Raw genomic sequence first — 67,552 nt, forward strand, 5'->3', positions numbered from 1 at the left:
ACATTTTAGGACCCCAACATCCTTACAACACACAGAGGATATCAGAACTTAAAACTACTCAAAAAAAAAAACCCCACCAAACACAACCCCCCCGCCAAAAAAAAACACCCCAAAACAAAACAAAAAACCCACACACATCACAAAACCAACACCCCAACCAAAAACCAGAAACCAACCAACCAAAAAAATTAAACCAAAACCCCATACCCACCTGAACACTGTTCAGGTCTCTAGTGAAGCAATACTGTGTTGCAATTCAAACCAATTTATTGACACCACCAGGGAACCGAGACAATGATATCTATACATCTCACATAAAGAAAATAATGAAGATTTATTTAAAGAAGTGTGAAGAACGACTAGCATTGTTCTGATGGGCTGAAGGCGGGGGGGAGAGAAAGGTCGCCTAGAGATGCGGCTGCTGCCCCTCCTCAAGCAACCACCGCGTGTAACCCCCGCACCCCCTAAAGCCCCCATCACACAGCTCTAAATCCCCCCAGACCCCCAAAATCATCCCCCAGACCCCCGATAGCCCACATCAGACCACTCTAAACCCCCTCAGACCCCAAAAATCATCCCCCGATCTCGGAAAGCCCACACCAGACCACTCGAAAGCCCACCACATCCCCAAAATCGTCCCCCACACCCACTAAAGCCCCCCTCAGACAGCTCTAAACCCTCCAGACGCCCCAAAAAGCCCACCCCAGACCCCCTAAAGCTCCCATAAGATCACTCCAAACCCCCACAGATCCCTAAAAGCCCCCATCAGTCCGCTCTAGATCCCCCCAGACCCCCGGAAGCCCCCAGCACACCGCTCCAAACACCAAGCTCTAAACCTGGCCGCCGCTTTTCCGTCCTCTCCTACGTCCAAATCGCGACACGGCGCGTGGGAGAGCGGCGATGAGGCGCCGGCAGCAGATCGGTGCTGCCACCATGTGGCCAAAAATCGGTACTGCACGTGGTGCAGAGAGGGGCTGCTCATGTGGCGGTTAGCCAATCAGAGCGGTGGGGGGGGGGGGGGCCGGGACACGACTGACTGACAGGCGCCTCCGCCAATGGCGAGCATGATGGGCTATACACCCCCACCGCCTCCCCCCCCCCCCCCTTAGCACCGTTCCATTCACGTAACACTCGCTGGGATCCGGGTTCGAGTCCCGCGGGGGGCAAATTCCGGACACACCCCCCCCACCTCAACACACCCCTCCCAAATCCCCCCCCAGACGCTTCCCAAGAGTTTGGGAACCCCCCAGACCCTCCCCCCCAAATAAATAACACCAGGAGGCGGCTGCAGTGATGGGGTTTATTCCATTTGGGGTGACACAACCCCAAAACAGCCCAAAACACTCAAAATCAGCCCTAAATACCCCAAAACACAGAAAAAAAGGAGCCCTAAATACCCCAAAACACCCCAAAAGCACCGCCAAAACCCTCCCCAGACCCCCCAAACCATCCCCAGACCCCCTAAAGACCCCCAGAGAACTTACCCCACCCAAGACCCCTTAAAATCCCCTCTCAAAATACCCCACAACCCCCAATATCCCCCAAGCCCCTCCCACATCCCCTAAAAGAACCCCTAGACTCAAACACACACTCCCCCAGACCCAAAAAACCCCCTCAGACTACCCACAACCTCCTGTAAACCCCCTAAAGCCGCCCCCCCCAGGCCACCAAATCCCCCCCCGACCCAAAACCCGCCCCAGACCCCCTAAAGCCCCCATCAGACCACTCGAAACCCCCCCCGAACCCAAAAAACCCACCCCGGACCCCCTAAAGCCCCCATCAGACCACTCGAAACCCACCCCGGACCCCCTAAAGCTCCCATCAGACCACTCTAAATCCCCCCAGATGCCCAATAAAAGTCTCCCAGACCCCCTAAAGACCCCATCAGACAGCTCTAAATCCCCCCAGACCCCCAAAATCTTTCCCCAGACCCCCGATAGCCCCCATCACAGAGCTCTAAATCCCCCCAGACTCCCAAAATCGTCCCCCAGGCCCCCTAAAGCCCACATCAGAACACGCTAAACCCCATCAAGCCCCCAAATTCGTCCCCGAGACACCCGAAGGCCCCCAGCAGAACACCCTAAACGCGCCTAGACGCCCGAAAAAACCCGCCCCAGACCCCCTAAAACCCCCATAAGAGCACTGCAAACCCCCCATGATGGCAGCAGCGAGCGCCGCCCGGCACCGCTCCTCGCCCCTCCCATCTCCGCCACATGCAGTACCGAGTTTTGCCCACATGATGGCAGCACCTGCTCACTCTTTCGGTACCGCGGAGGCAACGGGCTGAGCAACGGCCGCTCACCCGCCCGGTTTACATCCTCCGGGGACACCAACTGCTGACTGGGGACAGGGCTGACTCTTCTCTGTCCCCGGCGCCTCCGTACCAAAAACCATTCCACGCCTTTGCTGCTGACGACGGGACAAGGCTGGGGCTGTTCCTCCCACGCTCCACAACAGGGGAAAGCCGAGAGGTGCGTTCACGGACAAGACGCTGCTCAGCGGACGACCGGGGAGCGCCGGGGGTTCCGCCTGTGCTGCGCACGGCAGCGGAGCTCGGCACCCCCCGTCGGTGGGTGGGGAAGAGAACCAGAAGGTAAGAGCGGCAAAACTGGTGGCTTGAGATAAAACGCTTTAACCACCACCACCACCACCCAGATCCCAAACGGGATGGTTTTCTCTCCAAAACTTGGTGTGGGTATCCCCCACCGCCCGTGCAGACCCAGAATCGGAGGAGCGGTAGTACTCTTGGACTCCACAAGCACAGCCTGTCACAGAAGGTCCGTGTTTGGAGGAATCGGACCCGAAGCAAGCTGTTACCCCCCCTTTTTTCAGGAGACTCAACCCATCCTCACCTGCTCCTCTGCTGAATCATCGCCCCTCCACCCAGTGACACTGGGGTGCCCGAGATGACATCATCAGCCCCCACATTTCCCCACACCCCCCTTTTTATTCAACCCCCCAGCAAAAGGCACAAAATGAGAAAAACTGCCCCAAGCAGCAGCTCATCAATAATTGCCATTTACAGAGGTACAGAGCGTACACAGGCACACGCACCCCTGAGAAAAGGGGGACGCTGCTAGAAAGAAAAAGAGAAAGGGGGGACAGCACCTGCAGCCCCTGTCCTGCAGACTGCAGAGGATGGTGCCACAACTCTTGCTCAGGCTCTGCTCTGTGCCATTCCCCCTCCATGCCCGTGCTGGGACAGACACCCCAGGGCACCATGGCCCTGGTCCCCGTCAGCCCCATTGGCCGTGGAGTATCTGTTGAGCATCATGAGACATCTGCAACAAGTCACCTGAAAAACAGAAATCCCAAATTACATTTCAGCAAGTTAAAAAAAGAGCACAGAAGAAAGCAGACAAATGCAGTCAGAGAAAGAGAAATGACAGAACAATCAGTGAGGTAACAGATCCCCAACGTGGTTTTACTTGGGAGGGAGATCAATCCCCAGTGCTGCATCCATCAGGCTACTGAACAGGACTGGCAGGTTTTCTCGTGCTTTTGGCTGTCCCAAAGCACGCAGAGAGGAACATGTTTTTATGCTGTCTCAACTGTCACAACTAAGAACCCAAAGACCAGCGATGCCATCAACTTTTTGGAGATGTGCTGTGCTTGGGTCTTTGGAAGGAAATGGACTTTATTTGCTTGTAAAAGGTGAAAAGTCCTGCTGCTGCTGACTTTTACTACCTAATACGGCAGAAGGGATCTGAAGATCTGCTCTGATGAAGAGTTCCACAAACGCAATTTCTTTGAGAAGGAAAGATTTCTGTCCCAGAAAATCACTTTCCAAGCAAGAATTTACACACCACAGGGTAAGGGAAAAGGACATCATTGCAGCAATAACTCACCAAAACCGCATCCGCAGTCACCGTCCTCACTCACAAGGCTGCCATTGCTTCTCAGGAAAGCCTGGAAACCAACATGGAAGTGATGCCGGTTTATCCCCTTGGGTCCACGGTCCTTCTTCAATGTGCTAAAAGAGGCAAGAAAGTGTTTGTTACAGTTCAGCTCTGCTCTTTCAGGCTTTGATCCGAACATCCGAACTCTCGGGGAACTCGCCGGGGCTGCCCTGACCCGCCCCGCCTCCAGCTGACCGGGACCTGCCGCACCGGGCGGTTCGAAGCTTCCCGTCCCGCCAGCCCGGGAGCCAGCGGGCAGGAGGCGCCCCTGCGCCCGCCGAAGGCCTCTGCCCTCACCTGCCGGTGCCGCCGGTGCCGGGACCCCTGCCCTGCGCAACCCCACGCTGCTCCCGCCCACTGCGCATGCGCCGCACCCCGAGGGCGCGCCCGAGGGACCAAAACCGACGCGCGAACGTGGGGCTGCGGCCGCGGGGCAGCAGCGCCCGGGGCCCGGATCCCGCGCTCGGCCCCGCCCCGGGAGTCTCCGAATTGCCAAAGGGGAAATAACCGCCGCGGGCGCCGCCTCCTGGGCTTCCACCCCTGGGAAGAGCTGTCACACGCAATGCTCCAGTTTGAAAGCACACGCAAAGAAGAGGGAAAAAGGAACTTTCTTTCCAGAAGGGATCTCTGGAAAGCCTCGCTGCTGACACTTCCGAACTGGGAGGAGAAAAATCTGGGCTTCAGTGGGAACTGGACAGCTAATAAATACTTGCTCCTTTTCCTGCCCTTTAGGTGTATTTAAAGCATCCAAACCCTGAAGAACAGCAGCATTAGGCACCGGTTAACTATGGCAAACTTGAGTGTGAATGTGGGGTAAAAAAAAAAAAAAAAAAAACCAAAATGTTAACGAAAATAACAACTCGAGAGGGGAATGTTTGAATTTACCATCAAAAAATCAAAAGAGCAGAGATCAAGCCGAGGGTTTCATTCTTGCTTTTCCTTTTATTGCCATGCTTAAATACACATTCAAGTTCCCTGGGTGGGGGAAAGCTGTAACCCTCTGGAGAGGCATCTGGGAACCCCTTTAGAGCCAAGTGCTGCATCCCTCCTGCACTGCAGGAAGCACCCGAGGAGCACAAGCTGGGAGCCCTTTGCACACCAATCCTCACTGGCAGGGGTTGTGCCCAGCCGGATACTAAAGGATGGCTCCCCTGCCAAAATTCCACGAAGCTGGTAAAAGGAACAAACACGTAGCGCTTACCTCCCTGATCCATGCCTCACACAGTGGCGAGGACAGAGATCGATGCCATGACATCATGGAATAATGTAAAAAACTACAGATGGGATGGGGAAGACTGTAGCAAAGCTGCTGCTTTGCCCCGCCACACCTCTGAAGCTTGGCCACCCTGCTCGTCTGCACTCCAGTGAGCTCTGATGGGAGACGTGGTTTGCCTTGTCACCCCCGGCAAAGCACTTTTCCTCATGTAATAAAATTGCTGTTTGGATTGCCACGTCTCCATTCTGTTTGGTAACATGGGCTGGTTGCTGGAACACATCACAACAGCTGTCCCACCGGATGGCCTGCTTTATTTTCCAGTAATTTTTAGAAGCACAGTTTGAGTAATTCTTAGAAGTTTATACATTCAGAATGTGTGAGGCATTTCATGTACAGCAGCAGTGACCTATCTACTCTCAGAGGCGTTTCACTGTGAGATTGTTCTCCCTTCCTGGTGAAATCACATCCAGTATAGGATGTAAAGTGAAGGGGTGCAGAGAATATTTAACAAGCCTCACATAATCCTCCAGAAAACGGATGTTTATTATTGTCTTTAATGTAACTATGCAAATTCCGAACAATTACTGAGGAATAGTAACACACCCCTTGGAGCCTGTTGAATTTTATGATGGACTTGAGTCCAATTTCCCGCACGACATCCTTGTCTCTAAATTGGAGAGACATCAATTTGATAGATGGACCACTCGGTGGATAAAGAACTGGCTCGATGGCCGCACGCAAAGAGTTGTGGTAAATGGCTCGATGTCCAGTTGGAAACCTGTAACGAGTGGTGTCCCTCAGGGATCGGTGTTGGGACCGGTCCTGTTCAGCATCTTTGTCGGCGACATGGACAGTGGGATTGAGTGCGCCCTCAGCAAGTTTGCCGATGACACCAAGCTGTGTGGTTCGGTTGATATGCTGGAGGGAAGGGATGCCATCCAGAGGGACCTTGACACGCTTGTGAGGTGGGCCGATGCCAACCTTATGAAGTTTAACCAAGCCAAGTGTAAGGTCCTACACCTGGGTCGGGACAATCCCAGGCACTGCTGCAGGTTGGGCAGAGAAGAGATTCAGAGCAGCCCTGCGGAGAAGGACTTGGGGGTGTTGGTTGACGAAAAGCTTAACATGAGCCGGCAGTGTGCACTTGCAGCCCAGAAAGCCAACCGCATCCTGGGCTGCATCAAAAGAAGCGTGACCAGCAGGTCGAAGGAGGTGATCCTGCCCCTCTACTCTGCTCTCGTGAGACCTCACTTGGAGTACTGCGTACAGTTCTGGTGTCCTCAACATAAAAAGGACACGGGGCTATTGGAGCGAGTCCAGAGGAGGGCCACGAGGATGATAAGAGGGCTGGAGCACCTCCCATATGAAGACAGGCTGAGAGAGTTGGGGCTGTTCAGCCTGGAGAAGAGAAGGCTTCATAGCAGCCTTCCAGTATCTGAAGGGGGTCTATAAGGATGCTGGGGAGGGACTCTTCTTTAGGGACTGTAGTGGTAGGACAAGGGGTAATGGGTTCTAACTTAAACAGGGGAAGTTTAGGTTAGATATAAGGAAGAAGTTCTTTACAGTGAGGGTGGTGAAGCACTGGAATGGGTTGCCCAGGGAGGTTGTGGATGCTCCATCCCTGGCAGAGTTCAAGGCCAGGTTGGACAGAGCCTTGGGTGACATGGTTTAGTGCGAGGTGTCCCTGCCCATGGCAGGGGGGTTGGAACTAGATGATCTTAAGGTCCTTTCCAACCCTTACTATTCTATGATTCTATGATTCTAATTTGCCCTCTTCATGTAGACCAGACAGTGCCCCCTGTATCGTACTACCTGCTCTCCTCTTTCCCCAGGTTTCTCAGAGCACACACCGGTCCTTTGACTTCAGCTTGCGCTAGCCAGGAAGAATGGGGAGAGGGAGCAGAATATGGGTCTGGACCTATACACAGCCTCCCTGGGGAACTGTCCTGGTTTCAGCTGGGATAGAGTTAATTTCCTTCCTAGTAGCTGGTGCAGGGCTGTGTTTGGGCTTTAGTCTGAGAAAATGCTGTTAGCGCACCAATGTTTTAGTTGTTGCTCAGTAGCACTTGCGCTCATCAAGGACTTTTCAGCCTCATGCTCTGCAGTGAGGAAGGGCACAAGAAGCTAAAGAGAGCAGAGACAGGCCACCGGACCCGAACTAGCCAAAGGGGTATTCTGAGCTCATTGTTTATCATAATAAATTATCTTTGGGGAACTGGGTCAGATTAAGGCCCTGTCTGCCCAGTACAGTGCTGCTGGCAGTAGTCAGGAGGAGATGCTGACAGCAGGAATGTAAGAACTGAGCACGTACAAGTGATAATCCCTCTGAAACACCTCCAGATTAGGAACTTTTTCTAGGGCAAAGGTTTTATCTGTATCTTTCAGTTTAACAGCCATTGATAGAGTCTCATTTTGTGAAGTAATTCCAAAGCCATTTGGAACTCTTTAATGTTTTTGGCCTTCTACACCATCCTCTGCCTATGAACTCTTAATTATGCCCTTTATGAGAAAATGCTTTTTTGCTCTTTGTTTTACCTGCCTACACGTGCCAGCGCACGCCGGCGGCATGCCGAGGCGTGTCTGGAACACGCGTGCCCAGGCCCACCCCACGGACGTCTGTGCAGGGAGGCGGGGTCCGGCTCAGCACTGCTGCCCAGGCGGGTGCCCTGCCCGCGGCCACCCTGCGCAGCGCCGGCCAGGGCCCGCCACCCGGGGGGCTGCCGGGCACATCTGCCGGGACCGCAGGTAACCCCGCGCCCGCCGCCTGCCCGTGCTGGGCTCCCCTTGTGTTACAGGCCCCGACCGGGTGCTTCTGGCCCAGCATGGCCACAAGCACTTCCCCTACAGCGGGGCCCTGCCGCGCCCAGTGTGGAGCCACGGCACGGCTCCTGTGGGCAGGGTCCCCTCGGGGGGGGGGGAGAACCTCCCGAGGGGAGAACCGGTATTTGTAGACATGGTACCTGGGGGCGTGGTTTAGTGGTGGACTTGGCAGTATCAGGCTAAGGGTTGGGCTGGATGATCTTTTCCGACCGAAATGCTTCTGTGACTCTGCTTCTGGAGGAGGAATGGCGCAGGCAGGGTCTCCCCTGTTCCATCCACCCTGACATTTACAGTGAAACCCGACTGTGCTCCCTTCTCCAGCGGGCACCGCCCGGGCAAGGCAGAGAGGAGCCGCCGCTACCTGATGCCTGCTCAGTCTGCACTGTAGCAGAGCAGCCCGGCCTGCATTGGGGCAGGTTGCCTGATGTAGAGACACAGCCACAACTGCCACAGCTGCCCTGGCACGTCCTCGTATTCCAGGTGGGACATGCAGCTGCAGCGTGCAGATTTTGCCGTGTGAGGTTGTGGGCCAGAGGACAAGTGCCGCAGGCTGCTCGTATGCCCTTGTGCTGGGTATCCAGCCACAGGGCCTGTGAGGAAGTGTGGCTTTCTAAAGCTTTTTAAAAAATAGTACAGGAACTATGAACCTGTGGGAATGCTACAGTGAGACTGAGCATTTAGAGGCTCAGAGGTCATATCCAGGATACAAAGGCTTTGGGTTGCCACACCTGATTTAAACACACAGAACTGTGTTTTTAAGCTGCTGGTATATGTTAGTATTCTAGGGATTCTATTCTCAATTAACAAGAATTGCTATTAACACACATTAACACATAAATTGTGCCTTCACTTCTCTGCTGAAGCTGATGTGCTTATTGCCACTCATTGTTTTGTATGCTGAATTAATGGCTGGAAAAGACATCCAGAACATGTGAAGTATACAGTCAATGCTGTTCTCAGGGTGAAGAGTTCACATGAGTTACCCTACTTCTCAGAAAAGTGCCCTGACTATCAGGTCAAAGGATATTTCAAGGTGTGATGGAAGGGAAATAACAGTCCCTCTTGCTCCATCCTGTTTCATTGCATCGAAAAGGATTCAAGATGCCTTGCGTCAGGGAGTAGGAGAAAAAGAAAAGTGGGCCTGTCTGTAAGGCATTATTATGGGGGACAACTGGTCTGCTCTGATCCGTGCATGTATCTCACGATTTCCTGTGCACTTACTGAGGCACCCTCCGTGAGGATTGCCAGTCTACAGTTATGTTTTCAGGCTTATGAATTATGCAGGTTTTATCCGTTTAATGTGTATATTGACTTCGTATCATTCTAGTTTCTTAATCAAGATGCCAGGCAAGATAGAGCATATGCCCTATGAGGCTTCATTAATCATGCATATAATCTCATAAAAAAGATATTACAATACCTAAAAAGTTTTAATTCTGAGAGCTCCAGCACATCACTCAGCAGTCCCCCATGACAACACGCTTTCCTCTGAGCACTCTTGATGGGTTTTATGAGTTGGCTGCTTGTTCTGTAGGGGCACTTGGGCACATGCATTATGCATCAGCTTGTCCTTGTTTTGCTCTATCTGTCAACACGCTGGTTGATGAGCATTCACAGGCATTTGCTGCATCATTTTTAGCAATTCAGAATTAGAAAATGCCTTTTTCTAAATTCCTATAAAGTTAAAATTCCTTTAATTTGAGAAAAAAGAAACCTATAAAGAGTATGATAAGTGATTTTAACACTATGATAAAGTGACTATTCTTACTAAGATTTAGTGATTTTGTCAATAAAAGCACAAACCTAAAGCCACTTATTTATGATTGATTATAGCACTGATGCATAGAAAAACATAGAGTACCTTCCGTTATATGGAATCTTGAATAATTTTGTTTTCATTAGCTTGATTTTATGCGATTTGTTTGTTTGTTTTCATTCTCATGTTCACCCTGACCTGTTTAAATAAATACCTTCCTATCTAGGCTAGGTAGACAAAAAGATGTACACCAGAGGCCACTGCATAGCAGCTTCACAGCTCAGGTTTCTTGTTGGCTTGCTGCTTTTTTTCTCCAGTAAACCCACTTATTTATTCAGCTTGATCTGTTTTCTACATGAGAATATTCACATTTCCCAAGCCGAATCAGACAATGGCACGTTTGAAACTCAAAATGACAAATATGTGAAAATGGTGACACAGGGTAAGACTGAGGGTTTGTTTCCTCCATGAACTTGTGGCCCACAGCAAATGCTTTGGGAAGAGTGGAGGAAGAGGGCGAGCTCTCCCTGCCTCCAATGACTGGGGACTTCCCGAGCTGAAGGTGACGCGAGCTCTTACCTGCCACTACCTCTGCTGCTCCTGCGGTTAACTGCATTTTTTCTAAATGCAGATCAGAATATTTATTGAACACTTTTTCTCCATCAGTCAAGAAAATTGTATCCTTAGAAGCTAATAGCAGGTTTATACTATTTTGAGATTGTTTTCTGTTCTCTATGAGTTTGAGGAGTAGCTTTTCTTCTTTCATGATTTACGGGTAAGTTTTTATTGTCCTTAAACCCGTTGGCTGTCACTGTTTGTGCCTTTTGTTCACCATTTGGGTGCATTCCCTTGCCAACAGCTTGTATTTATTTTTATCACGTCTCAAGGTTTTCCTAGCTCTACTCCCTACTTCTCTGTAAACAGACCACTGTCAAAGCAGTTCTCTTCACAGCTGCAGGACTGTAGGGTTTAGCTACCCAGTAAGGAATTCTTAAACTCATTACTCACTTTTTGTGAATAATGTTATTTTTCTTACTTCTTAGAGTGAGGTCGGGTCCAAATTTTGCTGGTTCTTATATTAGAAAGAAGATGGAGACTATCCTTAGTATTCTTTAACCCATAACTTTGGTGTTGCTTCTCATTTACACGTTTTTAGACTTGGATATTTTTTAAGGGGTTTGTATAATGGGAACAAATTAAGCACACAGGATAATATGCAACTGCAGAATGTCATCAGCACTCACAGGTCACTCAGTGTGGCAAAGCTTTCCTTCCGTCCCTGTCTTTCTAGTTCTGCAAAATGTCTTCTTGCATTGAGCAAAATATACGCCAGCATTAGCAACTAGCTCTGACAGCTGATACATTCTGTTTTATTGAGCAATAAGTTAATGTTTTATCAGCTGCTAGGACTAACAGTTTTCACTCATGCGCACTGAATTATGGTGTAATCCCTTAGGCCAGGCTCTCTGTCAGTTACCTGCGGTTTAAACGAAGATGTGAGTTTATCATAGCAACCAGTTAGACTGTTACACAGAGTTTTTCAGTTACCCAGCCTCATCACAGCAAAGAGCAAACTGGTGTAGGCTGCAGGAGAGGCGGACAGTTTACCCTGTATGGTAGGGCTGGAACAGAGAACTGCATATAACTCCTAGCAATATTGTTAAGCAAAGACTCGTTAAGATACCACAATTACAAAGAAATGAAATTCGGTTGCTAGAGAGCACAGCTGGTGAGGGACCCATTTCACTAAAGGTAGTTTAAAATAAGCATAGTGCAGTACAGCATCAAGAATGAGAGAATTCAGTCAAATGTAGGAAAACTGTGTCTTTTTCAGAATCAAGGCTCATTTTCCTCTCTGAAACCAATGCACATCCAAGACCCAAATTTTCTAGATTTCTGCCTGCTGGATGGGTTTTGTTTTCCTTGCTCAAGAAAGCCCTGGGGGCTTGCAGAGCTCAGTAGTAAGCAGCCTCCTCACAAAAACCACAGGCAGGCAACTATTTCCCCAGGTTCAGTGAAGTAATTTAGTAAAGTCTCATGTAAACTGTAAGGTTCCAGAAGAGACACTGATTAAAGTGGTAGCTGGCAGGTTTTCATTTTCCAATGAAATTATATTGGGTTACTCGTCAAAGCAAGATACCTTCACATATCTGTGTGATCTATCTATCTATCTGTCTATCTATCCATCCATCCATCCAATACATTTTCACCAGTTGTGACATGTTAGCCTGAAGTTTTGAAAGTCAGTGTCTGATGAGCCTGTTATTCCTTCACTGAAAAACATTCAGATCTTTTTTCTGGTGATACTTCAGACAAATAGAAATGCATTTCTTGCTCTTTTCAAGACTCTCAGAAATTTGTACACCAAAGTGCTGGAGGCGGTAGGAAATACAGTAGCTTGTCTCCTTGGTGAGCATAAAGGAGTTCTTTGTCTCAGCTGAACATACCACACAAGTTCCAGGAATGCATACTGGCCTGGGTTCTGAGCAGAGCCCAACTATGTAAACCCAGGGGCACTTCAGACTTTTACCAAGCCTGCTGGGGGTTTACACAGCTGTTGGAAGAAAGACTTCATTCTAGTTCGTGTTGAGAAGGTATGTGCAGTTATACAAGCACCTTTCTGGGCACAAGAAGACTTGTATGGTTACCCACTACTGTTATTATCAAGACCAAGACAGATTTTTAAAGCGTTTTGTATATCCTTAGGGACAGCCCTGAATGCTTTGTGCAGGTATGGTTACATTTAGTGAAGAAAATTTTAAGCAGGGGCTTTGTTCATGAAGAAGGGGAAAAAAAAACCCCAAACCAGTAAAATGATGGCTCTTGTGCTTAAGATGTGTGCATTGAAGGGAAAGGGGGTGGGGAACAAACTTCGTATTCAAGGTCTGAGGATGAGTGCATGTGAATACTTTGCCTCTAAACGTTTGTGCCAAGCTGCAAGGTGTTGGCTCTGGGCTCAGGCTTAGTGGTTTCCTCTGTTCCGTACAGATGAGTGCAGGAGGTACACAAGGCCCAGCAGCACATTCCTGTTTGCCTCTGGCTTCTCCTCTGCTTACCCTTTCCCAGAAATAGTCAGATTTTCATAAAGACTGTGGGGAAGTCTCTCAGAGCAGCGCCAGCTGAGCCTTGTGCACGCAGAGGTACGTGGTGGTGCTGCTGGGTGAAAGGCTGGATACTGGAAAGGAAAATACACACATTCTGCTCGTGTGCTGAAGGGATCCGTGGTCTCGCAGGGCACTGCAGCAAGAACCACCTCTCTTCCCACACACACAGGGCCCGGGAACTGCAGAGCCCTAATCCCCCAATCTTCCCTTTCCTTCCTTGAGCAAGCTGTCGCCTGAACACTGACAACATCACGGAGCTCTTCCAGTGACTCTCTGCATTGCCTAGCACAGCTCTGTGGCACGTGAAGCACAAGCCACCTCTGTGCGTAGCATTCCCAGCTTCTCCAGCCAGCTCTGGGAATCAAAGCTGGTGTTTGGCTGAAAATGCTTTCTGTTAGAGTTTCTGACAATACAGATTTTTTAAGGCTTGCAGCACTCCCATGTTCTTGAACAGTGTGAGATACCGCTGGCAACTGTAGTGCTGCATTCATTGAGGCTTTTGTCAGAGCAGAGCCAACCCCGGGTGTTAGAAGGACAAAGGTTGGTTCTACACCATCCTCAAAGCAGAATCTGTGTGTGTGCACTATTTTCTTGCTGCATCATGCTGGCCTTTTCTGGCTATTACAGCTACTTGTCTCATGCTGGTGTTAAGGACTGGGGGCTGTGTTCTCGGGGCGTTTGGGTATAATCTCTTGGCCACTGCAGAAGTAGGAGTTCAAAGTCTTGCTGTCCCCCCGCTGCTGGAGGTCACTCCTCTGCTGGAGACTGATGCCAGGCACCTGAGCCACACTGGCTGTGCATGCGACATATCACAGCTGATCCAGGGGCCATGGCTAAGCTGTTAACACTTTCAGCTGCTCCACTTGTATCTGCAAGAGAATATCTGCCATGCATTTTTTTTTCTCAACTGATACATTTCCCCTTGTCTTTGTGTGAGTTTATCTTAGAGCAAGGACAATGATTGCTTTTGGAGAAAGGTGTAAGAGTCTAATTCCTTACTGTCTGCTATGTCTCAGGTTGGTTTTAAGTGAATGGGAAAATGAGAGTCTCATTCACTGCTACTATTTGTTATTTTTTTTTCCTGTTCAGATGCAGGTGGATAACTGGGCATCTAATGCACATGTTCAGAAGCCATGAGTTCCAGAAAATTACTCTCAGAAACACGGAGAACATTTCCTGCTACTAAAGTACACTTCCAGCAGCCATCACGGATTCTCATTGTGGATGTCACATCACCCTCGTGGACCAACACTTGTTCTGTACTCTCTGAAGCTCTGGAAAACACACTGTGTTTGGCGCACAGCTTGGCTGGCCCCTGCCGTGTGCCCCTGCTGAGCCTCTACGTGGTGCAGAACCAGCAGGAGTGTCTGCTCCCCTTTACGGTAGGTGTGAAATTATGTTTTTTGGGATCTAACAAGCATGAATGCAACAGATTGGTGCGGTTCAGTAAAGAAAGTTATGATTTACTCCAAATGTATATCTAAAAATCAATCATTCTCAGAGAGCACAGTTTCATAGACTTCATGGAAGAGGTGAATTTTGTGAAGAATGATGTTTAAAAGGACATCATTGATGTCATCTTTGATCTGTGAAGTTGATCGTGTACATAAGTTAGGTTTTGTGCTGTCCCCTCTGAAGCATCTGTTGTACCTCTCCAGTTCATATGCTGTTTTCTGCACTATTTGTACTGCTTCTCTATCAAAATTATCAAACACGACTCTAAAGCTGTAATAATTCGGGTGGTGAAATGGGCAATATACCTGTTGATTACACAAAAATTACCACTCTGGGAGAGGTTCCAGTCATTTAAGGGGAAAGGATCAGAATTCAAAATATTTTTGCCAAAATTGAGAAGTATCCTGAAATTATAGACTTGCAGAATAATAGATCATTGAGATTGGAAAAGACCCTTAAGTTCGACTCCAACTGTAAACCCAATACTACCAAGTCCACCACTAAACCATGTCCCCAAGTGCCACATCTACATGACTTTTAAATACACAGATCTAAGGCAGTAAGAACAAGTATTTCACTCATCTGGGATATGCAGCAATATAAATATAGATGAGTGTGACTAGAAACTCTACAATAAAAGTTTGGGATTACAAAGCATCATAAAGTTCACAAGAGTCTATGAAGTCACACTACTATAAACAGCCATGGTGAGCACTCTCATTTACAGCACCCTGGTGTAAACACACAGGATTAACCCTTCCACTTGTGAGAACATTCTGAAATACTCTGTCAAAGTTTTCACATCTCAGGAATGGTAGAGGTCAACTAGGAACTAAAAACAGAGGTCAACAGTAATTTAGCAAGTGTGATCTGCAAGAGACTGTGGTTAACAGCGGTGTTTGGTTTGTAGAATAGGTCATAGATAATGCGATAAGGAAAACTTCACAGTATACCAAAGAAACATTTTCTGGAGATAACTGTGAAATCATTCTGATGGGGGCTTTAAGAACAGACACTTGTCTTGCTTCCTTGCTTTTTTATTTAAGCAACAGTTCCTCAGTATGATAATCACAGGTTTTGCAGACAGAGGAACCCTTAGATCATTGTTTGGCTTCCTGCATATTACATATTTCACTGAAGTACCCATATAACATTGAAGCACTTCCTCCAGAAAGACATCTAGTGTTGATCTGAAGATATTACAAGATGGAGAACCAAGTAGTTATCAAGAGAGAATTTCTTCCAGTGGTTTATCACTGTCATTGTGAAACTTGCACCTAGTTCCTAATTTGCATTTGTTGACTTCAGCTTCCAGGGATTTGTTAAAGTATTTTCTCTTTTGGCTAGGCTGAAGAACCTGTTTGTATTTTATCCTTCCTTCCTGCCTCTAAATAGAAGCAGGTTCCTAGCAGGTCTTCTAGCTGGTAAATAAAAGAGAACAAAGTCTAAGTCTAGTTGCAAGGCATTTCCATGGGCCCTTTATAACTTCCAACACTCCTCTGTTTTTCTGGATGCTACATTCAGATACTGGACTCAGCAACGCCGTACAGAGAGCTAAAAAATACACCCTCCTCCTCTTTGCATGACTGGTAATCACATCTTTTTTGCCATAATATTGTGTTTCTCTGGGACTTGTCCAAGAAGCAAAGTTCACACTCAGCGACTTGAGCCAGTAGCGCACACTGGGCTGATGGCACAGCTCTAGTGTGAGGCCCCTCTCCCCTTCTCCCCAGCTCTGCTTGGCTGCTCTGCCTGGTGAGCCAGCTCTGTTTCAGGCACCTGCTGTTGTACTGAAGGCTTTTTCAGAACTGTTCTTTCTCCATTAGGAACAGTAAAGTATAGCAAGATGAGCATCTTCTTCAGTGGAGCTAATTTCACTAATAATATCTGGTCCTCTGCAGCTTCTGGAATCAAGAGCAGTTTTACATCTATCTGATAAAGATCTGTCCTGCGGGCTCTGTTGCTTTTCCTGCAGTCCTGAATTGCCCCTTTGTCTCAGCGGGGCATGCTGTTTACCGCACTGACATTCTCACCTAGCTGGAGGAAAATTTGGTACTTCTCAGTGAGGAACCAAGATAGATCTATATTAAAGGTTTCCTATTAGACAAATCATACTAAGTCAGGAAAGCCCCAAAGCTGAAAATAGAGATTGGGAGAGTACAAGGGGAAGTGTCATATCACAGGTAACCCTTTTCTTAGTCTTTCCTGGGCACTTGTTTGTGGTCTCTGTTCCTACTGGTCTCCCCTACTGGCCTGACTGACAAGCCCAGAGAGCTTCCCTGGAAAGAGCAAGGGGATGCCAAAGAAAAGGAAAGCACGAAGAAAGTAAATAACCGTGGAAGACAACTGTGATGGTGACAAGAGGGGAAGCAAGTACTAAAGCATAAAAAAATTTAAATGTGGGACAGAGTAAACACTCTGAGCACCTCCAGCTGATGGGTCCTGTTCCTACTGTTTTTCCCTTGGGATGGGCAGGCACTACCCACAACTCCCAGACCCTCTCTGACAAAAAAAGGCTAAAAAAGAAACAAGGGAGAAAGACATTAGCTACAGGGACTAGCAAACTGAGAAAGTGAAGTGGGTGAGGGCACAACATGGGAGGGAGCCAGACAGGGCAGTGAGCACAGTGCCTGTCCCAGCTCACGGCCAGTTTCAATCTCTCTTTTTGGTAGCTCCTCTCTGGAAGCTGTGTAGTGTTGTAGAATAAAATGTTTTGCTGGACATACAGTGTGAAATGGTGAATTCTTGGAGTTGTGTACTGAAGGAGCAGGGTCATAAGTGAAGAGACTTATCATGGCCTATGCCACCGGGCTGGGTGTCAGCACCCAGAAGAGGGGTGCAGTCATAAATAGTTAACACAGTTTGTGTTTAGAAGTTTAACTGATGTCCCAGGCACATTCCAGAGCTGAAACTGCAGCTTGCATAGGCTCGCCTAAGTTAACATGTAAAGGAGCTGGGCATATACAAGAGAAAATACAACTCTGCTCTGCCAGCTCCAAAGGACAGGTACTTAACTGGACTTGAGGCTGCCTGCTGCCCACACTGAGCCCTGTTCTGTCACAGTTAGGAGCAATACTTGACCTGGAAGAGCTGGTTTACATCTGTGTGAGCTGCAGCAGCCTCCTGGATTGCGGGAGAAGCATCTGTACTGCAGGGAATTTGGCTGTACCTCTATGAAGGGGCTCCTGGCCACATCCACGTGGTGCATTTGTCAAAGATTGCTGAACCTCACAGCAGAACTGACATGATGGGATGTCACTGTGTGCACTGTAGAGCACAAAGTGTGGTGAATGCAGGTTCCGGAGGTCTACAGCTCAATGAGTAAAGGAGTACAGATATGGCAGGGGTGACTATGGCCTGGGGATACCACACTGCCTCAGTGCTCTCTTACTTGTCTTATGCTCCTCTCTGCTGTGCAGGGTCAGCGGACAGGGCCGTGCTGAACCACTACATTTTAGCTAGCCACAGGTAGACAGCTGGAATTTTGAGGAGTGATCATGTGTGTTTTATTAGTATAAAACCAGGCTAGTTTTAACTCCTGTCCGTACCCCCAGTCTTAACTCAGAGCTATGAATTCAAAAGCCTTCTTCCACATCATGGAAAATGATTTCATAGTGTCAGTTTGACACTTCCAGTCTTTCAATTTCATTGAATACTGTTTTTGCAGCAAGTGAAAGAAAACTTTGCACGAATCCAAGCCTGCGTTTCAGAGCTGCGTTCGCTACCAGGAGAAGGCTGTTTCCCACAGGGGGGAAATGGAGTGGTACAAGCTGTGCAGGATGGATTGCAACAGTTCAAGCAGTATAGCAGGCACACAGCAGCAGGAAGCTCAGCAAACAGTTCTCTTGAGGTAAGAAGAGGTTGGGAAGGTAGCAGGAGCCTTCCACCAGACTTGCTGCTAGTCAGCACGTTCCGATGACGGTCTGTGTGGTATCAAGGTCCACGGGAGGGGTTAATGAAGAAAATAAGCCCTACCGAAAAAATCCCACAGGGCAATCTCAGAATGTTCATGGAAACCAGACAGGTTCAAGTTGGAGCTGTTTATGGAAACTGACTTATCTTGCAGTTAGAAAAATGCATCTGATTTCAGGCATTTAAGATTGGATGATTTTCCAGGTTTGTTTTGATTAGTTTCACAGAAGAGCTGTGTCAAAGGCAAAGCCATTCACAGTACTTATGGACATGATTTTCCCTTCAGCCTACAGTGATATTCTGTGGTTACAGCACCAGTACTCTCCACTGATACAACAGGATGTTTGTGCAGAGGTGCACACTAGTAGCTGTATTCTCAGCTGGGTGTGTGTACTTGCCTAAGTGGGAGGGAAGTTGCTAAAAGCATGAGAACATTTGTGCAGATGTAGAAAGCAGAGCAAGGTTCACAGGAAGAAGTGGTTTTTTAAAAGTAGTATCAACTGATGTGAAAGGGCACAGTTGGCAAGAGGGGAAGGACTCAGAAGTGGTGTTTTCTTCTAGACATAAGAAAACATCGGCTCTAAACTATCTTCCATTTCAGACTTCACAGGCTCAGGGTCCACCCGATTTTGGAGTTTTGTCAGGCCTATAAAGGAATCCAGACCCCCAGGAGGGATATTTCCCCAGTCCTTCTACTTTAGGTCCTTAAACCCTTCCAGAGTTGTGCTTTGATTAGGCAGACTCTCCCAGCTGTAATTCAGACTCACTTCTAGTATCTATCCAGGAAGCCTTTCCCCTGACTTACTTCTCCTCTGTGTTTTCTTAAGGCCTTTAAGTATTTTTTCCCCAACTGTTTCAAATGTGATTTGTGCTTTAACTTCAAAGCTGGGGCTTGGAACAAACAGTGCACTTTTGAAATCAGACCTTTTTCAACACATAACAAAATCCAGGACCTCTTCTAGAATAGTCGAAGGAATGAAATGGCTACGTTCAAAATTAAGTTATCCGTGAATATAGGGAGTTTATATCCACTAAGCAATCCTGTTTCTCTAGATTATGCAGCTATATTATACTTTCCATTGCATGTGGATGCCAGACACCTGCTGCAGTGAGAGGCTGTGGTATTAATATACTTATTCAAAAGTGTTGACCACCATTTGTATAACCTACTTTGATTTTCTCATAGGAACAGTGTACACAGGTGCAATACTAATTCCCCTTCTTCTGACAACTTACCAGCTTGTATTTGCTCTTGTATACTTGGCTTAGCCTGGAAAATTGGGTGTCCTCCACTCTTCTGGAATTAAGCTGACCATGTGCCACGTTGTTAGTCATTTTCATAGAATCATAGAATACTAAGGGTTGGAAAGGACCTTAAGATCATCTAGTTCCAACCCCCCTGCCATGGTCAGGGACGCCTGATAGATAACCAAATGTTTTTCTTCCTGGTACCAGAAAATAGTGAGTTTGCATGCTTTGTTACTGCAAAGGTCCTGGGTATACTCAGTTCCATCTAAAGACAACCCTAGAGGAGAGGTCCTCATTTATAAAATGCTCAGGGCAGTCTGCAGAGATGCCGAGCTGGAGCAGCAGTCTGACCCACATCTGTATGGTGAATTCCCCTATACCCAAACCACAGAATGGTGTAGCAGAGTTTTGTTTTAAAAAAATCCAAACCAAACAAACAAAACCCCCAAACCCAACAGCAAAACCACAACACTCAAGCAAGCATCAAGCAAAAACCTACCCTCAAACATGCACAAATTCTAACAGATTTCTTAGGCAGGACAAGAACTCTGTAACCCAGGAGATGTGGCTGTTCTTCAGCAGCTTCATGCAGCAAACTGTACCTAAATTGCTGCATTGAAATCTCTTCCAGCAAACACCTCAGACAGTACTAGATAGCCCCTGCTGAGGTCAGCTGCAGGCAGAGATGCTCTGATAGAAGCCTCTCACTGACAGCTGAACACATGATCCCTTTCCCTTCACCACATTCAAACTAGTGTCCACACTGGAGACTTTGTATTTTCCTGGTTTCCATACAACAGCAAATACCATAGACACCAGTCACACTTGCCAGCTCTAGTCCTCCCTCTGAGTTGCTCCATGCTAACTCTATTCCATTCCCCATTTCCACTGCCTTACTTCCTTTTGAGCTGTTAGTGACAGACATCAAATGTTTCTTCCAAGAAACCACGCCTTACAAAGCAAAGGGAAAGAAAAATTAAGAATAGCTCTTTTGTGGCTTCGTTACTGGGTACTATTTATAGTAATCTTATTTCATTTGAAAAATATCCAAAATAAAACTAGAGAGAATTCAAATAATGTAGAGATCTAAAGTATTATAGTACGCTTGATTCTAGCACAGGTACTGGAGAAGGTACTTCCAAAAGGCAACACATCATGCTTGTCTATCTTGAGGAAACTTTAGCTCAGATTTTAGTTCTGTGGAGAATCTCAAGGACAAAGGACTTCTCTCCAAGCTAACAACCCTTCCTATTCTGTGTGCTGCAGAAATCCAATCTGTGGATGAAATTCACTCTTCTGCAAATCACAACAAAAGGTGTTTCAACAGTCCTAAATGGGATTTAAGGGGTGGCCTTGGTATTTCACATAAGGGTGAATAAGCACCATCAGATCACCAAGGAGCCAGGAAGCAAGCAGAAGAGCGCCTACAATTCTCAGATCTTTGTTGAAAAATAAAAGCTGGTGATCTCAGAAAGGCAAAAGTGTATTTCACCCTTGTAAAAGGCCAAGCACTCTTTTTTGCTTTTTGCTGTTACACTTCTAAAGCAACATAAGTTAATCCAGAAGCTTTCCACATGCTTCCATCCATGTGGAAGAGACCATCCCGGAGCTGTGCCAGGAAGACAGAGGCACGGCCTGTGGCACCAGCCCACTGGCACCGCAGTGGTGGCAAGGCCAAGGGCAGCAGCAGTGAGGCATGTTGCAGGGAGCTCAGTGGGAAGGGGCAGGACGGGACTATGAACAGCAGTTGGATGAAGAAATGGAGCGTGTTGGAAGCTGTTGATGAAGTATGCTCACATATGAGCCAGCAGAAACACAAGCACTTAAGGAGGTGCTAGTCATAGAAGTACATAGAATAGTATGTAGAAGTATAGTATATAGAAGAAGCTAGTATATAGAAGCACAGTTTCTGTAGTGTGAGACAATGATAGCCAATATTTATAGCACAAAGGCACCTCTGGCAATTTGCTTGCACCAATGAGATGTAGTCCTTAGGCAAATGTGCCGTTTCCTAACAGTTAAACCACAGAGAGGCAAGAATATTCCTTCCTGACTACTAAGCATAGGAGGCAGACTTTGTTACAACCTGCCGTTATTTAAAACCCAAATACTTGTTAGAGGTATTGAAAATGCTTACTCTTTTGAGATCCTGACTTCAGAAGGGAAAAGCCACCAGCATCAGAGAAGCAAGGTCCCAGCAGCAGCTACAGGGCAGAAGTGTGGCCAATCTGCAATAGGATGAAAAGCATCTTTCAAAGTCACCAGTAGCACATTTGTTCTTAGATTAGCAAGTATAATGGCCTTAAGGGATTCTATCTGGAAACTGTGGTAATATGAAGGGAAGTCACAGCAGCTACTTCAAGTTCCGTATTTGTTAAAATACTTCTCCTGGTCTCTGTCTGGCATGTGCTGGTGTGACTCGGGCTAGTGCGAAAAGGGTAAATTGGAGGTGATAGGCTACAGATGTAATGCAGCTGTGGTTTTGATGAATCAGGGTGCATCAGTGTAGCAGATGCTCTGTCTATAGCTCTGCAAGAGACAATTATATCTTTCAGATAGTTCAGCTACCCCCAGCTCCAGAGCAGCCCCTGTTCCCCTTTTTCATTAGTTTCTAATTAGTTCCTAGGTCACTAGTTCCAACCCCTGCCCCGGGCAGGGACACCTTCCACTAGAGCAGGTTGCTCCAAGCCCCTGTGTCCAACCTGGCCTTGAACACTGCCAGGGATGGGGCAGCCACAGCTTCTCTGGGCACCCTGTGCCAGCGCCTCAGCACCCTCACAGTATACACACACACATTTTCATATGTACAGTGTGGATCCTTCCAGCAGCTGGGCTCAGACACTCAGTCTGCCCACTAGCTGCTCCTGCATCCCGGTGTCCCCAGTTGCTGGCACGTGAGCATTGAGGCCTCAAGGCTGCAGCCACACTCCCTGCCCTGAGAAGGCAATACTCCCTGCCCCATCCCCAGAAAAGTCCTTCACCCTTGAACTGTCACTTCTGTTGGCATTACTATCTTCGTAGTAGAATTCATTTGTGAAGGTTTACTGTTAAGTTTGCCCAGATGCTCCCTACAGGATGTTTGTTAGCAGCCTTGCCTAAAATACACCTTATCCTTTAGAGCTGTTAATCAGTCCTTTGGAGCAATGAGCAGATGTGCTGAGAAGATTTGGTACTTCACCATCACTAAACATCAGGCAAGGTCAGAACTCGAAACTTTCTCAAACAACTCTTTCAGGGTAGAAGCTGGGACCAAACATGCCTGACCTGTTCCTAGAAACTGATGCTGATTGTCAGTAATGAAGAAAGTCTTTGCAGTCACTCCCTTAGTATAACATCAAAACTGGGAGGTGGGAATCACACCTACTGTTGCTCTCAAGAAACATCTTTGGGATAAACTATATACTTAAAAACCCACCCAAAACCTAACCTATACACAAAAAAAAAAGCAACTCCCATTCAGCCTTCAAGTGAGAAGGCCAGATTCAGTCTACCTGAACTACAGTTGATGAAGTAATGGGAAGCGACGCTGTCCCTCAGAAAGTCTCAGGCACTAAGTCCCTCCTATACACACACAGAGTCAATGTCCTTATGCAGAAAGCATAGAACATAAGACAGTTCTGGATTGTTTCAGCTTCTTCCAGTATGGCACAAAGTGGCACATGTTGGCTTAAATATAAGCTAAAGAAAAATGCTTTTAAATCTGCTTTTGAATAGATATTTTAACAAGATTTCTTTTCATAGTGGGACCTGTGCTGTTCGAACAGACCAGGCATCATCACCTACCAAGAGAGCAATAGGATAGAGGCAGCTCTTGCACTGATTTGTGTTTCAGATCACAATTTTGACAAGCCAGTCCAGCCAGGAAATGGCAAAGCAGCTGGAAAAGAAATTGAAAGATGTAGACCTGGTGAGTCTGCGAAGCATACAAGTAATTGAGGTTTTGAAGAGAGATTTTCTGCAGCCTGAGGATGTAGAACAGCATATGCCAGCAGAAGAGCCCAACAGCAATGGTGAGTGTTACACAGACAGGGTACTCAGTAAAGTTACAGCTATACATAGCAGGGCAACCACTAGTTCTTGTTTGGTCCACTTTGTCCCATTTTGTGTCACTCATGTAAGTGGGAACTACTGTGCCTGGAGGAACAGCAAGAAGTTTGTACCACAGCACTTTTCTGGGGCTTTGTCACATTTGAGCAAAATTAGCATAGACTTGATACATTAACTTGATGCTGTATCTCTTGGTATTGCCTAAAATGGATTTCATGTGCAATACAGCTTTATTGAGGGGTTAAAGAGAAGCCTAGAGTTTATGGGGTAACACACTCTCAGGCACACTTGTACTGCTGAACATCACCTTGGGCATGACTGGCCAATCAAAAGGTCTGGGGTGCAGACAGAGGCAGCCAGAATCCTTGAAGCAGGCAGTGGGGGGAAAGAGAAGCAGGCAGGACATTTACACCTTCAATGATCTTACAGAGGTGACCCCTTCCTCCCCTCTCACCAACTCAAGATCTTGTCCTTTTACAAGATGCTTGGTTCCTAGCCAATTCTTAGCCTTTAGTCCTTTCTCCCAGACTACGTGTTGCACAATATAGTTACATTCCCAGACCAAGCAGATACTTACCCTGTTGATTAGCTGGGTTTTCTTACTAGTATTGTTCTTAGCTGCTGTTTCTTCTTTTCTCTGCTCTTAGAGCAGTTTTTCTTGAGCTCTTGAGGCTTTACTTCTTTAGTAACCAGTAGTTACAAACTAATAACTTCTCTGCAACCCTACAGCCTCTGCTTTTACATCCACGTCTCCATTTAAGAGGTCTTCACTGCTGACATTTAAACTCCCCTTTCACAAGACACAGCTGGTACCAAGCTCTGGTTCACGCAGCAAGTCCTCAAAACGAGTTGATGATAACCTTAAAAACCTGAGTCCTGATGCCTTGCAAAGTTACTGTAAGACCTGTTACTAGCATTAACAATGTAGCTTTTACTGAGTGACAGGTAACGTTGGTTGTTGTTGCCTTACCTGTCTGTAGCTGTTCTTTTCTGGTTGTAGTAGCAAACTTGTGGTCAGCTGGCAGAGCAGGGGCTGGGAATGTTCAGGAATTGCAGGTTCCCTTTCAACCTATCCTTCACACATCTGGCCACGTGCTTCGTTAGTGAAAGACTTGCAAGTACATACTTCATTAGTGAAAGAGCAAGTACGCCCCAGACGCTGAATGTTGTTTTTCCTGGCTGCATCTCTGAAGAACTCCTACTTTAATCCGACAGTTTTCAACAGCGAGAATGTAAGCTACAGTGGTGAGAAATTCAGAAACAGAAATACCTGTTAGCTCCTGGGTTGAGCCTTTTGTTCTCTAAGAGGAGCACCAGGGGACGGATAGTCCAAATGATTTGAAAAAGGAGCCCAACTGATTTATGAAGAGGATTTTTTCACCACTGGGGCCCCTTTGCCTCTGAAAAAAAGAAAAGAAAAAAAAATAATAATTTGGAAATACTGGAAAAAATACAGTAAAGAACATTGAGGTTGCGAGACTTGCATGCAGGAAGTGCAGGAATTAGTGCTGAGTTCAACTGTGGCTCATTCCCCGGTAGAAAATCAACACTGTGATGCAGCACTTTGGTATGAGGCTCATCCCACGGTGGGTATTTCTTCCATTAGTTTGTTTAGTGGCTGTTTGAACTCACATTTTTAACACCCAGAGCATTGCTGTGACATTGCATCCTGTATTTGTATTTGTAGCACATTGAAAAATCATCTCTTTTTAAATCCTCTGCCAGAGAAATTCATTTTGTGTCCTCTCCATCTCAGCTCATTGGAAGCAAATGACAGTTTCCAACTACTTGTTTTCTGTTACTGTTTTCTATAGTTCTGCCACAGGGCTCAGAGATCTTAAAATGTTCTGGATCTGATTAGCCTGAAAAAATTAACCTGTTTGTAAGGGCATTGGTAAACTGCTCTCAAGAGCTCATCTGACCTGCTCTGAGGCTTTCATCACAGCTTGCTGGATTTTGAGTTCTTTTCTCGGTTGGCCCCCTCATTCTCTTTTTGAGGATTTTTCATGGCCTCCATGTGTACTAATTAGAGTGGAAACATTTTCCGACTGGGTTTCAGGAACAGTCTTTGTACCACTGTAGGCTTCTGCCCCTTCCTGCTCTTCCCACTGCTGGACTTCGTGTCTGCTCTGTACAGGGCAGTTCGCAGTGTCCTGCTTGTCAAAATTCCTCTCAGTTCTTTCATCTCACTGTCCCAAATCTTGAAAAGGGATGGTTTAAATCTGGCCCCAAGTCAGGAATCTCTCCTGTCCAGTGCATCTTTTGACCAGATCACACAGTGATTTTTTTATCCAGCCATTCTGGGTATTGCTTTCTAAACAGCCTCCTGACAGGCAGGAGGGTTGGTAGAAGGCATCTTTCCACATTCTTGGGTATGAAGGGGCCAAGTGCCTCCGTATCTGACTTCGGGCATTCACTGCAGTATCCTTACTTGTTCTTCCCTAAGCCCAACATTCTGCTTCTCCAAAATCTTCTGTTAAAACAGACTTAAAATCAAGGTTTTGTTTCTGTCCTGACTTAATATCCGTGACTCCTTGTTTCAATAAGGAGAATGGGAACATGTTGTTTTCCAGGCTTCACCCATCTTTCATAAATATGTTCACTGCCTGTGGTGACCGACCTGGACCTTGGTACAATAGACCAGAATGGTCTGTTTGTTGTTTCTCCTTTCTTTTCCAGTAAACTTAGATACATGAATCTTTCGTTTTTAACAGACTGCATGTCATACTTCCTCTGGGAGAGAACTCTCTCAGCCATGACACAACTGAAGTAAGGGATTTTTTGTTTTGTCTTTTAAATACTGTCAGACTTCAAGAATACAGCCTCATTCTGTTCCCTTCATAACATGGAGGTACAGTTTTGTTAGATTTCTGAACCAAGCCCACCACGTCTGGAGAATAAAGACATTCAGTTTTAAGGTAAAGAACTGAGGTGAAGAAGTCTGTTATAGACCAGCAACAGCCACCCTTTAGCACGAACACCAAGTGTGGAGGCAGTAGGGATGTGCACTGACTGACAATGAGGGGCTGCAGCTCTTGATTATTACTAGAATTCATTTTTCATTCACCCAGGTTTTGTTGCTGGCAGATTCCCTGACTGGAAATACCAGGCAACTACTCAGGCTGCATGCAACAGTAGCGCTGAGTTTTTCGTCCTCTCCAAGCCTCAAAGCCAAGCTGATCATTTCTCTCACTATGTGTGGCTACACTATCTAAGGTGACACAAAAGGGAAATTTTAAGCACAGTCAGCAAACATGCTTACAGTGTGAATTAGGAAGTGGTGAACATCATAGGTGTATTTAAACCAAGCTGTAATAATTTAGTGATCTTCAAAATGGCACAGACTAAATAGATTAGGAAAAGGCAGAAAAAAAGAATAGACTTACTGGCAAATCCACACAGGATATGGGATTTCCAAGAGTGGCTGATGCCGCAGCATAGAGTGATTGAAGAGGAAACAAAGCTTTGCCTTTATTACATTTTACCAGCACAGCATGCTTCTCTTAAAGGACAATTTGAAAAGCAGCATAAAGACTTGCTTTCAAAATGGAAGAAGCAGAACAGCTTACAACATGAACTGAAACATTTACTGGACAAGCTGCTTCCCTGAGGAAGCTTGCAACAGCTCCAAAATTGTTTCAGCAAATCTAGCAAGAGATGTTGTATTGCTTGAGAATGAGTATCACAGTGTGTCAGGGAAAACCAATCCCATAGTCTCTGACGCTTATAACACAGTTGTTAAGACTTTGATAACAAAACTGGTTATACCTATATATAAAAGCATTCCACAGGAAAACAGTTAAATTAAGAATTAAGGAGCAAGGAAACTGTGTTTATGTTTAGATCTTCTGTGATCTTCTGTGTTTAGAAGATCACTGGAATAAATGCAAGTTTCATTATGTTTTTCTTTTTTAGATCAAATGATGTTTGGAACGCTGAGACTTGGTTAACGTTAGGATGTGGTATTCAGGGCATGCTGGAATGAAAGAAGTTGCCAAAAATTCCAGGAGCAACTAAAATTGTACTTTTGTGTAACTGAATAAGCCATTGTTACTGAAAGAAACAGTCCTAAATCCCTCCCCTCCATTCCATCCCTCCATCAAAACTCTCCAATACCAGGAAACTGGTCTGGGCTCACACTACCCTGGGAAAAGACAAAATGAGCCTGTTTCACTTAACTCACAAATCTGCTCTATAGGGTCTGTCATCCCTTTTTGTCTTTAAAGAAATCCTGCAGATCTGCAGAGCATTTATGTGAGTAACAAATCTATATAGAGATATAGCTGTTGGAATGAAATACTTGGCTTTTCTGCCTCCTCCGGCCCAAACCCTCTAATGAATTTTGGAACTGAAAGGTAAGGACATAAGACAAATTCTAATTAATGAACGTGAGGAAGAAACAGGGTTTGGGGCACATTTGTGAAGTTGTTCTCTGTTTCTATGAAGCAGTTGCCTTTGGCAAATGCCAGATGCACAGGAACAGCCTTATTAAACTGGGCTTGTTAAATATCTGGTCGAGGCTGGAAGTTTTCATCTACACAAGAAAAAAAACCCCTGTGGTATTGAATCTGCTGCTGAATATTGTGTTCAAGACAGGCGCTGGGGAAGTCACAGACACCAGCTGGAGGTTCAGCCATTCGGAGGCAGCAACTGTGGCACTTGCCTCAGGCTTTCGGTGAGACATGTCACTTGCCAGATAAAATGGACTCGTCTTCAGGATTTCAAGATGTTCTTGCGGACAATCCAGTGAGAAGCTTGTATTTTCTTCTTTAGACTCTTATGGAGTACATGATATTACCCTGCTGCTTTCTTTTGGATCTTCTGTTGGACTGTAAGACCTTCAAGGCTCAGACCATCTCATTGCCTTGCTTATACTGCAGCTACTGCAGTGAGATCCTAATCCCCTGCAAGGGGTCCTACCAGACCATTAATGAATGTTATGTCTTACTTTATGTTACATAGCACTAGACGACAGATTGCTTCTTCCAAAGCCAAGAAGACGTGGAGATGCAAAATCTGCGTTCTGAGAAAGCACCTGATTTTTCAGCTCACCCAGAGAATGTCCTCTCTCATTTACCATAGCAGGGAAAAAACCCAAACCATACCGTTACAATTTCCTGTGGTACTGAAAGAAGGAAAGCAGGAGCAGGATATCCCCTCTCCTAGGCTCATTTCCAGGTTAATGCAGCTAGAAAAGACTCCAATATTTTGAAGCCCCACAGTTGGCAAGTCTTAGAATAGCTCTGAATGTGCTAAGAGCAGCCTGTTGTGGATGAAAACTGCTTGCTGCTTTCCTCACAGGAGCGACCTCCTCAGGAGAGGTCATTTCTAGGCAAACAAGGACCGTGTGACAAGCAACAAGGATTGCTTCCTCAAAACTGCAAAGCAGCTTCTCTGTGGGACAGAGACTCAATGTGCAATGTTTCCTTAATGATGAAACATCAGGGCTTGCCAGACTGCAGCCTGGAGCAGAGATCATGATATAATACAAATCCCATAGAGACAGCAAAGCTTACAGCACTTGTGGTGGCAGTAGTGTATGGGAAGAAGTGATAAGATGCAGGGGCCTCTAATTGACAACATGAGAGCTATTATTATTATCTCTTTCCTGCCCCTACCCGATTACAAACACTTAAAGCATCTGAGCATTGCCAAACTATTTGCTAATGCAGGTTAATACCTGTATGTGACACAGATACGGGCTGTATCTATTTCTGGTTTGGAAAGCAAAAAGCAAGCACTGAAGATAAAGCACTAAGACATTTTTAATGAATATAATCCATATTCTGCAAGTTCCAGGGAACCTTTTTCCTATATGCACACTGCAGATGCCTGACCAATAAATGGCTCTGCATATCTGCTCTTCAGGAATTTTAAGACCCATTGCACAGTAGATGTTGGCATCCCAACCTGTTCTCCCTAAGAATGGACGGCAATGAATGAAGTTAATTTCTGTTTACTATTGCTGTGTATTGTGCCAATTTAAGGTGTGTAGGGGGCTACATATCTATTACAGAAGAGAAAATAACAAAATAGGAAAATACTTACTGAGGAAAGGACTAAAGCATTTACCAGCCCCAAAAGGCTGTCTCTCAAAATACAGATAATTCCCCTTGTCACCTGTGTACACACTATTTGTCAAAGTAAATTACATGGATTTCCTGCTGCTTTGTGTTCTGAACTGTTAATGTCATCTTCAGTGCATATCCCAGGAAGAAACCCAAGTCTAATAAAAGGTAGGGAGTGTGTCACAGCAGAAACACAACCAGCATATGCTCCAGGTACAGTGGGGCATTCCGCAGGGATATGAGAGCAAGACTCACAGCATCAGTCAGGGCAAATGACTGACTGGTCACAGCTCCGGAGAGAAGCAGGACATTCCCTTCTGCCAAAGAATCCTCCAGCATTGCTCCATGGGGGAGAAACTCCAATCCCCATAAGCACAGGGAAGACTGGGTAAGGATGGTAGCAGTGTTAAGGCACATTTTAAAAAGCTGCAACAGAACTAAATGGGTACTCAGTTTAGTATTTAGATTTGGGAAGAACTGGATAAAATAGAAAAGAAACAAAAATGAAATGTCCTTGGCCGCAGGAGAGTCAGGCCAGACAGCGGGGCAGGAGCTCAGTAGCAGGGGCAGTGGGACAACCTCCTGTCGTAAGCAGGAGTTGATCCTACTTTGCTGCAGAGGCACAGCCTGTGTGATCTCACTGCCTTCCGAGGCTGGAAGGTGGAGCGGTTGGAATGTCCTGCTGTGTTGGCGTATTCCTGACAGTGGGACTGCTGTTAGCTTAGCCCTGGCTGAGCTGCCATCTGGGGGGAGAGGAATGAATTTCTTGCTTTGGTTTTTGTAGGAGCAGATGCACAGTGTCATTTTTGCAAACTGTAACTACTAATGCACAAAGAAGAGATTTGTGCTTGCCGATGGCTGTCACTGTGTCGTGGTCCCCTGGGAAACATGCTGGGGAAAAAAGGCAATTTCTGCTCTGTGTTCTCAGAATACGTGTTTCATCTCCTGGCTGTGTGGTGCCCCTGCTCATGCTGGAGGCTCTGCTCCTGCTGTGCTTACAAGTGGCAATAGTACATCTTCCGCATTTTGCAAAATCTATTTCCCTGCCGTCCTCATCTGGATGCACCTTGGAGTTATTTTTCCATGGGGAGGTTGGTTTTGCAAGGGTTTAATCTTGCTTATGACTTCCCTAACTGCTGCCCAGCCTACATGTCCCCATTCCTAAATGCTGCTAGATCATACACATTTTCTCTGCATCTCCAACATGGTCACTTCAATATTTGCTATTTCCTTGCAAACAGTTTTACTTTCTCCTTTTAACAAGTCTCTAAATTTGATGCACTTCACTTGTTTGAAATGAAATGTAATGGTGGTGGTAGGTTTGATGTTGTTCATCTGCAAGGATGTTCTGCTGGGAGGTTGTTGTGGACCAGGCAGCGCTTCAACAGTGATGGGTTGAAAAATGCCCTCTGCGTTGGTGAGGTGCAGGTCAAGCTTCACTCCTGTTCTCCACTCTGTGACCAGCTACTCTTTTAAACACATGCTGAGGATATTTAGCAATCTAGTCCTGGGCCATGCAGCGAAGTAACATTCACCTCCTATCTGAGGCGCAGGACTTTTCCAGCGCTACACACAATTCCCTGTGTATAGCACTTCAGTTTTGCAGTCTCCCTGATTTCTCATAGCATCACGTATCCAGGGTCCCTTGCTTAGGGAAAAGGAGGAAATAGTTTTAAATTGTGAGAAGAGTCTCTGAGGCCAGTGCTAAGATGACCACAGCAGAGGTTTGCACCAGTCACAGCTAGTCCTCTGAAGATGGTAGTAGCCCATCCACCCACCTTGTTGATGGAGAGGGTGCCGGTGTGGCCTGTGGAACAGTTCAGCATCTAGCAGTGTCCCTTTGAGAGGGCTGGCTTCATAGTGCTGTGCTGTGATGGGCATGGTGGTGTCTTCTGAAGCCCTTATGTGAAAGCACTTGAGTGAGGGACTAAGGAGCCGCAGTGCAGTGGGAAGTGCAAGAGAATGTTCTTTTCTATGGCTGAAAACATTTGTGCTTTTTTCACCTTTTTTTCCTGCAGACATTGCAATCCTGGGAATGGACATCGATGTGCAAACCATAGAGGACAATGTCATCAGCTTGGAGATGCTGTTTAAATCATGGCTACATGACTACAGCACAGAGAGGGAACACCTCCATCTCCTTCTCCCATCAGGAGGCTTCAGCCATGCCACTGCACCCAAGACCACCCTGAGTATTTCATTTTCTCTCCCCCTTTGCAGGGAGCTTGTGAATCCCACAGCCTTAAAGATTACCCTGGCCTGTGCTATGGGCATGTTCCCTCATATTTAGAAACCCAAGTAAGGTCTCTGGGTGATTCTGAAAGCTGCTGGAGTTCTCTTGTCTCAGGCTGAGGGGCCATTTGCTTAGAATACTGCCAGGTTGCTGCCAAGTCCTGTGGCTGCTGCTGTAACAGCACAGGCAGTTATAGTATTTTGTTACAGGTAGATTTTTTCCTTCATCATAACACTGAGTTTCATACTTGATGCATTGGCTTATAGCTAGCAAGACAAACCAAGTTACACTGCAGTCAGGTTTTTTCACCTTCCCACACTAAAGAAGTCTGCAGAAGGCCAGAGAAATTGTGTGCAGCCATATGATATTATACCCAAGTTAGTGTCATCAGTGTGCTGGGCTTCTCCACAAACACAGGTAGAAAAGCTAGCAGGAAACGTGTGTCCCTGAACCCATGTGCATTGGGAAAAGCTCTTGCTCCCTCTGTAGCTGGCCACCCATCACCAAAACTGGAACTTGCTGCCCGGTTACCAACCCATCACGTTTCATTAATAGGCCAAGCATGTGGTATTTCCCTTGTGTGTACAATGGGGATCGATTGTTGCTTTTTACCACAGGCTTTAGCTTTGTTCTTCCCTTAATAGTTGCTATTGCTAGAGAACATTGACAGTGTTTGTAAGTGCTCGGAGCATGTGCCATTTACAGCAATCTAAACCAACCTCCTTCTCCCAGCGTGCCTCAAGTGCGATTTGCAGGAGAGGTTGCTCGACCCAGCTCTACTTTCTGGGACAGCTGATGGCACCGTGAGAGCAGCAGACGTGAATTCACCCTGTCAGATGGCAGCCTGGCCAGCCACAGTGCTGTATAAACTCCGGGTTGTAAAGTAAGTGTTGTTACAGTCTTTGCACTTGGCAACTGGAAGGCTGGTATGACAGCAGCGTTCACTTTTTGTGTGCAATCTCATCTAGTAACAGCACCATAAAGCACTGGGGGACTCCCAGTGCTAGTGAGCAAAAATGCTGCATAAGATCGCCTCGACACCCGTAACTCTGGATGTTATGGACCAGCACATGCCAGCCGTTCAGGCAGGAGCACAGCACCAAAACCGGTGTTACCATGGCACTAGCACTTCAGGGGTGTAACACCATGGATGCTATTCATGCAGCAGTTTCTCCCTCCAGTGTGAAGTTCTGCAGATTGCAGCTCCATAAACAATTCTGCTCTTCTCTCACTGCCTAATGAGGCCACAGCAAATAACTGGGTGTCAGAGCCTCAGCTAACTGGTTGCCTAGTACTAAAAAGCAAGAAAAGCCTCACAGTGCTGTATGACTTCACATAAGCATTTATTCCCTTTCCTGTCAGCAGTCTGTGGCTCGTGAGCACAGAGCATAACAAGAGGAGTGATGCTCTCTAGTGTCTTTGCTGAGGTTTATTTATAGGAAACATTTTGTGTGATTTCTGAGCTATACAGTTGTTCTTAAAATGATTCCTATCCTGTCAGTAGCTGAAGAGCTCTCAGGATCTGTGCATGAATGGCCCACAGCCAAAGCACTGCAGCTACTTAGTAATGCCCTGTCAGGAAGCAGAAGTATGCTGTGGACAGGCAGTGTCAAGCACTGTAAAACCTGCAGTGGTGTTTGTGGTGGGATGGTGGCTCTGTGAGTAGTAGAGCACATGTCAGTTTAAGTAAAGGATAACCATGATCCAGTAAAGATCATTGGGAAGACGTGTAATGCCTGGGTGAGTTATTGCCCAAAAGGCCAGATTAACAATCTGGTTTAACAAAATGCACGAAGACTGGATTTGTTCCTTGGAATGCTTTTGTCAACACAGATATAAGGGAATATGGAAATCAGCAAGAAAGCCTTATTTCACTGTAGCTGGACTTTTCAGCAAGGTTTCATGGTGTCAGGCCACAGCAATACAGACATTAAGTGCCTGTAGCAGTATTGCAGCTGATACTGCCATAGAGACTCCAGCTAGTCAGCTGGTAGAGTCTTCTTGCTGGTTTCATGTTGGTTGTGCTTCACTAACATGAGCAGTATATTGCAGGGCTCTGAAGTCTGAAGGGGTCTGTGAGTCTGTACTGTATGGCCTGCCCTTCATCCTCAAGCCCACAAGCTGCTGGCAGCTAGACTGGGATGAACTGGAGATAAACCAGCACAGCTTCCATGCTTTATGCCATAGTCTTCTGGTGAGTGTGTGAAAATTGCCTTCTCATGAGGAGGAATTGCCATAGAAAGGAACAGTTGGTGCACATCTAGTAAGATCTCTCTCGCCTGCACCAGAAAATGTTCCAATGCTGCTGCTTTATCTCATGGGACAGGGTTGGGCTTGTGAATCCTTCCAGCCAGTGCATCCACTGGAGAGATGCTACAGCACATCAAACCTTAGAGGAGACTCTATCCCATCAGAAATCCAGTTTTTGGAAGTTTGAAGTGCAGAAGTCATGGTTGGGGTTAGACATGCATCTTTAACTGTGAAAATAATTAGCCAAGGCTTGGGATGTGGAGGACTTAAAAGGCCAGGTTGGACACAGGGGCTTGGAGCAACCTGCTCTAGTGGAAGGTGTCCCTGCCCGTGGCAGGGGGTTGGAACTGGATGAGCTTCAAGGTCCCTTCCAACCCAAACCAGGCTGGGATCCATGACTTTCCATTACTGAGAAGTTGTAAAGCAAAACTGGATTTTTTCTTAAGAATTGTCTTGCATTCAATTAGAAACAACCAACATACTGACCTCACCCATAATGCAGAATAACGGTCTTATTCCGATGTGTATGAACGTAGCTGCCCCTGAACCCAGCAGCCCCTATAGTGAAAGTGCTGAGGAAGTGGCTATTGTCCGTTACTCACGTCAGGTTTGGCTTTTGCCTTTTAGAAAAGGAAGTGGATGCTTTTGGCCAGACGTGAGCCACAGAACACTGGTCCAAACTGGAACATCGCGGTGCATTCCTACTACGTCATTATCCCTTCTGACTCTGCCACTCTACTTGTCAAAGCAATTGCCGTCAGAGAGCTCTTGCTGCCATCAACCTTCCCAGCCCTCCTTGCTGAACACCCTGAGAGAGTGCATGGCCCGATAGAGGTGAGTCACCAGCAGCCCTGTATAAACATGTGTGGAAAGGATCCTACTTGTACCAGCAGGGATCAGAGTAATGATCAGCCTTTATGCACAGGACATGCAGCTGCTCTGGAAGATGAATCTATCTTCCTCATTGCTGGGGAATATGGATATCAGCGTGCAGAGAGAGGTGCTTTGGGTGTAGGATACATAAAGTGTCTTTTCCAATAGATTCAGGCCTCTGCATTTCCTCTTGTGCGTCCTGAGTTGTCTGCCTGTGCTTCGGGTGATGCCAGGAAGGGCAGAGCCCTCACTGTAGGTCTTAGTCAGATGAGTAGAGGAGGAAACAGCTGTGAGAACATCTAGTGACAGCTGGAATACAATGGAGCACTCCAGAACTTCTTCCCAGCAGCTGATACATCCTACAGCTTTCTTCATGGAAGCAAATACATGTCATTTGATCAATGTTCCATGTCTGTTGGAGATCTCATAGCAGCCTTCCAGTATCTGAAGGGAGCCTATAAGGATGCTGGGGAGGGACTCTTTGTTAGGGACTGTAGCGGTAGGACAAGGAGTAACAGGTTCAAACAGAAACAGGGGAAGTTCAGGTTAGATACAAGGAAGAAGTTCTTTACTGTGAGGGTGATGAGGCACTGGAGTGGGTTGCCCAAGGAAGTTGTGAATGCTCCATCCCTGGCGGTGTTCAAGGCCAGGCTGGACAGAGCCTTGGGTGACACGGTTTAGTGCAAAGTGTCCCTGCCCATGGCATGGGGGTTGGAACTAGATGATCTTAAGGTCCTTTCCAACCCTTACTATTCTATGATTCTATGTTGTGGGGAGGGGGAAGCAGTGTTATGAAGCACAGAATTAAGTGGGATGGTGCCCAGAAAGGGTGCTCCAGCTTGTTGGCTGATTCTGGCTACGGGGGAGGATAGGACTGCATCCTGCAAGGGAATACTTAAATCCACCAAGAGCTGGTTGAATATACCTCATGTTCTATACACATCTAAGAGTGGTCTTTGTGGGTAGCAGCACAGCCAAAGATCCCTTCTCTCATCACTGCAGGGTGGCATGGAGCATCTGTAACGCTCCTTCCTGCAAGGAAAGTCCTTGACACTAAAACCAACAACCCCCCCAAGCAAACCCTGCAGCCCCTACCTGTCACGTCTCACTAGGCTCTTCCTTCTGTCTGAGCAGAGTGCCCTGAACAGCCTGGAAGTAGAAGTTGCTTATAACCCCTTGCACCTAAAAAGCAACCTCTACAAATACCTGAAGAGTACGTTGTACAAACCTCTGCACAGACAGCAGGCCCAGCCCAGGGACCAGCGACCAGAGCGGCATCAGCCCAAGCAGGTATATCTTTTGCCTTTGACTAGCCTAGCTAGTGTCTGTTCTGCCCTTCTGGTGTGCATTCCTGTTCTGTCCCTGCGTTGCAGCATCAGAGCAGAGCCAAAGCCATGGTGGCACCGCTTCTGATGGCTCCTTCTCCTGCCCAAGCGTTAAGGCCAGCAGCAGCCAGGAGGGATTCCTGCGAGCGCTCCCTGCTCCCCAAAGAGTACGAGGAGTTCCTGCAGTGAGGCAGGCGCTGCTCCGGGCAGCCAAGGCATCAAGCTCGGCGTTGGGCAGATCAGCACTTCCCATTGTTTGTTCCTCCTTCTTGTTACGGTTTTGTTAGTCACTAAGTCAGCCAGCAGGAAGCTGCTCCAGCCCCTCTGTCCAGAGATTGAGCTACCCCCACAATGCCCCACGTTTCCTATTTCTGTCAGCACACATCACCAACATGCCTCAAATTCAGGTTTCTGAGACTAGGCTGGGACAGGCCACAAACCACAGATTGCTGTCAGCGGGTGCAGAAAAGCTGCCTCAGGGCGGCGAGGAAGTCAGGCAGATAAATAGGCAGTAAACATCATGCTGCCCTCATCCTGCAGGAGCAGAGTGTTTGAACAGGCATAAAACAGGGCTTTTGAATTTAATCTTAAAGCCCAGAGCTCTGCCCTCCTGAAAGCACTACCCATGGTGATGCCCATTTCCTTGCTTCCATAACTGGTCTCACTGCGCACTGCCCCAGCTCATGGAGGGGTTTGTAGCAAGTGCCAAGCTGGCTCCTACACAGTGACTGCTCCCTGCAGCTGCAGCACAGCACCCAGCAGCGGCTGCTTGGACCCTCTCCTCCCTATGGCCCATCTGGGCCCATGGAGCTGTTCCACAAGCCAACACAGCAGTACTTTGGCAGTGTTCAGAAGATGGGGAGAATTGGCCTAGAGCTTTCCAGAGCTTCTGCCCGGTGCTTGCACAGCTCCTAGCCTGGTTTTCAGTGCAGACACAGGCCAGCTGCCCCTGGCAGGGCAGGAGCTGAGGGCAGCCCACTGGTCTCGCTGGGCTTCCTGGATGCAGAGCACCAGCTGCCGTTTGTGTTCTACTCTGTTCTGACAAGGTGTTTCAAAATAAAGTTATCCCCTGTAACATTCACTTGGTGCCTACAGTTTGTGATGCGCTCTGTACACAGCAACCCCAGCACCGAGCTGTACTTGCCCGAGAAACAGCCACAGCTGGCCACGGTCACTATGCAAACACCATGTTCCTGGGGGCACTGCTACAGCAGGAGAGCAGAGACAGTGCTTTCCCTTGGGATCCCAGCTTAGTAACAGGCTCTGCAGGCCCCCAGGGCATGGACCTGCTCTTCACATGCCCTGGCAGCGCTCTGTGCCTGGCAGAAGGCTGCATCTCAAGCAGCTGCTTGGGGTAAGAAATCCAGGGCAGGTACCCTGAGGACAGGGCAGACGCCCCTGCAGGCACAGGGATGTGTGTTGGTTATGGTGTGCAAGCTGGGGGCAACCCCTGCCCAGCAAGCTCACAGTGGGAGGAACTGGGGAAGGAGCATAGCAAAGGGCGGCAATGCAAACAAATGGCCCAGTCTGGGACACAAACCAGGAACAATATGAAATGACAAAGCCAGGGAGGCTGGGGAGGACACGAGGGATTAGTGGCTGAACTGATGGTGCAGGTGGAAGTTGCTTTGGCAGCCATATCATAAACACCAAACTGGGGTCCAAAGTCAACTCCTTGCTGATGGGAAGAGGCAAACAAACAGGGGCTTGTGATTATTCCTGGTAGAAGGAAGCTGCTAAAGGGGAAACTTGGGAAGAGAGAAAGAGAATATAAAGGGGGAGAATTACAAAACTGGGGCTGTTGGGGGGTCCCTGTTGAAAAGCCCTCCATCCAATCGCCATAGTGTGAAGCGGGGCAATAACTGTGCTGTTGCTGTGCCTAATTCTTGACAGCCAGAGGGAAGGTCCATGCTTTCCCTAACGCCAGCCTGACCAGAGGTACCCTGGCAAATGCGTGGTCTCACACCTGCACCATGAGAGGCCCTAAAGGGGAGGAGGTAGCAGTTATAAGAGGCCATATCTTTTAGAATGGGGAAGAGGAAAAGGCAACCCCAAGGGGAAAAGGTTGGTTGGGCTTTGAGCAGCTCCCAAGTCATTTTCTCCTGGTTACAACTGCCACCTGGCCTGCAGAAACCAATTCTGCTTCTGCTGCATCCCTGCTGTGGCTCCTAGACCAGTATCCCAACATTGCTCAGCTCGCCTGGGGTGTGTGCTTCCAGCAGAGCAGGGAGCACACAGGCTGCCTCACCTGAGAAGTCTGGTGTCAGACTAACCATGTGCCGCCAAGCCTGGCCCACAGCACCTGCACGGGGCAACAGCGAACAGAGCTGCTCGTTGAGGGCCAGTTCTGCACGGCATGAGAGGGGCAGGAGCCGTTGAGCACCTCTGCAAAGCCTGGGGCAGGACTGGCTGCCAGGATGCACACAGGGAACGTGCGCTGTGCCCACACAGCCGTGGCACACACCACTGTGAAACACCCTGGCTCTCAAAGCAGCAGCAGGTGCTTCCCTGTTCAACACATGAAAATTACCTGTACAGAGACAAGGGAAGTGAGGCAAAGGAAAGGAGGCCACAAAGATGATCGGGGGGCTGCAGCAGCTCTGCTCTGGAGCCAGGCTGAGAGAGCTGGGCTGGGGCAGCCTGGAGAAGAGAAGGCTCCTGAAGGGGAGACCTTAGAGCAGCTCCAGTGCCTAAAGGGGCTCCAGGAAACCTGGAGAGAGGCTTTGGACAAGGGCCTGTAGGGACAGGACAAGGGGAATGGCTTTAACCTGCCAGAGGGGAGATTGAGATGAGCTCTGAGGCAGAAGCTCTTCCCTGTGAGGGTGCTGAGGCGCTGGCACAGGGTGCCCAGAGAAGCTGTGGCTGCGCCATCCCTGGCAGTGTTCAAGGCCAGGTTGGACACAGGGGCTTGGAGCAACCTGCTCTAGTGGAAGGTGTCCCTGCCCGGGGCAGGGGGCTGGAACTAGGTGAGCTTTAAGGTCCCTTCACCCAAACCATTCCAGGATTCTATGAAAGCAGACAGAAGAAATCCTAATCTAGGCAGAATCCAGAAAGATCATCTCCTGGTCCTAAAGCCAGGGTTCACTGCAGACTTGCTGCAACAACAGGAAGTCTGTGACCAGCCGAAGGCTCACTCTGCATTTACCTTATTTCTGATGCCTTCCCAAAGCATCCATTACACCCTGAACTGCTTCCAGAAAGTCATAGGGTGAAGCACACAGCAGCAGTCTGAGCAAGAGACAGGTCTTGTCCACAACAGTGAGCCAGAAATAACAGGCTCTCTCCTGATCAGCAGAGACCAAGAACCTTCCCCACTGCACACACCAGGGTGCATAAACCAAGCAGGCCAAACGCAGGAGCATTCCTCCTGGGCTGCACTTACCCCTTAGTCCTGAGCTGGCTGTTAGGTGAGATGACACCACCCTGAAGCAGGAACAATCCCTATCCTTTCCTGCCAGTCAAGGCGCGCAGGGCTCTGCAGGGGCCTGGCGGGTGCTGCAGCATTTGCCTTCCAACCGTCACCCTCCCTAGTAAAAGCCACTTCGCACGTCCGACACCTTCAGCTCCACGGGATGGAGCAGACCTGGAGCACCAAGAAACAGTGACGGCAGAGCTGGAGAGACCCAGGGCTCCGCTCCTGGGGGTGGTTATCATCACTGATCTCCTGGAGCCTCACACTGGAGTCACAACCAAAGATTATGGGCAGCCAGCCTGGTCCCCGCTATGCAGTGCCCAGAGCTCTTCTCTGGAGCAGGCAGAACTGCCCTTGGGATGACCGCATGGACCTGCCATGGACAGGACCAGCAGCACAGAACCACCCAGCAGCCAACCACCAGCAGCAGATGCTGCTGCTCAAGCAGGCTCAGATGATGCTGCTCATGCCTCTCCCAAGCAGGGACTGCCTCAACCTCCCTCAGACTCCCAAAGCCCCTTAGGCTTTTTCCCTTCTCCTGCAGCAAAATCCCAGAGGGGAAGATGACCCAGCACAGGAGAACAGCCACAGATTAGTCCTGTGCTGGATTGTTACAGGACTGCGGCTTACCCTCCTGCAACATGGGCATCAGACAAGCGCCCAGTCAGAGCTCACCACCTTGTCACCACCTCACCAGTCTGGGGACCTGAACACGATGCTCCAGACTTCCCCAATGGTCTGTGGCTCCTTGGGTCTGAGCAGGGGCTGCAGAAGTCATGCTTAGTCTCTGCAGAGGTACATCATAGTGCTGCCTGTCTGAGGGCTGTTCTGCTGCCATCTCTATCCACAGGCTGGTAAACCTGCACAAGTCAGCAGCAGCCTGGACTCAGAGACAACCGGTGCCAGGGTGTCTGTGAGCCCCACAGAAGGGACACAGAATCTCTCAGAACCACTACCTGCACCAAAAGAACAACCTGGTTTCCCCCTGCATAGTTTTCTGCCGAAGGGTGGGCACAGCAACCCCAGCCAAAGCCCTGGCCTCAGACCACACAGCAGTGATCACTGGTTTTGCCATTAAAGTCAATGGGATCCAGACTAGGCCATCCCAGGCCTTTCAAGAGCAGCTGGGAGCGGGGGGAATTGCCAGGGGATCAGGCAGGTGAAGAAGAGATCCTGTACCTATCCTATAGTCACCAAGCTGCAGCAGAGCTGAAGCCTGGCCCTGCCCAGCCTTATGCTTGGCAGCCATCACCTTTTCTGCTCCCATCAGCCCACAAAGGTATCTGTGAGCCTGACTCTATCCCTGAACGCCCTGGCATCTGGGCATCCTAACCACAGCTGGACCCAGCACACACTTTCCTCCATGGTTTCCTCTTAGCTCAGTAGCTCTGACATGGACACGAACTTGCCACCTTGTGAACACCACTCAGCTGGGCCACCCTGCTCCCCATCTGTGTACCTGACAGCCCGGACATGCCACAGGCAAACGCTTCATTCCAAGACACACAAACTTTAATATTAAAATAATTTTGTATAAAAATACTTCTGGAAACAGTCTCTCATGCACCACAATGGGCATCCCAGCCCTACGCCTGGCCAGAAGGAGCCAGAGCAGAGCCAGAGCAGTAGGCACTGGGTGATGGAGCCAGCTCCAGAGCAGAGCAGCACCAGCCATGGCTCTCTTGCTCTTGCTGTGGAAAGGGCCTCCAGGGAAACGCAGCCCCTGAGCACTGGTGAGCCTCATCCAGAGCAGTCCCTGGCCCCAAGCCACGCCCATGGAGGACAACGCTGCTCCAGGATGGGCCCCCCCAGTCCTTCCTAGTCCGGCACAGCACAGCAGCTTGCTATATCACTCCTAAGTCCTCGTAGACAGGCGACAAACTGCATTCATCCACAGACTGCTCCTTCTTGCGCACATGCTGGGGCTTCACCACCTGGCTGTAGAGCACCTCCACGTTGTTGTTGTTGCTGCTGTTGAGGCTGGGCTTGACAACTGCCTTCTCGGGAGCAGCGTTTCCCCGCTGCCTGCCCAGGTCCCCGCTCTTCTCTGTGCCTTTAGGGATAAAGGCTGCCTGGGGCTTGGGGGCAGGCACCGGCTTGGGGCCCTTGGCCTTGGCCTGGAAGGCCGGTACCGAGTAGTCGTCGGTGCTGGGGCTGTAGGGGTACTCGTAGCCAGCCCGGCCGTCATGGCCCTGGGTGCGCCAGGCCTCACCTGCGGGACGCGCCTCGTCATAGATGTGGGTGTGCGGGGGCAGAGCGCGGGGAGCACGGCCCTCGGGCTCGTCGTAGATGTGCTCGCCCCGTGCGGGCGCCGCGGGGCCCTGCCCGCGGCCCTCGGCCCACACCTGCTCGTACGGGCCCGAGTAGAGCGGCCGCAGCTTCCCCTCGTCTGCAGGTTTGCTGTCGATGGGGTCCGAGTACAGCGAGTCCGGGCGGGGGCGGAAGCCCTTCACTGAGTCCAGGGGCTCCGAGTACACGCTGGATGGGTCCTCCGGCAGCAGGGCACGGGGCACCTTTGGCAGTGGGGAGCGGGGGGGTGTGCTGGGGACTGCAGGCTTGGCCTGTGCCACAGGGAGCTCTGGCAGGGTCCGTGACTTCAGCAGAGACGCCGTGTCTCTCTCCTCTGCCGCCGCACTGGGCCTGGGAGCCAGTCCTGCTTTGGGTGCTGGGGCATCTTCCCCCTCCGTGGGCACCTCCAGGTTCAGAGAGTCAGCCAGGGCCTGTCGGACAAGCACCACGCTAGGGCTGTCCGAATCCAGGGAGCCACAGCTCTGACGGTTCTCCTCCACCTGCGCTTTCTGCTCCCGGATGGAGGCTTCCACCAGGCGGAAGATCTCGTTGCCCTGCTTGGTCTCGAAGGTGAAGTTCCCTGGGCCAGAGCTGCAGCGCCTGCCAGCTTCGAAGGAGAACATCACCTGCAGGGGAAGCGGAAGGGTCACATCCTGCCCAGCACCTGCTGACACAGCGTATCGTGCGGGCTATGTGTCCTGCTGCACTGATCCTGCACATCCCACAGGAGAGATCCCATGGGACATCCTGCTCCTTCCGCTCCCCGCAGCAAGGCTGCAGCTCAGCGAGCAGCACCCTGGGGCTGGCTGTGCCTAGCAGCTGTGCTCAGCACCGTGCAGTGCTGCCCACCAGCCCAGAGCAACGTGTGAAACTGGAGCCGCGTGCACACCTGAGGGGACAGCACTGCGAGACGCCCCAGGGCCGGAGCTGCAGGTCCTGCTGGAGACCTGCTGCCTTACCTGAACAGTTCCAGCAGGGTCAGCAACTGCCACCAGTCAGTCTAGGAAATAACACACAGGTAGCACCGAGAACGGAGTGGTGCAAGATGACGAGTGACAGTTCAGCGCAGGAAACTATTATGGCCAGCCCGGAAAGTCAGCTCTAGTCAGGCAGAAGGGAAGCGATCCAGAGGCAAGAGATACAAGACACGGAACGTGGCTTTCCACAAGAGAACAGCCAGGAGCAGCAGCTTGGCTACCAATAGTAAGCAACGCGTTTGCCTTAGCAGCATTACTCTGTTAATGGTATGAAGTACTTTAAAGAGAAGTCTTGCACCAAGGCTGTGTTTCTCAGGCCTGAACTCACGCTCATGCTCAGGTTCCCACCAGCAGATGCTCACCTCTTTCTGAACCTCAGTCCCTGAATCCAGGTGAGATTTCTGCCCCGTGGGTGCTCTCTCACATGCAGCAGCAGTCCCTGGGGTTGCTGCAAAAGCCCCTGGGGCCAGACTTCCTGTTGTGGGTCAACACTGCCAAACACAAGCACGGCCAAGCTATCACTGCCTGGGGACCTGTGGGTGCAGCTGCCTGCTCCTCACACTATGCGAGTTGTGTCCTGCCCTGGCACAGACCCTGCAGATGAGCAGCAGCCTTCCCAAGCACTGCTCAGTTTCCACTTCTGTTTTGGTAAAGCGCTGCAGAAGGCACCGTCAGCAGACTGGAGCCGACAGCGGCGCTGCTATAAACGGGAAACCACTTCCTCCCCATCCAGCACAGCAGGTACCTCTTGCGCTCAGGGTAGCAGCAAGACAGATTGGGGACCTGCTGCTGGAGGACAATGGAGAAGGGACAGACCTACACAGGTCAGCCAGGCTAAGAGCAATATGCCCTGTAAGGTGACCAAATCTAGAGTAACTGGTGTCTCACACAGCCCCTCCTGCTCTGGCCACCATCCTTCAGAAGGGATAGAGCGAACCCGGGGCAGAGCCAGGGCTGCAGGGAGCCAAGGTCCCTGGAGGCTAGGGGGAGCTTGTGCACAGCACAGAACTTGCCTGCCCGCAGCACGGGCTGGGGAGTGCTGGAATGGAAAGTGGGGACAAGCCAGCTGCAGGGCCTGCAATGGCTCTAGCGGGAGTGGGGCAAGGACTGCGTAAGAGAGGGCTCTGCACAGCCATGCCCAGTGGAGCACGTCCTGCCAGCCCGCACTTCTGCACAGTGACACAGGTGGGAGCCAAGGACTGACAGGCTCACAGGCATCCCTGGAGACTCTGCTGTGGCTGCTGAGGGCTGCAAAAGCCCCGGCATTCGGCAGAGCCCGCTTCCCAGCTGGCACAGGCTGCTTGGGCACATCAGCTCCTTACCCTCTGGAAAGGGAAAGCCCATGGGGGAACAGCACACGGCATCCCCCGGTCCCTCACCTTGTCCCGGCCATATCTCCGGAGCAGACGGTAGGGCCAGACATAGAGGATTTCATTTGTCCGTGGGTCCTTCAGGACGAGGCTGTCACGCTCAGCCTTGAGCACGTAGGCACCGTGCAGCTCGCATCGCTCCGCGGCCTCGGTCCGCTGCACTGTCACCCAGAAGGTGTTCACTGTGGGGACAGGGATGCTCAGGGCAGGGCAGAGGAAACCACGTCCCCAGGCAAGGCCTCACCGGCCCAGCGAAGCCCCAGTGACAGGGCAGCAGCAGAGGAGGCCCACAGAAGGTGGCCCAAAGTCGGGGCAGTGGCAGGTCCCACCTTCGTCTCTCGAGTAGTAGATGGAGTTCACGGCCATCTCCAGGGCCGGTGCCTCCCCGCCGCCCTCTCTGCCACGCCGGGCCGCCACGCCAGCATCGCTGGGGCCATTCCCCTGGCAAGGGAGAGCAGATCAGCCCCAGCTCCCCCTTCCCACATCAGCCCCGGGTCCCCTTGCAACCACTGCCCCCCACCAGCCCTCCTGCCCTCCCCAAGGGTCCAGCCCAGCCCCACACAGCTTGGCCACTCTGCAGCCACACCGAGCCCTTCCCTGCCCAGGGTTGGTGACAGACCACAGGCACAGACCCCCAAGCTGCCATGAATGGGGCTGCGCAGGGGGGCTGCCCTGGGGCTCCTGGCGTGACCCTAGGCTGTGCATTGGGCAGGGTGCAGAGGACAGCAGCGTCTCCTGGCAGCCCTGCCCTGCAAACCCTGCCCCTCCATGCAGCACAAGCCAGCACCGAGACATGGCTTCCTGCGGGGCAGCACCTGGGGGTCCCATGTCTCCATCCCCTGCTGCTCCTCAACCGCTGTGGTGTACCCATGCAGGTGCCCTGGTGCCGAGGCAGAGAACAGCTCTGCTCCTGGCTGGTGTGCTCCAGCGCAGGCACATCAGTGCCCAAAGCCTAGCATGGACCCAGGCACGCTCTCCCAGTGCTATGAGCAAGGCAGGGAGCTGATGAAATGACCCAGTAACACAAGGGTCTGTGTCCTGCCTCTGCACAGGCAAGAAGGTGGTGCCAGTGTCGGTGCACAGCCCGCAAAAGGGAAGCAAGTGCTTCTATTTTAACACATGCAGAACTGAAAGTGCATCGCACACACTCTGTCAGCAGCCCTGTCCCAGCAGCAGGGTCCCCTAAGGGCTGTGTGGGGGATGCACCCTCAGTGCTACCACCAGATAGCTAAGATCCTCCTCCAGGGAAGACCCACACAAACCAAAGGCTCACAGACACCCTGCAAGAGCTGCTTCAGCAGGCTCTGCACTGTCCCATGAGGGTCTGTACTTGGACAAGAGCTGGAAGCTGTTTCTCAGGAGCACGTGGGATGGAGTTGCAGCAGTGCAGCTCTTGCAGAAGCCAAGCTGTCACAGTTTCAGTTTAAAACCTGCCACATGAGCTTCTTAATAAGATGCAAGGCACAAAAAGAGCCATTAGGCCCTCTTGTTTGGCTCCTAAACAGAATGGGGACTGCTAAAACCTAGTGTCCTTAGAGCCACCAGCAGCAGCCCCTGCTCAGGGAAAGCACAGAATGCAGCAGGTTCCAGCCTGGGGCCTCAAGGGCCACCCCATCTGCCGGTGCCCTTCAGGGCTTTGTTTGGCTCCACTTTCCCTCATCTTCCAAAGAACAAGACATTCTGTTCTGAACTCCAAATCTCTCTGGCCCCACTCCCACACTGCTGACCCCGCTCACCCTCCAGGCGGCAACAGCCACCCTGACACAAAACCATGCTGTCCATGCTGGTGGCTAGAAATCACAACTGAGGACCTTCAGCTTCCTGCAGAGGCCACATGCGGCGCCCGTGCCTCTTGCTCCAGGCCAGGCCTTTCCAGGCCACATGCCATCCTTGCAGCCTTCTGCACACCCCTTCCTAAGCCCTCAGCTTGCTCCTGGACCTCAAACACACAACTGACCACTACTGTGTAAAGGGTGGTGTGCGCACACTCCTGCTCCGAGCAGATGTTCCCCTGCCTCACCACGACCCTGCACCACTTTGAAGACACGTGCTGTGTCCCTGGCTCAGCCTCAGGCCATTTCCAGAACAAAGGCTGCAGCACTGCCTGTACCAGACAGACATAGGCATGGACACGGAGGCGTTTCCAGTACCAGCCAGTGCCTCTTGGCCTGGTCAGGGGGACACTTGCTGCACAGACACATTTGGCTTGACAGCAGACTGCAGGGCAAACACCCATGTTGTTGTGGGAAGAACCTGGGATCAGGAGCTGCACAGCCAGAATCGGCCACAGCACGGCCCAGGGCTCTGCAAACATCTCCTAGGAGGGAGAGCAGGGAACCCTTGGGCAGGATGAGGTGTGGACAACCACACTTAAAGGCCACTGCTGTCCAAACTGGGACACCCCTGCTGACCTCAGCTCCAGGGAAGGCTGCAGAGCTGCGACGGGGGCACAGGCACTGGGTGGGAGGTTCCAGCAGCAGGCAGGAGCGAGCCCCAGGGCTGGGTGAGGGGGGCCACCGGCCGCTGCCCCCAGGAGCCAGATGGGTCCCAGAGTTGGGTGCCACAACGCTCCCGGGGCTCTGCTTCCGCCACTGCTGTGGCAGGAAGGGCAGCAGTGGGTGAGCCAAGAGGGAACGCTCCTCAGCCACCACCAGCTGGGCTCTGGAGGGGGTGAGGACAAGCTCCGCGATGGGGAAGAGCCCCACTTGGAATCGTGCTGCAAGCAAGAACTACTGACAGCCTGCTGAGGAGCCCTGTAAGTCACCCGCCTCCTGGCGTGGTGGGAGCTATCGGGAGGGGACCAGAGCCTCAGCAACAGTGCTCTGACTGCTGCGAGCACTCATGGATGCTCCGGGGCATCCCTCCCTGCGGTGCCACCCCCTCCCTCCCGGGGCCGCCCTGGCCGAGCCCCACAGGGTGCCCAGGCCGGGCGCCCCCCGCTCGCCCCGAGGCTCACCGGGAAGGCGATCTCGCACAACTTCGCCACCCACTCCTCGCTCTGCTGCTTGTCAGCCGCGAACAGGTAGCTCCTGTCGCTGGTTTCCAGGCGGAACACGGCAGTGCCGGCGCGGGGGCCGCTCTCGGGCACGGGCCCCACGCTGGTGCAGTCCGCCAGCCGCACCACCGTCTTGTCCAGCCGCCCGCTGCCCAGCCGCTCCGGCGGCGCCGAATCCTTGCAGTCGAAGAACTCCAGGCGGGCGACGCCGTGCTGGCTGGCCGGGTACAGCACGAACCAGCTCCGCTTCCACCTCTGCAAGGCAGCGGGGTCACGCCGGGGCCGGGCTCGGGCCCGGCACCAGCGAGGGCGCCCGGGATGCTTGGCCGGGCCGGCAGCTCACCGGGAGCGGCCCCGACCGCGCCCAGGCGGCGCTGGGGGCGGGGGGGAGCCGAGCCCCGGCGGGGAGGGGGCAGCCGCGGGACCCTCGGCCCCGCCAGGCCGGTGGCCCACAGAGCCCCGGCCCCACTTCCCCCGTCTCCGGGCAGTGCCCTCGGCCCGGCAGCGGCGAAGCCGCGGGCAGGGGGGGCAGAGAGCTCGCCCGGCCCCGGCCTGACCCCGGTCCCGGTCCCGCCGCCCGGTGCCGTCCCGCCCAGCCCGCCCCCGCGGGGAGGGGAGCGGAGGAGAGGAGAGGGGAGGGGAGGCGCGGCGGGCGCCCACCTTGGTGCCGAACTTGTGGCTGTGCTGCACCAGCAGCGGCCCCTCCTTAGCCGGCGGGTCCATCCCGCGCCGCGCCACAGCCCGCGCTTCCGCCCGCCGCGAGCGGCGCCGGGCCGGGGCGGGGCCGTGCTGCGGGCGCACGTATGGGCGGAGTGCGTGCGTGCGTGCGTGCTGCACGCTGGGTACGTGCGCGGCGCGGTGCGGCGCGTGCCGGTACAGCGCCTCCGGCGCTCGGGACGCGTGTCCCTGAGCGGGGTCCCCGCACGGGCCTTCGGGAGCCCGGGCGGCTCCCGTGGCCCCGGCAGCTGCGAAACGGGCTCCCGGCGCGGAGCCGGCCCTGCCGGAGCCCCGCTGCGCGGCACCGCCTGGGGCCGGGGCGTGCGGAGCGCCATGGGCTGTGCTCGGGCTGAGGCCCGGGAGTAGAACTGTCCCTCCCGGAGCCGCGTCCGCAGGGACGGAGCCGTGGGAGCACAGCCAGCGGTCGACCGTGCCCTGGCAGGGGCGGGGAGGGAGCAGGCTCCTGCCGGTGCCGGCTCCGTTCTGCCGTGTCCTCATCCTACGGGAGAGGTCTGGGCTCCAGCCCTGTTTGAGGGCATGTCCCACGCTGTCCTGAGGCCGGGAGGAGATGGAGCTCTGGCCCTATCCCCGCCACCCTCCCCAGGCGTCAGAGCCTTCCCCCCCGGCAGCTTTCCCATCTCTGACGGCAGCTGCGTGAGGTCGAGCTCAGAGCAGACACAGCTGCAGCCTGTGACCAGGGCCCACAAGGCGCCCTGGGAGGTGGGTGTCCAGGGCCAGCGCTCCAGGATGGTGTGGTCCTTACCCCATGTACTGGCTGTTATGCAAGTGCCGCAGGGAAAGGTCTTTGATGTCTAAAATGATGACCTGGCCAGTGTAACACCCTGGCAGGTCACCTGGGAAATAAGAGGGATAAAACCTGTCCTGGCCCACTCCATGAAGGACCCTCCTGCGCATCCTCTCAGTCAGGCACCCTCTGGGGCTGCCGGCACCAGGGCTGCCTGCATGGGTTTGTGCCGGGAGCGCAGGAAACCCCAGGGAGGCTCTCCCAGACCTTGCTCTAGATAAAAAGAGAGGAAGCACTTGTGGGTGTCCAAGTGGAGAATGGCTTCAAAGTGCCTTTCAGAGAAAATTTAAGGAATTCAGGGAGCTGGGGATGAGGTCCAGCAAAATGCATTCAGAAAACCTGTCAGGGCTTTAACGAAGCAATGGGACATAGGAAACATCCCAGCACTGGGGGAAGGGGGGTCACAGTTCAGGTAATGACCTGAAACTTCAGGAGGAATGGCATAGAAGTAGTAACTAGATGAAAAACTAGCAAGGACAGAAGAAACTAACAACAAATCAGGGAAGCCAAAGTATGAGATGAATTGTAACTAGCAAGAAACACGAAGGGTTGCAAGAAAACCTTCAGAAGGGAAGGTGTCAGTAGGAGGATGCTGAGCAGCCCGTGTGGCCACTGTCCTGCTGAGGCTGGGAGGGACAGCAGAAGGTGACAGGTCTCAAGTGCTCAATGGTTTCTTCCCCTCAGCCTGCACTGCAAAGGGCGGCTGTGGTCATGAGTAACACACTGACGTGAGTGACGGGGGTGTGTGTGCAGGCTGGATAAGGGAAAGTGGGATCAGACTGGCTGAAGGTAAGTGAGGGTAACACTGAGACCTGGTAGTGATGGATGAGGTTTCAGAGAACAGGAGAATGGAGAAACATGCTGTCTGTCTTTGATGGGAGAAAACAAAGGGAGGTGAAGAATTAGAGGCCGCTCAGCTCAACCTCAAAGTCCAATAAACCCATGGAACAAATAGGTGCTCCCAGAGACAATAGGGAAGGGGAAGAATCACAGAATTTTTACTGATTATATGAGCCTGGTTTTACTGCTGTGTGTGTCTGCTTATGAGACCCCTGTTCAGGGGCTGAGGCTCCATGTGCTCTGGGCTCTCCTTTGCACAGCCTCCTTCAGCCCATACTGCTGAGCTTTGGGCAGACCTTGCTGGCTGCAGTGCACTCGATGGCCTCTTCCCTGCCAGATTGCTGCTTGCTGGTCACTCTTGGACTCCTTGCTGCTTCGATGATCCAGACACTGTGACTTGGCTTCCTAGCACTGCATTAACTGCAAAGATGGCACCAATCTGATTCTCTAGGCCTCTGATGCTCACTCCTCCTGTGCAAGCCCATGCCTGTGGGTTAGATGAAGGGGCTGCAGGTGGTGACAGCTCTGGGAGGGCTCTTGGTGCCTCATGGCCAGAGGAGCACATCTCTGCTCTCTCCTGGCTCCATCCCTCACACTTGCAAGGTAACCGCATCGCGTACTTGCTCTGGGTTATGCTGCTGTCTGGCTGGGGAAGGCTGCAGAGGTGCTGCAGGACATGGCTCCATCTGACACCAAGACTGGCAAACAGGAGAAGTGGTCAGGAAAGGAGCAGAGAGATGCAGTGACATCAAACACAGGCCTGTGCGTAGGCAGGTACCGCACAGGGGACTGTGCGGCTGCAGGACAGGGAACTAATGACGTGCCAGCACTTCTGCAAGGCAGCACCTGTGGGACAGAGACATCACGAGCCAGACGTGTCAACAGCTGAGAGCAGTGTGGAACAGCTCCAGGACATGGGGCTATTGGGAAGCTGCGAAGGCAGCAGAAATAAAGGCCCTCGGCCAGTACCGGGAGAAACCGGCATCTGGGGACATGGGGGACAAGATGTGGGGGTGGCGGGGGCATCAGGCTGGGCCCTGGTGCCAGTGAGCGGTGGCTGCTGCAACCCCGCCGAGCAGCACCGGGCTGGGCTCGGGACCAGGCGTCGCACCGGGGGGGGTCCGGCATCTCCTCCCGGGGCAACCTCCGGGGCGGGCTGAACCGCTCGGGCCACCGCGGGGTCGTTTTGCCCGGGGGCTACGCGGGACACCCCCGCCCCGCCCCGCTCCGCCGGGGCCGCCCCTTCCCTGCGCTGCGGCGGGCGCGTCTCCGCGGGGGGAGGGCAGGCGGTGGGGCCGTCCCTCCGCGCATCCCTCCGTCCTTCCGCGCACCCCCCATCCATCGCTCCGCCCATCCCTCCCTCTGCCCATCCCTCCACCTCTAACCGCATCCCTCCGCGCATCCCTCCATCTCCCCGTGCATCCCTCTGTACATCCTTCCCCGCATCTCCCCGCACCTCCTGCCCCCCCCAACACCGGCAGGGCCGCTCCTGCGCCGGTTATGGCGGGGCGGCCGCGCTTCCTCTGCGGCGTGGTGGAAGGTAGGTCCGGTCCCTCCGGGGCCCCGCCCGGGCATTGCAGGGGCTGGCCCGGTCACCCGGGGCGAACCGGGGCCGGGAAGGGCTCGAAGGTAGGCAGGGAGCCCCTGCACAGCACCCGGTCTCTGCCCCGGCGTGCGGGACCAGCACCTTCGGCTCTTCCCAGGGCAGTGCTGCAGCCCGCAGCCAGCTCCGCACAGCCGACCCGCATCGCCCCGCGATGGCGACCCGCGGCTCTGCCCCCAGCTCCCTGCGTTGGGTTTTTCCCTGCCCTGGGTATACGGGAGCAGCATGCTCGTGTGAGCCCCTCCTGCCTCCCTGCCTGCAGCGCAGCGCTGCTTGGGCCATGCCCAGGGCTGGCCACGAAGAGCCTGGGCTCCCTGTATGGTTCAGCCCCGTCCTCCTGCTCCCCAGTGCCCAATTCCTGTTTCTGCAGCAGCTCTGGGGCCAGGCCTGGCACCCACTGGGCAAAAGCATCTCTGCTTTCCCTGGCAGCACAGCGCCCCGCTGAAGCCACTGCCCGGCCTGGGAGGAACCAAAAGAACCACGCCGATAAACACAAAATAAGTAGAAAGTGCAGGGATGGGGAAGTTGGTAGTAAAAAGAAATATGAGTCAGGCAAGAACCATTGACAAAGAAAGCTGACCTGGGAAAGAGGAGGACATGTACTGCCAGCAGAGCCGCTCCAGGAAGAGGAGGTCCCTGGAAAGTGAGGAAGGAAAGGCATCCCTATCCCGGTACCACAGGCCCTGGCAGGGACAGCTGCAGCAGGACCAAGGCAGGCCAAGAGTGATGAGGCCTACACAGAGCCCCCTGCTCCCTCCTGGCACCCGGACATGGGGAGCAGCAGCTAGAGAACAGACTGGTGCCTCTGGGTGACCTGCACCTGGTACAGGAGCAGGGCTGGGGAATGCTTGAGTCTCTGCTCCTCAATGTGTTCATCAGGAATTTGCCAACGGTTGTGCAGAAAGTGCTGAGGGACACCACAGAGTTTGGCAAGTAATGGCATTGATGGGTTGTAGTGACCTGGGGCATGGGAGAGCCGAGGTCCCAAGGCACAGCATCATCCAGCAGCACTCAGCTGTCTTTGGCAAAGCGGAGCACCAACATCACCCCTCTGGAGATGCAGCCATGGGTACAAACAGATTCTGCTGGTACAACTTAAGCCACTTTTCTGAGCAGAATGCACTGGGAAGGCATTTCCACAGAGCTGCTGCTGGCAGGACACATGCTGGGGTGAGCAGCGTATGTGCGACTTGTGCCAGGTCACAGCCAAGTGTGAGCGAGGCACGTGCAAGCAGGTGCTGCACAGGGACTGCTGGGGCCTCTGTGCGCCGAGCAGGAGTTTCTATGGATTGGGAAGCGGAAAATCTATTTTCCATGGAAATACCTTTTTTGGGTGAAATGTTTGCTGGGATCCTTCAGTGGCCACAGGTTTGGCCCCGTGCACAGTGGGATGGGTGGGGAGGTGATGGGATCACTGTGCAGGTGTTCACCCAGGTAGATCTCTCTGCAAAGGAGATAGTGGTCGGTGTGTGCTGTGGCACCACCGACCACAGGACTGGCCAAGGTTGGTGTTGGGGGCTGCAGGGTGGGCTTCTGCCAAAGGCAGCAGGGCATGGGGTCCCCTCGCAGGCCGACCCGCCCCAGCGCACTCAGGAACCTCAGGGAAATGGGATATTTTCTGGGGAATGCTGCTTCATGCCAGGCACTGGGAGCTGGATCTTTCTCCCAGACCAGCAGAGTCATTGTGATGTGCTCTTGTGTGCCGCTCAGTCCAGGGAATGCATTTGCTCCCCGGAGGAACTGCTCTTCTCAGAAAGTGTATTGATGGATTTAAAAGCTGCCCATCCAAAACTGGGAAGCTGCCTTGGTGGTTCATTGCCATCACTTTTCGAGGGGTATTCTCTGTGAGACTTCACAGTGCAGCTGCCAGATCTTGCAGAGACTTAACGTGATGGAAGATTCTTCTCTTGCTGAAGTTCAGGTCTGTTCTGGGCCACTTAGAGGTTCCCCTTAACCTCCTCTTGTTGAAGCTGTCAAATCTGCCTCTTTCCAATCTACTTACCTGCCTGTCCTTCCGCTGTCCCCAGGTGAACTGGCTTGCTTTCCACTGGCTATTCTCTGTACCTCCCAGGTCTTCCTTCATGCAGAAATAGGAAGGGTCCTTCCTCAGAAGCATTCCCAACAGGGAAGTGGGTGCTGTGTGTCCAGCAGTGCCCTTGCTCACTATGTCCAGCCACAGGCAGTTCCCTGCCATGCAGAGCACAGGGCAGCCCATCTACTGCTGTGGTGCTGCAGTTTGGGTCAGACACTGGTGCCCAGCAGCCAGCTAAAGCCTACATCAGCACAAGTGGAAATCTTAAGAAACACTTGAGAATTTGCTGACTCCAGATCTGTATTTCCTGCGTTTGGTTTTGTTGATGTGAACCTTCTGAAGGGCAATGTCCTTTGGGCCAGCCAGGGTGCTCTTTGCCGAGTGCCTTTGCTAGCAGAGACCAGCAACCAGCTGGTGTGGTTGCTCCTCAGTGTGCCTTCCCTCTCTGGGCTGTCCCTGTGCAATCTTATGGGGATGGTGGGGGACAGATAAGGTGTCTGACCATCTTGTGCAGTCCCAGTCCCAGCCCCAGCGGGCAGCCCCACAGGCTGTTTGTGTGCTCCTGAGCTGAGCAGCTTTGCCATGGGCTGGGAACGCTGCCCCAGGGCCCTGCCCCACTGCAGTGCAGGGTGCTGGGTGCACCCAGGGTTCAGGGGAGCTGCGTCAGTGTGGTTCTGCTGCAGTTTGAGTTGTGTGATGGTTAAAGCCAGAGCGAGCAGCTTCTACAGCACATGCAGGAGCATGATGCTCTGCTTGACCCAGCCTTGCACAGACACAGCGAGATGCAGACTGTGGCAGAGCTGGTCTCTGTAAAGAAGAAAATCCGCAGGCAGAAACCTCTGGGGTGACTGTACCACAGCTCTGCTCCGGTGCACCCCACTCCTGAGCCAGCCCACAGCCGTCTCCTCTAGGCTTGGCTTTTACTGTGCAAATTCCCCCTCCTGGGTTAAGTGTTACCCTGTGCAATCCTTCCCAGCTGCCTCCTTGTAGGAAGGATGGAAGCAGAGACATTATACCCACTTGCTCGAGTACCAATGCCCAGCAAGATCGTAGCTGGATAACAGGCGTTTGAAGTGCCCCAAGGTGAACAACTGGGGGATCTCTGGATTTAAGAGCAGCCACTTGGGGATAGTACAGAGAGAGGCTGTTTTAAGGCAGTTACTGACAACTGCATTTTGGCTTTTCCCTCTCCCCACCCCACCCCCACCCTTTACAGGTTTCTACGGAAGACCATGGTCTATGGAGCAGAGGAAACTCCTCTTTGAATGGCAAGTACCCTGAATTTTCCCCTCTGAAGGTACTAGCCTGTGGCAGAGGGACAAGGTGGAAGCAGAGCGCTCTGGAGGCAGGAGCAGCGAAAGAAAACGTGCTGGCGGGAGGCTCCTGAGGCTGACCTGCCTTTGGGACACTGGGGCAATGCTGGTGAAGGGGCTTATGCTTCTCCCAGGGCAGCTCCTGCAGTGCCCCCCAGCCCACCCCACCCCATCCCATCCCATCCCAGCACTCCGGCACGCCCAGATCCAGCCCGGGGAAAAGCTCCCCGGCCCTGGGCTGGGTGTGGAGGCTGCGGATGGATGGACAGCACAGGGACCGCCCAGGGACAGCTGGGCAGACGTGGCTGTGCTGCCGGCAGATGGTGCTGGGGCTCTGCCGCAGCCCAGCTGCAGCCAGATGTGCCTGGCTGGGGCCTGGGCACCCCAAGGGAAGAGGGTCTGGGGCCCGGGAAGGGCTGGGTGGGCACTAGCCCCCGTGTGCTGGCACCCACAGCTGGCCAGGTGCTGCAGTGAGGGTGCAGACCCACGGGGAGCTGTCAGTGGGGCAGGGTCGGGCTCACGGGAGGAGCAATGGCAGCCAGGAAGGGTTTGTAGAGGAGCAGGAACATGCCTTCAGAGGCACCAGCAAAGCTGCTCTGTGCTGCTGCAGGGTGGTGCGGGTCGGCTGCGGCAGGAGCCATATGAGGGTGAACATGGGGTGTTCAGCAGGCTGGAAGCCCACCTCAGGTGCTGACCTGGCAGGACGAGCGCCCATCTTGTCACCTTTGAGCTGTGTGGGCCTGGGCAGTACCACGTGGCAACAGCCCCCGTGGGTGCCTGGCTGCAGGACGTGCTGCGTGACCACTGCCACCAGCAGCAAGTGACCAGCTCCCCCTGCCCGGGGCCACCGTCCTGGAGCCAGGCTCATCACTGTGGAAACAGGGCACAACAAACCCACATCACTCCACTGTGACTCCATCACTTTACCATGAGGCTGCCATTCCTGCCTGGCTGGAGGTGGCCCTTGTGTCCCTGTGAGTCCCCACGTGTGTCTGTGTGTCACCATGCATCCCTGTGATGGGAGGATGTGGGCAGCATCCATCACTGGCTGGTCGTGAGAATCCCCTTGGGATGGGAATTGATCTGTACAGGAGAGAAAAAGCCCTTTGCTTGCAGCTGGTGCCCATGCCCTGGCCATCAGTGGGACGAGCTGCACTGACAGGACCTGCCACTGATGAGCTGGGGCCCTGTGGGGCCTCCTGTGGAGCATCGAGCACGGGCAGCATCATGCTCACAGCCCAGGCAGTGCTCTGGTCACTGCAGGTACTGCCCTGGTGGTGGCATGGCCAGCACGCTGGGATGGGGCGAGTGTGTCACTGCATGGGCAGTGCACTGGGGACAGCGGGGCTGTGTGCTGGTCACTGCATGGGCAGTGCACTGGGGACAGCGGGGCCGTGTGCTGGTCACTGCATGGGCAGTGCACTGGGGACAGCGGGGCCGTGTGCTGGTCACTGCATGGGCAGTGCACTGGGGACAGCGGGGCCGTGTGCTGGTCACTGCATGGGCAGTGCACTGGGGACAGCGGGGCCGTGTGCTGGTCACTGCATGGGCAGTGCACTGGGGACAGCGGGGCCGTGTGCTGGTCACTGCATGGGCAGTGCACTGGGGACAGCGGGGCCGTGTGCTGGTCACTGCATGGGCAGTGCACTGGGGACAGCGGGGCCGTGTGCTGGTCACTGCATGGGCAGTGCACTGGGGACAGCGGGGCCGTGTGCTGGTCACTGCATGGGCAGTGCACTGGGGACAGCGGGGCCGTGTGCTGGTCACTGCATGGGCAGTGCACTGGGGACAGCGGGGCCGTGTGCTGGTCACTGCATGGGCAGTGCACTGGGGACAGCGGGGCTGTGTGCTGGTCACTGCATGGGCAGTGCACTGGGGACAGCGGGGCCGTGTGCTGGTCACTGCATGGGCAGTGCACTGGGGACAGCGGGGCTGTGTGCTGGTCACTGTGCTGGTGATGGCACTGGCAGTCTTGCACTGCATGGGGAATGTGCCGCTCATGCTGTGAGAGTGCCCTGGTGGCAGTGTGGGCAGCCACAAGAGCAAGGAAGGACCAGAGGTGCAGAAAAACATGGCTTAGGAAACAAGGGGTAGTGGTTTCTGTGGTGGTTTCTGTGGTGTTTGGAAGTATATGAGGAATGAGCCGGTCTGGTGGTGGTCTGGCCTGGTACCGGCCTGGGATCTATGTTCTCGTGTTTGTAAATGTCAGCGGTGTGTTTATCGGTGGTTTTCTTCTCTGGAAAGAAACAAGATCAGGCAGTTGTATCACATGGTCCATGAAGTGCTTCCAGTCTGCTCCTCGTGGGAAAATGGAAAACATCATCTACTAAGGCGGATAAATACAAACAAATGACTATCTCTGATGGCTTCACGAGTGCCAGGAGAGCTGTCCAGGGAGGTGTCTGCCCCATCCGGGTAATTCCCAGTGAGTCTCAGATTGCTGGGAAGACTCTGGAAGGGATTTGTGCTTTCTGAGGCCAGCAAGGGCCTGGTGACAGTGCAGCCAGATCTCCTGAGGCAGGCAGGCCCTGATCTCTCTCAGGTCTGCTTCCCTTCAGCTCTGACTGCGGTGCAGCTTTGGGAGAGCTGGAGACCCTTCCTCTCCCATGTCACCAAATGTGTGTCGCCGAGGGTCTCCCTGGACCCCGCCATGTCCCCGACTCCTGAGTGAGGGTTCCCTGGGGAGATGAGCACACTGGGCTCCAAGACTTGCTCAGAGGCTTCCCTCCTGTGTCTGTGTGTGTGGGGCTTCTTGTCAGACTCACTCTAGTTTATCAGTGTCCTTCCCACGCCGTGGCCACTGCTCTGGCAGCATCTGCAGCCAGCACAGGGGTCACTGAACCTCTCCTGTCCCGCTGGACACTCTGCAGTGATTCATCTGGGGCTCCCTTCTGCTGAGCTACCAGTGGCATTGCGGAGGACAGTCAACTGATCACTCCTTATGCTGGGACTTCAGACACCATACTTTCTTTCACCTAGGCAGAGCTTTATGCTTGGCTGCATTAAGAAGCATACTGCTTGCTGAAGCGCAGCTTAGCAGCCATCTCCAATCATTCCGAGGGCTGCGTTTGCTCCTTTAGTCTCCACTTACTCCATCTCCGCTGCCTGCAAATGGTGCAGTCGCAGCGTCCAGCCGTGGTTCACTCCTGTCTTGCTCTGCTGCCCGCCTGGCCCAAGCTCTTCATCAGCCCTTGCCCTTCTTCAGTGCTCTGGGGCTCTTTGGTAACACTCCTGCAATGCTAAAGGGTTCCGCTGGCTGGTCTTGTGGTGTCTGTGGGTCAGCACTACTGTGACCCCCTTAGCGGGGTGCCGGGGTTTAGGTGTGCCCACGGGATTCCTGCTGGTCCCTGCGGGGAGCTGCAGGGTTTGTGCAGGGCTGAAGCAGGAGCTGGAGCTGTCCTGGAGGAGCAGCACATGGGGTCAGGTCCGAACACACGGTGCTGTGTTAGATGGGCAGGAGGGTAATTGGGTGCCTCCAGCCTCTGAGCCTCTTGCCTTGGGGAATGAAGCAGCTGGTGCAGGATTCAACCTATGGAAACCACAGGAAGGGGGAGTGTGTTAGTACATGTTATTGCTCATGGATGAGGAGTTGGTGGATGGCAGCATCAAAGAGTTGCAGTCAGTGGCTCAAGGTGCAAGTGGAAACCAGTAACAAGTGGTGTCCTGTAAGGGTTCATACTGGGACCAATGCTATTTAATACGTTCATCATTGATGTAGTGGGATCAAGCACCCTCAGCGAGTTTTCAGAGGTCACCAAGCTGAGTGGTGCAGTTACTGCCTGGAGGGAGGGGATGGGATCCAGGGGGACCTGGATGGGCTGGAAAGGTGGGACCATGAAAATGTCATCAAGTTCAACAAGGTCAAGTGCAAAGTCAGGTCATCCCCAATATCAAACAGGCTGGGGGACGAAGGGGTTGGGAGCAGCCGTGGAGGAAGGACTTGGGGTGTTGGGTGAGGAGAAGCTCCCCATGACCCAGCTTCAGTGTGTGCTTGAGCCCAGAACCCCCCCGTGTGCTGGGCTGCACCCCCAGAGCGTGAGCAGCAGGTCAGGGAGGGGATTCTCCCCTGCTGCAGTCGTGCATCCAGCTCTGGGGCAGCAACACAAGCCCTGGAAGAGCTGCTGCAAACTGCAGAGGTGGTTTGTCCTGATGGAGCCCCACAGCAGGACCGCAGGGCTGGGGCTGCATGGAGCAGCAGACCACGAGCTTCTCTTCTCACTGTTCCCCAAGGATCCCCCGGAGTTTGGTCTGGCCACTCACCCTCCTCCATTCCTTGAACTTTTTATCCCCACAGGACTTTGTGAAGCGGTTGAAACAGGCTGTTTAGGTTAAGCTGGTCCCTCCCACCCACCTTTTCCACAGCAAGGTTGTTCGCCCGTCTCCCGGGAGGCAGCATCTTCCTGGTCCCCGAGACTTTCTCATCTGGAGGTCTCTAAACACCATCAATGGTTGGCCTTAGCACAGGGAGCACTGGTTCATGTCTCCGATGCCAGCGCGCGCCAGCAGGGCTCCCGGAGCCAGGCGCTGCTGTGGCTCTGCAGGCGGGGGCTGCATGCAAGCTGGCCTGGAAGCCTGCAGGACACGGTGCAGCTCCAAGGAAGGAGAGGGCACCGTGTGCGGAGCAGTTCTTTGTGACCCCTGTCCTTGCTGTGCAGGCTGAGGCGCTGGGGGCTGAACTGCTACATGTACGCGCCCAAGGATGAGCTGAAGCACCGGCTGCTCTGGCGAGAGCCCTACACGGAGCATGAGGCAGGTACCGGCTCTGCAGGGCCTCGTGTGAGCTGGCTGCTGGCATCCTGGCTCCTCCAGGAGGAAGCGCTGTCTGCAGCTCAGCTGGGGCCAGGCTGGTGTTACCATTGCAGGGAGCCCTAGTGCGAGGGGACCCCCAGATCCTGCCGGGTACCAGGAGCCTCCCCAGCCCCTGCCCATCAGGAATCCCTTGGACCCCTCAGCACAGGGAGCTCCCACGTGGGTCTTGCAATACGTTCAAACACACCGGAGCCCAGATCCTTGCGGAAAGTCCTCTGTGTCCCAAGGGATGGGACTGTCACTCCTGGGCCCCACCCCTCTGGATGCTCCCCTGCCTCCTGCTGCCCTCAACTCTTTCCTTTTGGGTCACTGTGGTTCCCTCCCCCCCCCACCCCTCATCTCCCCCCACCTCTCGCCTCCCAGCACTCACAGCCCGCTCTGTCCCCAGCCCACATGTGTTCTCTCATCGAGGCTGCCCAAGAGCAGGGTGTGGAGTTTGTTTTTGCCATCTCTGCTGGCCAGGACATGGTGTTTTCAAGTGCTGGTGATCGGCTCCTGCTGCAGCAAAAACTCAGGCAGGTACCGTGGGCCATTCCTTCATCCCACTGCTCTCAGGCGAGGGGCACAGTGCCCACGTGGGGCTGTTAACCCCTGCTGCTGCTGCACAAGGAGTAGGTCTGGGGGTGCCCGTGGCAGACGAGCTGTCCCTGTCCCGCTGGGTCCCTGTCACCACTGGGCTCTGTGGGTGCCTGACTGCAGCGCTGGGGCAGCAGAGCGACCAGAGCTTGCTGGGCAGCACTGGTGGCCAGTGCAGGCTGGTGCTGAGCCCCGGTCCCCAGGAGGGTAGAGAGCTGCTGGTGCAGGGGGTTTGTTCCATGGCATGGGCAGCTCTGCCCGCCCCATCCCCCCAGGCACCCCAGACCTCACTGTCCTCATGGGGGCAGGGGCTTGTCGGGGGCTTGCTGCCTCCTTTCCTCTGCAGCGCAGGGGTCCTACATCAGCCCATGTCCATGCCCGTGCCCGCAGGTGGCTGCCATGGGGTGCCGGTCCTTCGCGCTGCTCTTCGACGACATCGACCCCTGCATGTGCCAAGCTGACAGAGATGCCTTCCCCTCCCTGGCACAGGCTCAGGCCTCTGTGGCCAACGAGGTGTACCAGGAGCTGGGCCAGCCCCCCATCTTCCTCTTCTGCCCTACAGGTACCACCTGCAGCCCCCGGTGCTCAGCCAGCCACGGCACCCTGATGCAGAGCAGGGTGCCCTTTGGCTGCCTGTACCTAGCACCCGTGTATGCTAAGAGCTGACTGCCCCGACAGCTCCCACGGCTCCCCCCACACCCCTCATGCTCCTGTGGGAGCCCTGGAGATCCAGGACTAGGGCAGGATGAGGCTGCAGACAGGCTGGTGCTTCAGCACCTGCGGATGCGGCATCCCCTGCACCAAGCATCGACCCAGCCCCTGCCACTGATCCCAGGCAGCTCCTCCTCTCCCGGACTCTGCTCCTCAGGGGGTGCTCTGTGCTCTCTCCCCAGAGTACTGCAGCTCTCTGTGCTCTCCCAGCCCCAGCCAGTCCTGCTACCTGCTGACCATCGGCCGGGAGCTGCTCCCAGGGATCAGTGTCATCTGGACCGGTGAGCACCCGGCCCAGCAATGTGGGACCTGTGGCCCCGCGCAGCTTCTCAGCAAGAGGCACAGTCTGCAAACCCTGCAGCCACGGGCTCCCTCCCGGGAGAGGCAGCAGCAAACAGCCCCATCACGGAGCCGTCCAGCTTCGGGGTGTGCAGTCCCAGCCGGGCAGGCAGTGGGTTGGGCTGTAGGTCTCCTGGCTGCAGAGGGTGAGGTGGGAGGACTTGACCCTCATCCCCCTGCTCAGCACCCAGATGTGTGCGTGTCCCTGCCGTGAGTGTGCACGATGTCCTGTGCCCCTGCGTGCCCCATGTGTGCCTGTGCTGTGTTGCTCCAGGTCCCAAGGTGGTGTCGCAGGAGCTCTCAGCCGCGCTGCTGGAGGAGGTGGAGGGTGTCCTGCGGCGCCCGCCCATCATCTGGGACAACCTGTACGCTAACGACTATGACTGCAGACGCGTCTTCCTGGGCCCCTACACGGGACGTGCCCCTGGCCTCATGGCCAGGCTCCAGGGACTGCTCCTCAACCCCAACTGTGAGCTCCAGGCCAACTTCATCCCCATACACACACTGGGCAGCTGGTTTCGGAGCGAGCTGGGGAGCTGTGCCCACCCTGACCATGCAGGTACCTGGTCCCAGCACCCCAGACAGCTCTGAACGTGGGGTCCCGGTATGGGCAGCAAGCTCGTGCAGCCAGGGCACAGCCATGGGTCTCTGCCATGGTCCTGCAGGCTCTCCTGCATGGCAGCCTGGGTGAGGTGCTCACGTGGCTGGGCACATCCCAGGGCTCGGGATCCACCCGGGGGTGTCTCCTTGTAGGGGGCTGCCTGCCCTCAGCGTGCCATGGGGTAGCTCTGCCAGGCAAAGAGTGGAGCTGCCCAGATTGATAAGCAGGAAGTTTCTTAGGGATGGAGCCTGCGGCAGCAGGCGGGGACAGCCAAGGCCCGCAGGATGGGAGCTACAGCCCCCAGGAAGCCTTGGAACTGGCGCTGCGTGACTGGGTGGCTGAGATAAACCGGCAAGCCTTGGAGCCAGGTAGGTGATGAACTCACACCGTGCAGCATCCATCAATCCCTCAGTCCCTCTGGAGCGGCTCTGCTGGGAGCTCAGTGGGTGAGGGAGCCCCTTGTCTGTGTGCTGTGGGTGCTGTGGCTGGTGCAGCAGCAGGTCTGTGGTCCATGTGCTGCATCCCAGTGTGGGTTTCCTTGGCTGGCAGTGTGGGAGCTGGGCACGATTCGGCTCTGGACGAGGGGCTCAGCCAGGGGCGAGCTTGGTGCTGTGCAGTGTTTGCCTCTGCAGAGCCTGTGGCCTCGCCACCCCGGAGGCCTGGGCTTCCGAGCACAGAGCCATGCAAAGCCTGTGGTCCTGCAGGCTCAGAGGTGGAGCTGCCCAGTGTGGCCACCCCATGGTGCTACCCTGCGGGCACCAGGCTTTATGTGGGTGCCCCCCTGCTCCTTTCTGCCAGGAGGAAAGACCCCGGGACACGCCAGAGTCAGCCTCAAGGAAGGAGCGCAGCTGGAGCCTGGCACAGTGGGACAGGACGTCCTGCCCGACCCCCTGCCCCACGGCTCTGTTCCTGGTGGGACGGGCCAGCATGGCCCAGAGCCGTGTGGCACGGCACCAGAGGAGGGGAGGAGGAAGGTGACCTTGGAGCCTGAGCGGGACAGTAGGAGCAGGACCCGTGCTGGTGGTCAGCCCAGCCCTGCACGGGACAGGGACCAGCTCACCACAGGGAGCACAGAGAGCTGCGAGCCCGCCTCTGCTCTGCCCAGCGCAGCTGGGACTTCCCAGTCCACAGGAGCCCCAGAGGCTACCGAGACCCTCCACAGCCCAGGGCCCCCCATGTGCTGCAGCGATGGGACCAGCACTGCCCAGAACCTTCTGCCCACTGGTGATGCCAGGACAGGGGGTGGCAGCTCACCCCAGCCCTGCAGCAGCACCCAGCCTGAGGCCAGTAGGGCTGATATGCCCCAGACACGCTCAGGGCCTGGGGCTGCTGCCAGCCCAGTCCCCCCAGCACTGGTCATTACTGAGGGTGGTGCCAGCCCAGTCCCCCCAGCACCGCTCATTGATGGGGCTGGTGCCAGCCCTGGCCCCACAGCATCATTGACCCCAGAGGAGGCCAGGTCCAGCCCCATGTCCCTGCTGACCCTGGAGGAGGCTGTGTCTGGCCCCACGGTAGCACTGACTCCCAAGGAGGCCAGGACTAGCCCCACAGCACCGGTGACCCCAGAGAAGGCTGGGTCTGTTCCTATAGCACCACTGACCCCAGAGAAGCGCAGGTCCAGCCCCACGGCACCACTGATGCCAGACGAGCCCAGGTCCAGCCCCACGGTACTTTTGACCCCAGAGGAGCCCATGTCCAGCCCCACGGCACCGCTGACCCCAGAGGAGCCCAGGTCCAGCCCCACGGCACCACTGACCCCAGAGGAGCCCAGGCCCAGCCCCACGGCACCGCTGACTCTGGGGGAGGTTCGGATGCTGGTGGAGCTCTTCTACCTGCCCTATCACCATGGGCCGCTGGCGCAGCATCTCCTGGAGCACTTTCAGTGGCTCCAGGCAAACAGCCTCAGCGTGGGGGTCTCTGCCGCGGCACCCAGCGCCGGTGCGGTGAGTGCTGGGGCTGCCGCGTGTCGCGGCTCTGTGCCACGGCCGCGGTGACGCCTGCTGTGCCTACAGGGCCGGTGGCGCAGCCGAGCACAGTCCTTCGCGCGGCTCTGCACCCAGACCTGCCGCCTGCACGTGCGTCTGGTGGGTGCTGCTGGGCGGGCGCTGCTGTACGACCTGCACCCCTACCTCTGGGACATCCGCAACGTGCTGCTGGCCGCCAGCGCCTTCATCCAGTGGCTGGGTATGTGGTGGGGCCAGCCCCAAGACGGCACCTGCGGGAGTGTGGGGCCCCTGGGCACTGCGGGCACCCGAGCTTTTTCTGTGGTGGTCCACTGCTCCCCCATACGAGTGACAGTGCCTGGGGCTCCCCCCCAGAGGTCTGGGGTCCCTGTGTCCAGCCAGGGTCCCTTCTGGGGTGCACCTCCCCTAGAGACCGTCCCCAGCGTGCCGTGCTCAGCGCCTCTCCTCCTTTGCAGATGGCCATCTGCTCTGCGAGCCTGGCCCCAGGGGCACCTGGGGGAGCTGCTTTGGCTGTAAGTACTGGCGCTCCCTGGCTCTCCCCCTGGCGGGGGGCCCTGGTGCTGCCCTCGGGCCCCCCCAGCCCCGCGACAGCAGCAACACTCGCCACGGGGGTGCCCTATCCCATGCTCTGCCTGCCGAGTGCAGTGGGAATGGCCATGGGAAGCCTGGCACCCCCCCCACGTGCCCTGGCACACCAAGGCAGGATGGGGCACTGCTGCTGGGGACAGGGCAGTCACCGGAGCAGCTCTGCACCATCTCTCACAGTCCGGAAGGAATGCCTATTTCTAGGACATGGTTCCTCAGCCCTTTGGATCCAGGGACCCCTTAGCCTTTCCGGTAAAAGGGATCCATGGGCTATTGAGAGCAGAAGTTTCCTCGGTGACATAGGCAAGATTGGATTTTGAATGCCTGTGCCTCACTTTGGAAGCCCCTGTTCTGTTGATTCAGGGTTACCTGGCTGTTCTGTGGCCCTTGTGACCTCTTACAAACCAGGAGCTGTTACCAGATGACAACCTAAGAGGGTCTCCAGTTCCATGTGGGATGGAGCCATGTGCCTTAAGCCACTTCCACGGGGTAGCAGTTGCACGCAGGGCGAGTTCCCGCAGGCACTGCAGAGCTGGCTGGGCAGCAGTAGCCAGGAGCTGTGTCTTTACCTGACACATTCATGGAGGCAAGATCATTCCTTTCCCCATTCCCACTCCAAGCCCTGTTGTGGAGAGTGTGCTGTACCCCAGTGCATGGCGAGCTCCTGGGCTGCACAGTGACCAGGGTGGATTGTGACGGTGCTGTGTGACAGAGGCTGATCTCCCCCCGGCCCAGCAGGTTTTTGTTCACCTCCTGTGTCTGTTTCCTGCTGCCTCCAGGGTGCCAGAGCATCACGGCCCCGATCCTGCTGCAGGGGGATGCTGAGCCCTGGGCACAGCGCGGGGGCCTCTTTGGAGAGCTGCAGGTGAGAGGATGCCCATTGCTGGGGGACTGGAGGAGCCTTGGGAAGCGGGATCCCACTTGTTGCTCCTGCCTGGAGCCTTGGGAAGCATGGTCCCAGCTGCTGCTTCTGGCCTGGCACTGGGCTGCTACAAGGGAAGTCAGAGCTGCCCTGGGCCTCTGTGCCTTGGCTGCAACTCCTGGGGTTCAGGGTGCTCAGAGGGACCCTCCTGCTGCTGCTCAGGACAAGGTTTGGAGCCAGGAGGACCCACTCCATTGGGGACTGTCTCTTCCAGGCGCTGCTGCCTGTGGGGAACAGCTCTGACCTCTTCTACCAGCCACCTCCGCTCTTCCCGTCCCGCCAGCTCTATGTCCTGCGCCCGCTGCTGCCCCAGGACAAGGTGGGAGCCGCAGAATAAGGGGCAGACAGAGCTCAGCTCTGTGAGCCTGTGCTGCACATGTCTAATGCGAGATGTGCTCGCCTGCTGCGGGCCGGGGCTGAGCTGCAGTGCAGGCAATGCGGGTGGAAGGGACCGCTGAGCAGGCCAGGGCTGGGGCAGGGCACCAGGGCTGGGGCAGGGCAGCCCCCAGGATGCAGAGTGGGTGATGTGGCCAGGGCAGGGCAGACATGAGCCCCAGGTGAACTGGCCCCGACATGGGATGCCAGGATTCATGGGTGGTCTCCAGAGCACCCCCAGTGCTGAGCTCCAGCGGTGGCTGCAAGCAGATGCCAGGAAAGATCCAGAACAGAACAAGTCTGGATGGTGACCTCCTGCAGCCTTCAGCAGCCTGCAGCTCTGGCACTGCCTGAGCCTGTTGAGGTTCAGCTCCGAATCAGTCCCTTCTTCAGATGCCCACCCAGTTGAGAGGATGATTCCCCACTGGAAGGGCAGCAGCCTCTGTCAATTGTGAGCAGCGTGCTGCCCCCTCGCTCCATTTCCACCCCAGCAGTTCGATGGGATGGGGAGGGAAAGGGAGAATTTGGAGGTGGGTGGACATCCAAGTTAAACTGCTGTCAAACGCAGCAGAGCCCTGGGTTCCCCATACAGCACAGAGCCTGCAGCAGGCCCCCCACTCCCTCGCCCTGCTGCCTCTGCCAGCGAAAGGAAATGCAATCGCTGCAAATCCAGCATCATGGACACAATCACAGGACCCGGCAGTGCTCAGCTGGGCGCTTGTAAACAGCAGAGGAGGAGCTGCCAGCACACGAGAGCAGAGCACAAGAGCAGACTGCCCCTGTCAGCATGTCCCATTGCAAGAGCTTGTTTCCAACTGCCTGTTGTCAGATTTCATCTGATTGGGCTGAACTTCAACAACCTGAATGTCTGTGTCCAGTGAAACTGAGGGAAAAAGCGCAGCTGAACAGCCCGTGGTGGGAATGGTGCTGGGAAGCGCTCCCGCTGTCCTGCCGTGTCGCTCCGTGCTGCGGCAGCCCTTCCCTGGGGAAGCAACGCTTCTGTCAGGATGTGCCTTTCACTGGTCCTGTGAGCAGCAGCGATCTTGAATCTGGCCGAGATAGGAGGTCCCGAGATGTCCCACTTTGAGCATGCTCTGAGCAGGCTCGAGTTCTAGTCCTGGTGTCGCTGCTGCTCTGAGCATGCTCCCTCCCTGGCGAGCCGCATTTCCATCAGCTGGTCCCCCAGGATGCCTGCCTGGAATGGCGGTTTCCCATTCTGAAGTGTTGGTGTGCTGGGATAAGGAGCCCCAGAGGCCAGCAGAAGGTGGTGCACTGTGCATCACTGGGTGCAGACCCCAGCACCCTTGGATGCTGAGGCACATACCTCCATATACCTTCCCCTGGTCACGAGGCACTGGAGGGCACAGGCCTGGTCATGGTCCCTCTCTGTGGTCAGTTTGGGAAGCTGATGGCACACAGTGCTCTGTCGGGGGCTGTGGTGGGGCAGCTGAGGAGCAGCAGTGGGGCAGGGACCGGGCGGCAGAGCCAGCACTGAGGTGGGTCTGGTTCTTCCAGGGAGAGCTTTACCGCATGTGCCGGGAGGGTCTGGACTGTGACCCCAAAGTCGCAGAGATCCTTGTGGCCCACCCCGACCTGCTCGGTGACAGGTAAGACGTGGTCCCTCTGCGTGTGCCCAGCCCAGCCACGTGCTGGGTGATGCTGGGCTGTGGTGTGATGCAGTTGCCGCTTGCATCCTTGTGGGGCCCAGCTCTGCCATGGCTGGCGGTGGCCTCACCAGGGGCTGGGAGAGCCGTCCCTTTGCCAATGCCCAGATGGGTTGTGGGAATGGACCCACTGCCATGGCTCCCCTTGGCTGAGGGCTTCTGCTGGCGGCCTCAAAGGGATGTTCTGGGGCATGGGGTGCTGTCCCGCAGGGCAGGAGGGAGGAGGTTGGCTGGTCTGAGCTCTCCCCAGGTCAGGCTGGGCTCCCGTGGCAGCTCGGTGGAGTTCTGCTCTGGCTGCAGGCTGCTGGGCAGCTTCCTGAGCCTGAGCCCCGAGTACACATTTGTGCTGGAGGATGAGGCTGGTCCCTGTGGCTACGCTGCCGGTGCACTCTGCGCTGAAGGCTTCCTGCAGCAGCGAGACCACGGCTGGCTGCCAGCCATGCGGCA

At 53.4% G+C, this 67,552-nt stretch overlaps 4 protein-coding genes across 14 annotated transcripts in view; 2 read left to right on the plus strand and 2 right to left on the minus strand.

Moving 5' to 3' along the window:
• Positions 1-2,364: 2,364 nt before the first annotated feature.
• Positions 2,365-7,939, minus strand: LOC115603600 (translation initiation factor IF-2-like). Its single transcript, XM_030475565.1, has 4 exons — positions 7,659-7,939; positions 4,197-4,439; positions 3,849-3,973; positions 2,365-3,295 (listed from the first exon to the last, which is right to left on the minus strand). Exons 1-4 carry the CDS (start codon positions 7,937-7,939, stop codon positions 3,237-3,239), a joined length of 708 nt encoding a protein of 235 aa, XP_030331425.1. The 3' UTR covers positions 2,365-3,236.
• Positions 7,766-37,287, plus strand: M1AP (meiosis 1 associated protein). Of its 3 annotated transcripts, XM_030475545.1 has the most exons (11): positions 12,797-12,831; positions 13,221-13,335; positions 13,885-14,177; positions 17,918-18,100; positions 23,243-23,420; positions 31,544-31,717; positions 32,491-32,641; positions 33,811-33,952; positions 34,636-34,842; positions 36,016-36,171; positions 36,255-37,287. In XM_030475545.1, exons 3-11 carry the CDS (start codon positions 13,929-13,931, stop codon positions 36,393-36,395), a joined length of 1,581 nt encoding a protein of 526 aa, XP_030331405.1. In that variant the 5' UTR covers positions 12,797-12,831; positions 13,221-13,335; positions 13,885-13,928; the 3' UTR covers positions 36,396-37,287. The 3 variants fall into 3 exon arrangements, with proteins under 3 accessions (XP_030331406.1, XP_030331404.1, XP_030331405.1); XM_030475544.1 differs by lacking the exons at positions 12,797-12,831; positions 13,221-13,335 and adding an exon at positions 7,776-7,860; XM_030475546.1 differs by lacking the exons at positions 12,797-12,831; positions 13,221-13,335; positions 17,918-18,100 and adding an exon at positions 7,766-7,860.
• A 3,825-nt stretch (positions 37,288-41,112) lies between these two features.
• On the minus strand, positions 41,113-48,028 carry DOK1 (docking protein 1). Its single transcript, XM_030475551.1, has 5 exons — positions 47,910-48,028; positions 47,211-47,504; positions 44,584-44,695; positions 44,264-44,436; positions 41,113-42,533 (listed from the first exon to the last, which is right to left on the minus strand). Exons 1-5 carry the CDS (start codon positions 47,970-47,972, stop codon positions 41,463-41,465), a joined length of 1,713 nt encoding a protein of 570 aa, XP_030331411.1. The 5' UTR covers positions 47,973-48,028; the 3' UTR covers positions 41,113-41,462.
• Positions 48,029-51,004: 2,976 nt separating this feature from the next.
• LOC115603599 (protein O-GlcNAcase-like) overlaps positions 51,005-67,552 on the plus strand; it is a 17,908-nt gene continuing 1,360 nt past the window's right edge. For 2 of the 9 annotated variants that reach the window (XR_003989904.1, XM_030475556.1), the window contains exons 1-15: positions 51,005-51,151; positions 54,463-54,514; positions 59,215-59,312; positions 59,757-59,887; positions 60,335-60,506; positions 60,838-60,936; positions 61,269-61,553; positions 61,835-61,963; positions 62,394-63,538; positions 63,608-63,779; positions 64,015-64,071; positions 64,924-65,009; positions 65,281-65,385; positions 66,957-67,048; positions 67,406-67,552. The exon at positions 67,406-67,552 is cut by the window's right edge and continues 46 nt beyond it. Coding sequence is in view for 8 of the 9 variants with exons in the window: in XM_030475556.1 (XP_030331416.1) it covers positions 51,112-51,151; positions 54,463-54,514; positions 59,215-59,312; positions 59,757-59,887; positions 60,335-60,506; positions 60,838-60,936; positions 61,269-61,553; positions 61,835-61,963; positions 62,394-63,538; positions 63,608-63,779; positions 64,015-64,071; positions 64,924-65,009; positions 65,281-65,385; positions 66,957-67,048; positions 67,406-67,552 (2,810 nt within the window). In the remaining variant the exon portion in view is untranslated. Of the gene's footprint in view, positions 51,152-54,462; positions 54,515-59,214; positions 59,313-59,756; positions 59,888-60,334; positions 60,507-60,837; positions 60,937-61,268; positions 61,554-61,834; positions 61,964-62,393; positions 63,539-63,607; positions 63,780-64,014; positions 64,072-64,923; positions 65,010-65,280; positions 65,386-66,956; positions 67,049-67,405 lie in introns of those variants that run through there. The other 7 variants (XM_030475562.1, XM_030475557.1, XM_030475564.1 and 4 more) reach the window with 7 other exon arrangements.

Source organism: Strigops habroptila, chromosome 7 (genome assembly GCF_004027225.2).
Source record: "Strigops habroptila isolate Jane chromosome 7, bStrHab1.2.pri, whole genome shotgun sequence".
In the NCBI taxonomy this organism is placed as follows: Eukaryota; Metazoa; Chordata; class Aves; order Psittaciformes; family Psittacidae; genus Strigops; species Strigops habroptila.

What these genes read in the sequence shown, in the direction of transcription:
- LOC115603600 (XM_030475565.1), bottom strand. Translation starts at nt 7,939, where the DNA reads ATGCTGGGCCAGAAGCACCCGGTCGGGGCCTGTAACACAAGGGGAGCC. An exon ending in GCCGGCGTGCGCTGGCACGT is followed by an intron (nt 4,440 to 7,658) that starts GTAGGCAGGTAA and finishes AGCTCTTCCCAG; the next exon opens with GGGTGGAAGCCCAGGAGGCG. An exon ending in GGCACCGGCGGCACCGGCAG is followed by an intron (nt 3,974 to 4,196) that starts GTGAGGGCAGAG and finishes TGCCTCTTTTAG; the next exon opens with CACATTGAAGAAGGACCGTG.
- M1AP (XM_030475544.1), top strand. Translation starts at nt 13,929, where the DNA reads ATGAGTTCCAGAAAATTACTCTCAGAAACACGGAGAACATTTCCTGCT. An exon ending in AGTGTCTGCTCCCCTTTACG is followed by an intron (nt 14,178 to 17,917) that starts GTAGGTGTGAAA and finishes CTGTTTTTGCAG; the next exon opens with CAAGTGAAAGAAAACTTTGC. An exon ending in AGCGGCATCAGCCCAAGCAG is followed by an intron (nt 36,172 to 36,254) that starts GTATATCTTTTG and finishes CCTGCGTTGCAG; the next exon opens with CATCAGAGCAGAGCCAAAGC.
- DOK1 (XM_030475551.1), bottom strand. Translation starts at nt 47,972, where the DNA reads ATGGACCCGCCGGCTAAGGAGGGGCCGCTGCTGGTGCAGCACAGCCAC. An exon ending in GCCACAAGTTCGGCACCAAG is followed by an intron (nt 47,505 to 47,909) that starts GTGGGCGCCCGC and finishes GCTGCCTTGCAG; the next exon opens with AGGTGGAAGCGGAGCTGGTT. An exon ending in TGTGCGAGATCGCCTTCCCG is followed by an intron (nt 44,696 to 47,210) that starts GTGAGCCTCGGG and finishes CTCCCTTGCCAG; the next exon opens with GGGAATGGCCCCAGCGATGC.